General features: G+C 47.6%; 1 protein-coding gene across 1 annotated transcript; it reads right to left on the reverse strand.

Annotated features, from left to right (window-relative positions):
• Window positions 1-10,846: 10,846 nt before the first annotated feature.
• On the reverse strand, window positions 10,847-27,167 carry LOC141161199 (somatostatin receptor type 5-like). Its single transcript, XM_073645973.1, has 2 exons — window positions 27,019-27,167; window positions 10,847-13,569 (listed from the first exon to the last, which is right to left on the reverse strand). The coding sequence occupies exon 2, from the start codon at window positions 13,541-13,543 to the stop codon at window positions 12,539-12,541; it is 1,005 nt and encodes a 334-aa protein (XP_073502074.1). The 5' UTR covers window positions 13,544-13,569; window positions 27,019-27,167; the 3' UTR covers window positions 10,847-12,538.
• Window positions 27,168-72,089: the final 44,922 nt, after the last annotated feature.

Raw genomic sequence — 72,089 nt, forward strand, 5'->3', positions numbered from 1 at the left:
GGACGGTGTGTCAATTAACTATGGACTGGGATCAATAAGTATGGACTGGGGAAATAATTAATTGTGGACTAGGGATTCAATCAATTAATTATGGACAGGGGGTTTAATTAAATAGGATGGGGGGTAAAGCAAAAAAATAGGTATGGACGGTGGGTCAATTAACTAAGGACTGGGGATCAATAAGTATCAATAATATCAATAAATATGGACTGGGGAAATAATTAATTGTGGTCTGGGGAATCAATCAATTAATTATGGACAGGGGTTAATTAAATATGGTGGGGGATAAGGCAAATAGATAGGGACTGGGGATGAGTAAAAGTGGACAAGGGGAATCTATTAAATAGGACAAGGGGGATCAATCAATTATGGGCTGGGGGGGTCAATCATTTAAATGTGGTCAGGGGGATCACTTTAATATGGACGGGGGGTGGTCGGGGATCAATTAAATGAGGACGGGGGGGTCAATTTAATGTGGTCAGAGGGATCAGTTAAATATGGACGGGGGTGTTCAGGGGAATCAATTTAAATATGGACGGGGGGGTAATCAATTAAATATGGACTAGGGAATACAATACAATTACAATACAGATACAAATACAATACAGTACAGTACACACTTGGGTTCAGTAGGGCCGCTTATCGCGGCCTCCTGCCCCTCACTCACCTCCTCCAGGGACGCTGCACGCTATCACAGCGCGCTTGTCCCTCCGGTCGCCTCTTACCGGTCCTCCTGATCACCTCCTGGTAACCACCACCTGGCACCCTCCGCTGGCCGGCACTGCACGCTGCCACAGCGCTCTCTTGCGCTCGTCCCTCCGGTCGCCTCCTACTGGTCCTCCCGGTCCGCTCGGTCACCTCCGCCTGGCTCTCCTCCCTTCCCAGGAGCTCTCTCCACACACAGCACAACTCTTGCAGCACACGGCAGGCTCCGCCTCCACCACTTCCTGTCAGGCCTCCTCCTGTTCTGGTATGTATGCCCTCTCATCCCCAATCCTAGTATGCATTTTACCCTTATCCCCAATCCAGGTATGTATGCCCCCCTTATCCCCAATCCTGGTATGTATGGCCACCTCACCCCCAATTCTGGTATTAATAAGCCCCTCATTCCCAATCCTGGTATGTATGGCCCCTCATCCCCAATCCTGGTATGCATGGCCTCCTTGTCCCCAATCCTGGTATGTATGGCCCCCATGTCCCCAATCCTGGTATGTATGGCCCCCTCACCTTCAATCCTAGTATGCACGGGCCCCTCATCCCCAATCCTGGTATGTATGGCCCCCTCATCCCCAATCCTGGTATACATGACCCCCTCATCTCCAATCCTGGAATGTATGGCCCCCTCATCCTCAATCTTGGTATGTATGGCCCCTTCACCCCGATCCTGGTATTAATGGGCCCCTCATTCCAAATCCTGGTATGTATGGCCCCCTCATCACCAATCCTGGTATACATGACCCCCTCATCTCAAATCCTGGAATGTATGGCCCCCTCATCCTCAATCTTGGTATGTATGGCCCCTTCACCCCCAATCCTGGTATTAATGGGCCCCTCATTCCAAATCCTGGTATGTATGGCCCCCTCATCCCCAATCCTGGTATGCATGGCCTCCTCGTCCCCAATCCTGGTATGTATGGCCCCCATGTCCCCAAGCCTGGTATGTATGCCCCCCTCATCTCCAATACTGGTACGTATGGCCCCCTCATCCCCTGTCCTGGTATGTATGGCCCCTTCATCCCCAATTCTGGTATACATGACCCCCTCATCCCCAATCCTGGTATGCATAGGCCGCTCATCCCCAATCCTGGTATGCATGGGCCCCTCATCCCCAATCCTGGTATGCATGGGCCACTCATCCCCAATCCTGGCATGCATGGCCCCTCATCCCCAATCCTGTTATGCATGCGCCCCTCATCCCCAATCCTGGTATGCATGGCCCACTCATCCCCAATCCTGGTATGTATGGCCCCCTCATCCCTAATCCTGGTATTTATGGAACCCCTCATCCCCAATACTGGTATACCTGGCCCCCTCATCCCCAATCCTAGTATGCATGAGCCCCTAATCCTCAATCCTGGTATGCATGGCCCCCTCATCCCAAATCCTGGTGTGCATGACCCCCTCATCCCCAATCCTGGTATGCATGGCCTCCTCGTCCCCAATCCTGGTATGTATGCCCCCTCATCCCCTATCCTGGTATGCATGGCACCCTTATCCCCAATCCTGGTATGTATGGCCCACTTATCCCCAATCCTGGTAGGTATGGCCCCTCATTCCCAATCCTGGTATGTATAGCCCCTCATCCCCAGTCCTGGTATGCATGGCCTCCTCATCCCCAATCCTGGTATGTATGGCCCCCATATCCCCACTTATGGTATGCATGGCCCCCTCACCCTCAATCCTAGTATGCATGGGCCCCTCATCCCCAATCCTGGTATGTATGGCCCCCTCATCCCCAATCCTGGTATATATGGCCCCCTCATCCCCAATCCTGGTATACAAGACCCCCTCATCTCTAATCCTGGTATGTATGGCCCCCTCATCCCCAATCCTGGTATATATGGCCCCCTCAATATCAATCCTGGTATACATGACCCCCTCATCCCCAACCCTGGTATGCATGGGCCCCTCAACCCCAATCCTGGTATGCATGGGCCCCTCATCCCCAATCCTGGTATGCATGGCCTCCTCGTCCCCAATCCTGGTATGTATGGCCCCCATGTCCCCAATCCTGGTATGCATGGCCCCCTCACCCTCAATCCTAGTATGCATGGCCCCCTCATCCCCAATCCTGGTATATATGGCCCCCACATCCCCAATCCTGGTATACATGACCCCCTCATCTCCAATACTGGTATGTATGGCCCCCTCATCCCCAATCCTGGTATGTATGGCCCCTTCACCCCCAATCCTGGTATTAATGGGCCTCTCATTCCAAATCCTGGTATGTATGGCCCCCTCATCCCCAATCCTGGTATGCATGGCCTCCTCGTCCCCAATCCTGGTATGTATGGCCCCCATGTCCCCAAGCCTGGTATGTATGCCCCCCTCATCTCCAATACTGGTATGTATGGCCCCCTCATCCCCAGTCCTGGTATGTATGGCCCCTTCATCCCCAATTCTGGTATACATGACCCCCTCATCCCCAATCCTGGTATGCATAGGCCGCTCATCCCCAATCCTGGTATGCATGGGCCCCTCATCCCCAATCCTGGTATGCATGGGCCACTCATCCCCAATCCTGGCATGCATGGCCCCTCATCCCCAATCCTGTTATGCATGCGCCCCTCATCCCCAATCCTGGTATGCATGGCCCACTCATCCCCAATCCTGGTATGTATGGCCCCCTCATCCCTAATCCTGGTATTTATGGAACCCCTCATCCCCAATACTGGTATACCTGGCCCCCTCATCCCCAATCCTGGTATGCATGAGCCCCTCATCCTCAATCCTGGTATACATGACCCCCTCATCCCCAACCCTGGTATGCATGGACCCCTCATCCCCAATCCTGGTATGCATGGGCCCTTCATCCCCAATCCTGGTATGCATGGCCCCTCATCCCCAATCCTGGTATGCATGGGCCACTCATCCCCAATCCTGGTATGCATGGCCCCTCATCCCCAATCCTGGTATGTATGGCACCCCCATCCCCAATCCTGGTATGCATGACCCCCTCATCCCCAATCCTGGTATGCATGGGCCCCTCATCCCCAATCCTGGTATGCATGGGCCACTCATCCCCAATCTTGGTATGCTTGGCCCCTCATCCCCAATCCTGGTATGCATGTGCCCCTTATCCCCAATCCTGGTATGCATGCCCCCCATCCCCAATCCTGGTATGCATGACCCCCTCATCCCCAATCCTGGTATGTATGGCTCCCTCATCGCTAATCCTGGTATTTATTGCACCCCTCATCCCCAATCCTGGTATACATGGCCCCCTCATCCCAAATCCTTGTATGCATGGGCCCCTCATCCCCAATCCTGGTATGCATGGCCCCTTCATCCTGAATCCTGGTATGTATGGCCCCCTCAACCTCAATCCTGGTATGCATTGCCCCACTATCCTGGCATGCATGGCCCTCATATACTGTTATACAAGGCTATATCCTTAGAATGGGTGGCAGAAGAATCATCAAAGCTGGACACTTTTGACCAGGTGACAGATCCTCTGTATGATGCGGAGCTGATAGACTTTTGCCCGAGTATTCCTCCAACTGTAACGGAATCTACTGAAAGTTTAACATTTATGGGGCTTAATAAATCTTTGAAAGAAATCATGTTGGAGCAATGGTTATGAAAGGAATTTCACCACTTAATCGTTTTGTTTTGAGTGTACAATATACATATTTGGGGGAAATATCATGAGGGAAGCCTGTATAAAAGCTGAAGCAGGGAAATCAGCAGCCATTGTGTGGTGAATTTGGATAGGGAGAGTATGTTAGAGCTCAGCGATAGAGATAGGGAGAAAAAATTGTAAAATACTGAATAAATAAATAAACAATACAGATAGAGTTTGACAGCATGGGAGTGAAGAATTATGGTTACCGTCCATGTACTCATAGCCATCTATGTTGAGGGCTCTTTGACCTTACTAAGGTTGTGTTTACCCTATGGAGCTTACAAGGGGTTCAATACAGTCATAGGAGATCTCATAGTGTTATATGTTTCTTTTCAGTGCAATTGAATGTGTTGCAGGTCCGGCTGGTGGAACCTCTGTGCATCGGTTCAAGGAGGGACCAGAGGGGCGTGACTAAGTGCCTACTCGGCCTGACCAAGGTCGTACGGCGGCTCAATCGACTCTGTGAACCAGGGGGGGATCGGGCAGGTGGAACAGGGGCCACTCTGGGACCGACCTTGTGTTAGAGCAGGTGACTCCCACAGGTCAGATGGCAGGAACTGACCGGTACAGCGGATGAGCTGACAGGTGGTCTGGGTAGATAAGCAGGCTGGTTCGGCAGATAGCCAGACATGTGCTCCGGGTAGGCAAGCAGGCGGGCATGGCAGGTAACTGGCAGGTGCTCCGGGTAGGCTGGCTGGTGGGCACGACAGGTAACAGGCAGGTGCTCCAGGTAGTCTGGTTCGTGGGCACGACAGGTAACAGGCAGGTGCTCCAGGTAGGCAGGCTGGCGGGCACGGCAGGTTACCGGCAGGTGCTTCAGGTAGGCAAACTGGCGGGCACGGCAGGTTACAGGCAGGTGCTCCAGGTAAGCAGGCTGGCGGGCACAACTGTAGACAGACTTGAGGACAGAACTGTTAGACAGGCTGGCGGGGTGGACTGACAGACAGATTGGCAGGCAGGACTGACAGGCAGTGGGACCTGAGGGCTGGAGCAAGTATTTAGCACACGGAACAACAACCTTGCACAGGCATCTCCATTTTAGAGGAGGTGCCTTATATAGGGGAAGTCCTCCAGCCATTGGCCGGGGACTCTATAGGATGGCGCACGCGGCCCCTTTAAGAGGGGGGCCACGTCCACGCGCATCCTAAGCACAGTGCCCGGGAAGCTGCGCGCGGTGCGCGCCACAGCAGCGGGGACAGGAAGACCCCAGACCTGGGCCGCAGCGGTGAGGGGAACAGTGTCTCTGCCCGGCAGGAGGCAGAGACGCCGATGCTACAGAATGCTTTGCAGCACGTGTGATTTGTGGCGAATTGATTTGCTATATTTTGAAGAATACCGTATTTTTCGGACTATAAGATGCACCCCAAGTTTAGCGCAGAAAATAAGAAAAAAAAATGTCTTAACCTGTCATCAGGATCAGACATGTCAGGGGTCACAGTCCAAATGTAGCTTATCGGGGGGCAGCAACGGCAGAGCGGGATCACAGGAGGCAGGAGCAGGGTCACATTTACATCATTTGACAGCAGGAGTGGGGTGATGCTGCGGGTGGGTGGGCCATGGGCTGGGAGGAGGGAGTGTCCCAGCGGTGCGAGGCAAGAGCAGAGTCCCCGCTGCATACATTGATCTCTTGGCAATCTTCAGTAAAATGGTGTATGGGCAGATTGAGATTTCAGCTCATCATTGAGCCGAGATCTACATCTGCGGATGCTCTGACAACAGGCGCCATTTTCCTGAAGCCCACAGTGAGTTCAATGTGAGCAGCGGAGACTCCGCTCCTGCCTCGCACCGCCATGAAACCCCCTCCTCCCAGCACATGCCCCCCCCCCCGCAGCATCGCCCCTCTCCTGCTGCCAGCGTCCTGCAGCATCGACCCTGCTCCTGCCTCCGGCGACCCCGCTCCACCACCACCGCACCTACCCTAATCTCCCCGGTAAGCTACATCCGGACTATAAGAAGCACCCCCATTTTCCACTCAAATTTGGGAGAAGATACAGTGGGTACGGAAAGTATTCAGACCCCTTTAAATTTCTCACTCTTTGTTTCATTGCAGCCATTTGGAAAATTCTAAAAAGTTCATTGTTTTTTTCTCATTAAAGTACACTCTGCACCCCATCTTCACTGAAAAAAAACAGAAATGTAGAAATTTTTGCACATTTATTTAAAAAGAAAAACTGAAATATTACATGGTCATAAGTATTCAGACCCTTTGCTCAGTATTGAGTAGAAGCCCCCTTTTGAGCTAGTACAGCCATGAGTCTTCTTGGGAATCGTGCAACAAGTTTTTCACATCTCAATTTGGGGATCCTCTGCCATTCTTCCTTGCAGATCCAGTTCCGTTAGGTTGGATGTTGAACATTGGTGGACAGCCATTTTCCGGTCTCTCCAGAGATGCTCAATTGGGTTGAGGTCAGGGCTCTGGCTGGGCCAGTCAAGAATGGTCACAGAGTTGTTCTGAAGCCACTCCTATGTTATTTTAGCTGTGTGCTTAGGGTCATTGTCTTGTTGGAAGGTGAACCTTCGGCCAAGTCTGAGGTCCAGAGCACTCTGGAAGAGGTTTTCATCCAGGATATCTCTATACTTGGCCACATTCATGTTTCCTTCAATTGCAACCAGTCTTCCTGTCCCTGCAGCTGAAAAACACCTCCATAGCATGATGCTACCACCATCATGTTTCACTGTTGGGATTGTATTGAACAGGTGATGAGCAGTGTCTGGTTTTCTCCACACATACCACTTAGAATCATCACCAAAAAGTTCTATCTTTTACTCATCAGACCAGAGAATCTTATTTCTCATAGTCTGGGAGCCCTTTGTGTGTTTTTGAGCAAACTCTATGCGGGCTTTCATATGTCTTGCACTGAGGAGAGGCTTCCGTCGGGCCACTGTGCCATAAAGGCCCGACTGTTGGAGGGCTGCAGTGATCGTTGACTTTGTGGAACTTTCTCCTATCTCCCTACTGCATCTCTGGAGCTTAGTCACAGTGATCTTGGGGTTCTTCTTTACCTCTCTCACCAAGGCTCTTCTCCCACGATTGCTCAGTTTGGCTGGACGGCCAGGTCTAGGAAGACTTCTGGTGGTCCCAAACTTCTTCCATTTAAGGATTATGGAGGACACTGTGCTCTTAGGAACCTTGAGTAATGCAGAAAATATTTTGTAACCTTGGCCAGATCTGTGCCTTGCCACAATTCTGTCTCTGAGCTCCTTGGGCAGTTCCTTTGAGCTCATGATTCTCATTTGGTCTGACATGCACTGTGAGCTGTGAGGTCTTATATAGACAGGTGTGTGCCTTTCCAAATCAAGTCCTATCAGTTTAATTAAACACAGCTGGACTCCAATGAAGGAGTAGAACCATCTCAAGGAGGATCACAAGGAAATGGACAGCATGTGACTTAAATATGAGTGTCTGAGCAAAGGGTCTGAATACTTATGACCATGTGATATTTCAGTTTTTCTATTTTAATAAATTTGCAAAAATTTCTACATTTCTGTTTTTTTCAGTCAAGATGGGGTGCAGAGTGTACTTTAATGAGAAAAAAAAAGATTTTTTAGAATTTACCAAATGACTGCAATGAAACAAAGAGTGAAACATTTAAAGGAGTCTGAATACTTTCCGTACCCACAGTAAGTGCGTCTTATAGTCCGAAAGATACAGTAATTAGGTGAAACTGCCTAAATCGAATTTCAAAAGTTTCGCTCATCTGTAGTTCATCTCATCCCATCTTTAATTCTAGGGATTCTTTTCGTCATCAGGTCAGAATCATCTTCTTAGTCCATAAGGAAAAGTAAGTAAAGAACTAAGTGAAGAATTCCACATTAATGTCATTAATAATGAGACACAATTTCTTTGCTTCGTCAGAGCGAGAGAATCTTTCAATCTCCGCGGTAAATGTCACGTTGCTCTCATTAAATTATATCACCAGTCAGTGCTAATCAGGAGCAAAAGTAAATGCTGACACAATGGGGAGGCTGGAGGTGGACTGATAAATGCCTCTTAAGACCCACAATAATGACAGTCATCTGTTCATGGGGGTCAATGATGTACTTGCACCATAAATGATTGCCAGAGCTTATTAAGCCCTACATCCAAGAAGAAGTTGGAGGCGGTGTGGTAGATGGACAGTTCTTAAAGCTGTAGATAATTTTCAAAGTGTCTTCAATTCCATACTGTTCTAGGTACAATGAAGGACAATCAGAGTAAGAGCATATGAAAAATCATAATGGGGCCTTCTTATCTAGTGCTGGTTCCAAGCTTCATGTTACTGGTCTTGGTACGGAAAACCAAATAAACTGTATATATGCAAGCAAGGCCCTATAAATGTACAATTAACTCAAAAAACCCTAAAAATTCATTTTATTATTAGCATACTTTGCCCTAAATAACTCCCTGTCTAACCGTGGAGGTTGGCACCCTAAAACATTTGAAGAAACCCCCGCTCAACGAAGACTGTACCTCTATGACCCTATTAGAGCTACACTGGCCAACTGGCCTGCCATCCAATCCAACGTGTCTAACAAATTCACCCAGAAGATGAATAGTAGTGGACAGACAAAATGCCACCAAGGAAATATGTGGACTATAACCCAACCAAATTACAGTAGATGGCACTAGAATCTAAGCTATCCAGGTAAACTGATAACCCTGATGAACAACTGGATGACCAGATGTATATTTGTGGTATCTTCTATTTAAGTTGGGTCAGAGTCCACATATCTCCTTGGTGGCATTTTGTCAGTCCGCTACTATTCATCTTCTGGGTGAATTTGTTAGACATGTTGGATTACATAGCAGACCAGTTGGTCTTGGTATGGGAAGGTGAAGCACTTACTTGTTCTTCTTTTCATCCTTTGTAGAAAAGGACAGGCAATTTGACCCTTGGGATTTTTTACTATCTTCTTGTGTTTAGGTAGAGGTAATTCTTGGTTCGATTATAGAAACAGGTCAAGGGCCAATTTGAGGTTAGGGCTCCTTCTTTCTTCCCGGATCCATACCAGCCATAGGAAATTGATTTTTGTGTTCTACACTTGTATTTTCTACTTCTATTCGGTTAAGCAACCTCTTCAACCTCACCACCAGTCCTGTCCATGAACTGTGTCCACTTCAGGTGGGATTTAGAAAACACACTCCTTTTGGCCAAAGAGATACCAAAAGTTGTTGGGATTTCTTCAAAAAATTTAGGATAGTTCTGGCAAACTTGGGACTGTTGGAAACTATGTGTTTGCTGTGGTTACTTTGTCAAAGGAGAAAGTAAGTCCAGGTTCATCCACGTGAAAGGAGCAAAGGCCCATCCAGGGCTTGGGCTTTCTTCAAAAGCCAAAAACTGTCGAAGAGGTTCAAATCTTTGATTTGTACAATTAGATTTTTTCCCATCATAACCAGAAGAAGAAGAAGCTACAGAGACCATAATATTTTGAATTTAGATGTTGTTCACTATCCAATGGATTTTCGTGGGTTGTGGCAGCTACTAATGACTTCATTGAAGGCATCATTTCCATGGAGGTTGCCTAATTCTATATATACAGTACAGACCAAAAGTTTGGACACACCTTCTCATTTAAAGATATTTCTGTATTTTCATGACTATGAAAATTGTACATTCACACTGAAGGCATCAAAACTATGAATTAACACATGTGGAATTATATACTTAACAAAAAAGTGTGAGAAAGCTGAAAATATGTCTTATATTATAGGTTCTTCAAAGTAGCCACCTTTTGCTTTGATGACTGCTTTGCACACTCTTGGCATTCTCTTGATGTTTGTTCTTGTGTTTAGGTAGAGGTAATTCTTGGTTCGATTATAGAAACAGGTCAAGGGCCAATTTAAGGTTAGGGCTCCTTCTTTCTTCCCGGATCCATACCAGCCATAGGAAATTGATTTTTGTGTTCTACACTTGTATTTTCTACTTCTATTCGGTTAAGCAACCTCTTCAACCTCACCACCAGTCCTGTCCATGAACTGTGTCCACTTCAGGTGGGATTTAGAAAACACACTCCTTTTGGCCAAAGAGTCATGAAAATAAAGAAAAATCTTTAAATGAGAAGGTGTGTCCAAACTTTTGCTCTGTACTGTACATACCCCATCCCTTATTTGATGTGGTTGCTCAGTTTAAGAAGAGGAATCGACGTTCACCAATGGAAAAGGGACAAATGTCCAACCTAAGATCAAGGCCTTCTTCTCCACAGGCCCATAATTGTCGAAGAGCATGACTATGTGTTTCATCCACCCTACATGTCTTGTGGCATGTAATCGTTACAACCAGTTATGGAACCCACAGAACCTATAATTTTTGGGCTAAGTCCAAATCTATTCTGTACCTAGTTGGTTGCTCGACACCATTCATAAACAGTGTAATACCCCTTTAAGGTAAAACATAATTTCAGAACAATCAAAGACCAGACAAATGTTTGGAGATTTATAAAGTGGTTTTGTAAGGTTACAGAAACTGAAGGTTAATTTCCAAAAAATAATACCATAAAAACACCTTTATTAAGATTCCAGATGTAGGAGTCAGATTTGCATACGTGACCCCACAAGCTTGTATGTGACGAGTATAATTGCATGTACCATGTTAATATATTCCCATCATGTCAGTAAATGATAATATTATTTACAGTAAGCATTGTGCTTTCTAAACATAGACTAAAGAAATCTCCTGTAAGCATTTGGAAACCATCACCAAGCAGGCGAGCTGCCACATCTGGTGTCTTCTTAATGTCCTTCTAATCATGGCTTATTTTAATAGTTAAGATGGTTCAGCTCAATAACACAGAACCAGTAAGGAGCACATTTTGGCATATGGAAGTAGTGGTAAGGTTGTACTGGCGCTAGTCCCCCCACCAAATTAAAAAATTATCCCTTTGTTTTAGACCTCCTATGTGCCAATCAGAAGAAAGGTATTGCAGAAGCCATGTGAAAATTAGACTGTAGCATGTCAATCCACCTATAAGAAGTGTTCCCATTACATTGACACACCCCTGAGGAACTTCTAGCATGATTTGCATAAGGTTTCCGCTCTGGATCCATCTATAAGAAGTGTTCCCAGTGCATTGACACACCACCAAGGAACTTCCAGTCTGATTTGCATAACGCTTCTACTCTACATCCACCTATAAGAAGTTTTCCCAGTGCATTGACACGCCCCTGAAGAACTTCCAGCCTGATTTGCATAAGTCTTCTACTCTAGATCCACCTATAAGACATTTTCCCAGTGCATTGACATGCCCCCAAAGAACTTCCAGCCTGATTCTATAAGTCTTCTACTCTAAATCCACCTATAAGAAGTTTTCCCAGTGCATTGACACGCCCCCGAAGAACTTCCAGCCTGATTTGCATAAGTCTTCTACTCTAGATCCGCCTATAAGAAGTGTTCCCAGTGCATTGACACGCCCCCGAAGAACATCCAGCCTGATTTGCATAAGTCTTCTACTCTAGATCCACCTATCAGAAGTTTTCCCAGTGCATTGACATGCCCCCGAAGAACTTCCAGCCTGATTTGCATAAGGCTTCTACTCTAGATTTCTCATTACTGGCACATCAGATCTCTACAAAAAAAGGCATCGTTATATTGGGAGACGAGCACCTGTAAAATTGTGCTGACTGGTTCCCTTACGCTCATTTACATATTTGCCATTTATATATAGTTTATGTGTCAGTGTTTGCAGTTGTAGGAATATTAGGCTGTCAACCCATCCTTTCATAGTCATGAGGCATGTAAAAACATTAGCAGACCAGTCAACAACAGCTTGCTGATGGTTTCCCGTTGTTTCTAAACTGCTTAGTAATGTGAAATCAAGCTGAAAAGTGATAACGGCTTAAAAGGTAGCAAAAATATAATAAAAAATGTGTTAGATTTACTTTGGCTTCATAGGTAAATATAACTGTTTTTTTTTTTAAAAAAAAAACAATTTAAAAAAAAGGAAACTGTCAGTATGTATTCTACAATATTTCACCTGGGTGGTTCTCTACATGCATTCAACTTTTGCAATGGTTTCGATGCCAAGATCCTGTAATTGGGAGCCCCATTGGGGCGTGGTAAAACCCCTAAACCAAGTCAGATGGCTGTCTTTCGAAAAGATGAGCGAAGCAAAAAAGTGATTTATTCCATTTTCCTGATTGTTTTGTCTTAAAATTCCCCTTTGGATTCAAAAGAAATGGAGTTCTGTGGCCTAATAGTCAGGTCTAGGTGAAGAAGGCTAACACGCAGTAGACTTATCATCAGATCCATCATTGGAAGTTTTTGGAGGTTTGTCGCCTTCCGGATTTTTTTTGCAGCAAAATATTCTGTTATAGGAGTCCTTAAAGCTTCTAGATAGAAATCCATAGATGAAAGGATAGACACAACTTTTCAAATAAGGTATGATGCTGATGATGTAGTAGGTGCCTTCACTAAAATACAAATTGGAGGTGAATCCTAAGACAATTTCGAGAAGATGAGTTGGAAGCCAGAAGACTATAAATACAAGAGACAGGACCATGATCATCACCACGTCTTCCTTGACTTCGGTCACCATGGGATCACTGGACTGATCGAGTCTTCTGATCCGACATTGGGTAAGAATGAGACAAACACCGGTCAATATCAATGGAGCCAAAAATGCAATGGCGAACCGGTATGATACGAAGATGATGTTCCAGAAGGGTGCTGGCCAAGAAATAAGACAATTGGAGAAGTCGTCCACCTTGGCATAAAGAAAGAACGGAATCCCAAGCAGAAGACTTAGTATCCATATGCCAAGACTAGTCAGTGCAGCTCCCGTAAAGTTGAGCTTTTTGGAGAAAGCAGGGTAATACACCTGCAAGAAGACAGTGATGGACATGATGGCCAAAAAGTAGGAACTGGAAAAAGTCGCTAAAGATGCCAGAGTCCAGTAGAGTTTGCACATGAAGATTCCCAAGGAATGCATTATTTCAACAGCAAAAAACAGCAAGCATAACATGTGAAACAGGTCTCCAAGAGCCAAGTTGAAGACAAAGACGTTCATGGTCCTCCACATCTTCCTAGACGACAGAATAATAATGATCACCAAAACATTGCCGACAAGGCCCACCAAACACACCAGCAGAAAAGGGATGAAGGCGACAAGCCTGGCGATAGGAAAATACACGTCAAATGTTGAATTAAAGTCTTCAAATAAGAAGAAACTGAAGTTGTCAGAGCCGAAGCTTGCATTGAGGTAAGCCTCCATCTCTTCCTCCATTCTCTTTCGTAGATTTGGTTGATTTTCTAAAAACAAACAAACAAACTATCATTAATACTTCAAAGAGATCTCTCACAAGTATGTACTCTGTAGGGGAAATCAGAGACAAAATATCTTGAAACAAAATATTAATGACCACAGAAAGGGTTGTCAGAACTAAAAATTAACTTTTACTACAAACTCAAATAAGATCCTATACCAACTTCAGAAACAAAGACCATAAATTCACTCCCACTGGACACTACCAGTTATACCAAAGCTCCAGGGCAAAATTGTACCTATATCTCAGATTGTTGAAGGGAGCAAAAGAAAAGTTCTCACCACTACCCATGGTAATAATCAGTGTACGAGGGGTTAAAACCCACCCTGAGGAGTTGTAGGTAGGTATTGTACCTCTCCGTGATTCACTCTACGAAAAAGCCTGACCTTACTCATAGGTGGTATATTATAGTCCTACTGATGGGGGAGTGAGGCAGGGAGGTTGTCAACTAAGGCTGCAAATAGCATACAGAGACATTTCCGGTGCATATGACAATGTACCCATGGGCTCGTATTCTACTGATGATCTTTTGGCCTCTGTTTAGTTGGCCCCTATTCTAAAAAAAATAGCTTTTTGACCTGTGTCCCTTAGGCTCTTACTCTACCACTGAATTTTCGGCCTCCGCTCCAGAGGCTCTTATTCTACAGATGGTCTTTTGGCCTCTCTCCCATTGGCTCTTATTCTACCAATCATTTTTTGGCTTATGTCCCATAAACTCTTTTCTACCACTAGTTATTCAGCCTCAGTTACGTAGCCTCCTATTTTACTAATAGTTTTTTGGCCTACGTCTTATGGGCTCTTTTCTGCCACTGTTTTTTGGCCTCCATTGCAGAGGCTCCTCTTCTACAAATGGTCTTTTGGCCTAAGTCTCATTGGCTCTTATTCTACTGATGATCTATAGGTCTCTGTCTTATAGACTCCTATTCTACCGAACGTTTTTTGGCCTCCGTTCTATATGTTCGTTTTCTACCAATGGTCTTTTGGGCTTCGTCCCATAGGCTCTTACTCTACCAATGGTCTTTTGGGCTTTCCCTCCTTAAGTTCCTATTCTACCTATATTCCATAGGCTTCTATTCTACTGTTGATTTTTTTGGATTCTGTCCTAGCATCTTCTATGCTACTGATGTTTTTTTCGACCTCTGTTCTATCGGCTTCTTTTCTACTGATGGTCTTTTGGCCTCTCTTCCATTTGCTCCTTTCTACAAAAGGTCTTTTGGCCTCTGTCCCATAGACACTTAGACTACCGATGTTCTTTTGGGCCTTTGTTCCTTAAGTTCCTAGTCTACCTACATTTCATAGGCTTCTATTTTACAGATGATCTTCTGGCTTCTGTCCTCTCATCTCCTATTCTACTGATTTTTTCGACCTCTGTTCCATAGGCTCCTTTTCTACTGATGGTCTTTTGACCTTACTTAAATTTTCTTAAAAGGGGTTGTTTCATTGCGCCAACCACTGTCCCCATGGGCTGTTAGACTATAGGGTCTTCGTAGAGACAGAACGGAGACAGCCATTCAGTATATGTGCCTCAAATGTTCTACCAGATTTTCCCTGCAGAGGACACTTCAGTGGAAATATCTAATTGGATGTGGCTTCCCACAGAAAAAAAAAGTCCATGAAGTAGGTTTTGTGTCATAGAATAGGTTGCTCAATGAGACTACTAATTATGCCAGTGTCTTTTGATCAGAGCTGTTGCCTGAAGGCTCTTGGAAATAGGGAAGTGTGACACCCCAGGGGTCTGGTTGCCACAGTGATAGAGATGTTATGTCTGAGAGCAGGTGGGAGGTCCTTTGGTCAGGGATCCTGTGCATGCCACACCTCCTGCCCAGTCTTGGGAGGGGAAGAACTTCCCCTATATAAACCCGGGGCTGAAGCAGGGTTAGGAGTCAAGGAGAGTAGAGACAGAGAAGCAGCATAAGAAGAAACAGCAGAAGCTCAGTGGGAGCAATACTACTACAAGTCAGGGGCTGGCAGCTGCAGAGCTCGCCCTGACTGAGAAGATTTCTTACCGGACCCGGCGTCCGAGGCTGTGGGGACTAACTCTTACCCAGCAGCAGAAGCCGACCGGCAGGGGATTTTAGGTCCTCAGGCCCAGAAACCCGAAGGCACGGTCACACGCGTGGGACCAGCACCGCCATCGTGGAGCGGAAGCCATTAGAAGGCCCCGAGTCACCGGCCATACAGGTGAGCACCACACGGTACACTCAGGGACGTGGGCTACTTATATCCGCTTCTAGCAAGGTAGCCAGAAGAGTACAGTCAGTTTGGGAGGCCTACAACTCCGCCTGGCCAGGGGAGATCCCATCTGCTCAAGGACTGACCAGGCCCCGTTCACTAGCAAGTACTCCGGGAGGGTCTATCGTTGTTACCAGTAAAGACCCTGAATTACACCGCACCGTCTCTGAGTGGTTCCTGCTACCCCCATCATCCACATCTGCTGCCCTGAGGCCATACCCCTCCCGTTGGGGGTTATACCATCTACGCTGCACCATCCATCCACCGGCCTCAGCGGACTGTCCTGCAGCGGAAGCTCCATAGCTGCATTCAACGGGTGGCGTAGTCGTCCTGCATCTACCGCTGTTACATCGCCGCTCAGTTTGACTCCCTGGGCACGGACCGGGTCACCGCCACGAGACTACAACCCTCAAGAGATCCGGCTCCGGGTAAGCTCCCGCGTGCGCAACGCAGCGCGACACAGGCCCAGGGGCGCGTCAACTTTGGCGTAGTCGGCAGGATTTCGTGCCCGCAACCACCGGGTACTGCGTGCCTGAAAAAGAGACTTTTCAAACTTACCTGTGGTGAAGATTCCCGCCATCCGGCGCCATCTTCAGCCTTCTTCCCGCCATCGGTGAAGTTTCCCGCCATCCGGCGCCATCTTCTGCCTTCTTCCCGCCATCCGTGGAGTTTTCCTGCCATTGGACGCCATCTTGAGGACGCCGCGCGGGAAGAAGAGGGGCGTGGACTCCGAAAGCGCGCAAGAACTGAAGCCCCGCCTCACGTCCGGACGTTGCGTAAGGTCCTGGAAGGAGCCCAGCAGACGCCGACGTCACAGGAGCGCGACGGAAGGTCCTCAACCCTGACGATCCACTGCGGAGCCGCGGCCTACGGAAGAGGATCATCGCAAGGTAGGCCACGGTCCACTAGGGGGGAGGAAGATGTCGGATACGGAGGAGAGCTTCACTGCCTCAACCCCCGCCAGCGCTACCGCTGCTGCAGTTATGCCCTTCACCATGCCCTATATCCCGGGAGCAGCTTGGCTACCCCAGTACTCAGGGGAGTCACATACCCTGCATGACTTTAGAGAAAAGCTGGATAGCCTCTTCCAGGTGTACCCCCTCACAGAAGAGCAAAAAGTGAGCATCCTGGTGGCCCAACTAACCGGGGCAGCCAAAAGGGAAGTAAAATCCTGGCCACCTGGGAGGAAGACTGTCGCAGGGATACTAACCCGGCTGAAGGACACCTTTGATACCCGCACCTCAGCCGAGATTAAGCTTAGATTCTACGGGTGCAAGCAGCGAGCGCATGAGAGTATAAGGGACTATGCACTAAACCTACAAGAGGCCCTGAGGGCCATTAAGCAGACCGACCCTGATGGAGTGGGAAACGAGGACAGGCTGTTGACCGAACAGTTTATAGAGGGACTGTATTGTAATACCCACCGAACCCAGTTGCGGGCAATGGCCTTACAGGATCCCCATCTGGGCTTTGCACAGTTCAAGGACAGAGCCATCCGGGTGCTCCGAGAACCGGCACCGGGTGGCGTTGTGACCCACAGGCGCCCTGCTATCACTTACCACCAGGAGGCGGCGCCCTTGTCGGCAGGGCCTGTGGGAGCTGATGCGCAGGCTTTGGACAATGACCCGGCTCCAGACCTACACCATCAGGTCCAAGAGCTAGCTAAGAGCGTTGCTGCGCTAACCCGAACTGTGCAGTCTTTACAGGCTTCCACCCCAGGGAAGATCCAGCTGGCATCCGGACCGGAGGACATCCCGTGGCGTCGACCAAGGAGGACCCCACCGGCCAGAGGAAGACCCAGTGACCGATACAGCGAGGACGGACGACCCATCTGCCGCCGCTGCAATCAACCCGGACATATGGCAAGGTACTGTTCTTTAAACGGGCACAACCTGGGGTAGAGGGCCAACCCCCAGGAAAAAGATCACCAGGCCCATCGAACTGGCGCGACAGATATGTGGGAGGACGTCCAGTCTTGCCTGTGGTACTGGATGGCATTCCCATGAGTGCCCTACTGGACACCGGGTCACAGGTCACCACCATCCCGTACGTGCTCTTTAAGCAGTACTGGAATGACTCGGATATTACCCGCTACCCTGACGACGACTTGAGTATCATCGCCAGCAATGGCCAGCCCGTGCCACAGATCAGATTTAAAGAGGTGACCATCAAAATCGGTAGAGTCGAACTGGCAGCACAGGGACTGATCATTGTAGATATTGACAAACATGAGAGTCACCCAAAAATAACTCTAGGAACTAATGTAATTGAAAATTGTCTTGCAGAGGTGATTTTCCTTTTACAGCAGGTTGCCAAGAACGCCAGCTCCGGCGAGCAGCGGGTGCTCCAGAAAGAGATCCGGGCACTGATGCGACGGCAACAGGTGGAACTCTCCGGCGGTGAGATTGGTAGCGTAAGAATGTGTGACCCTTTTCCTATTGCCATGCCCCCAAAAAGTGAAATGATGATTTGGTGCCGGGCAGCTATTGGTCTGAGAGGTAGGGATTACCAGGCAATGGTAGAACCAGTTTACTCGGACAGTAGGCCCACCATTTTGACAGCACGGGGGGTGGTTGATGTACGCCATGGGAGGGTGCCCGTTCGCATAATAAATATCGGGGAGAGGGAAGTGTACCTGCCCCGGTATGCCACGCTAGCTAAATTATATACCATTAACCAAAATTCTATACAATCTGTGGAACCCTTGCCTCCATCTCACCCGGAGGAAGGTAACGGCTCTAAGAAAAACATGGAGGACTGGTGTCAGCAACTACATCTGGGTACCTACTCCACTCCCGCACACCAGAAACAAGGAGTCTATCGGGTGGTTCAGGAGTACGAGAGAGTGTTCAGTAAACACCCGTTAGACTTCGGGCGAGTCAAGGGGGTAGAACACCACATCCCCACGGGAGACCATCCTCCTATAAAAGAGAGGTATCGACCCGTACCCCCTGCCCACTACCAACACGCCAAGGGGATGCTTAGAGACATGAAGGAGGCTGGGGTGATCAGGGATAGCTGTAGCCCCTGGGCAGCTCCACTAGTCTTAGTCAGAAAAAAAGACAACACCATGAGGATGTGTGTAGATTACCGGAAAATCAACCGTATCACACACAAGGATGCGTACCCCTTGCCAAGGATAGAGGAGTCATTGGCTGCTTTAAGATCTGCTAACTTCTTCTCTACCTTGGATCTCACTAGCGGGTACTGGCAGGTTCCTGTAGCAGAGGCGGACCGGGAGAAGACTGCATTCACCACCCCGATGGGACTTAGCGAGTTCACCTGCATGCCGTTCGGACTCTGCAACGCACCAGGAACCTTCCAACGACTAATGGAGTGTTGTCTGGGCCACAGAAACTTCGAGACGGTCCTGTTGTACCTGGACGATGTCATCGTATATTCCAAGACGTATGAGGACCACCTGAAACACCTGGCGGAAGTGTTCGAGGCTCTGGCGAGTTACGGCCTAAAGGTGAAACCCTCCAAGTGTCACCTCCTGAAACCAAAGGTGCAGTACCTGGGACACGTGGTGAGCGCTGACGGAGTGGCTCCCGACCCTGATAAGATCACCGCAATTAAGGAATGGCCAAGCCCCTCCAGCGTAAAAGAAGTGCGGCAGTTCCTCGGGTTGGTAGGCTACTACCGAAGGTTTATTCCCGGTTTCACCAAAAAGGCAGCACCTATGCAGGACCTCCTGATAGGCCAGTCCCGGAAGGCCAAGAACCAGAAGCCGCCCTTCAAATGGGAGGAGCTGGAAGAAGAGTCCTTCCGCCAGCTGAAGATGGCCCTCACGGGGGACGAAATCCTGGCGTACCTGGATTATAGCCAGCCCTTTATCCTCTACACCGACGCCAGTAACATCGGGCTAGGAGCCGTACTGTCCCAGATCCAGCAGGGGAAGGAACGAGTAATTGCCTACGCCAGCCGAAAACTGCGACCCACCGAAAGGAACCCCGAGAATTACAGCTCATTTAAGCTAGAGTTCCTGTCCGTAGTATGGGCAGTCACCGAGCGCTTTAAGCATTACCTCACATCTTCCCGGTTCACCGTGTACACGGATAACAACCCGTTGACACACCTGGACACGGCAAGACTCGGTGCCCTGGAGCAAAGGTGGATGGCCCGTCTGTCCAACTACGAGTTCACAATCAAATACCGGGCCGGACGCTCCAATACCAACGCGGATGCCCTGTCCAGGATGCCCAACCTGCCGGACGAAGGAGAAGATCCGGAGGGACTGGAAGAAGTTGAACTCCCTGCGTTCCACCGTCATGGGACTATCCAGTATTCCCACCGGGTAAGGAGTAAGCAGGCTGTTACGTTGAACCCCTTACCTCACTACAACTGGGCGGAAACGCAAGACATCGACCCTGCCGTCCGACTGGTGAAGGAGATGCTGACTCGCCCGGAGGCTTGCCTTGAACCAGACGCTCCGGAGGAAGCCAAACAACTATGGGCAGAGAAGAGTCGACTGTTCCTTTACAAGGGGAAGTTGTGCCGTAGAATGGTTAACTCCCGGACGCATGAACTACTCTGGCAAGTAGTGGTGCCACGGAGGGACGCAGCCATGGTGATGGAGGCATACCACGACGGAGCTGGACACTTCGGGTGGAAGAAGCTGGAGTTCCTGCTGCGCGAGCGATTCCACTGGGTAGGCATGAGGGGAACCATTGAGAAGTGGTGCAGAGACTGTGGCCCGTGCAACCTGAGAAGGAAGGACCGCGCCAGCCAGAAGACTCCCCTGCAGTCCATCGTCACCCGGCAACCGTTGGAACTGGTAGCCTTGGATCATGTAAAACTGACCCCAAGCAGAAGTGGCTACGTCTACGCGTTAACCATCGTGGATCATTACTCCCGGTTTCTGGTTGTCGTCCCCGTCAAGGACTTAACGGCTCAAACAGCAGCTAGAGCCTTCCAGCAGCACTTTTGCCGTCCACACGGGTACCCGGACCAAGTGCTGACGGACCAGGGACCTGCCTTTGAAGCGGAGGTCTTCCAGGAATTCTGCAATCTGTATGGCTGCCGGAAGATAAGGACGACACCCTACCATCCGCAAACTAATGGACTTTGTGAGAAAATGGACCAGGTGGTAATGGATCTTCTAAAAACGTTGCCCCTGGAAGAACGCAATCTGTGGCCTGAGAAGTTGCCCGATCTGGTGGACCTATACAACCACATCCCGGTAGGTTCCACCAACTGTACCCCGGCTTACCTAATGAGGGCAAGACCTGGTAAGTTACCTGTTGACCTGGAAATGGGAGTCCTGACACCCGAGGACACTTCACCAGAAACAGACTGAGACACAGAGAGGCAGCAGCAGTACCGGAGAGTACAGGAGAGCGTGGAGCGAAGTCTCTGTCAGGCTAGGGAAAGACAAGAGAAAACTTACAACCAGTATGCTCCCGCTGTTCCCCTGGTACCCGGAGAGCAGGTCTTGAAGAGGAAGAGACGGCTCCACAAGTTGGACGACCAGTGGGAGAAGGACCCGTACACCGTACTGCCCTCAAGCCACGAGAACCCGAAGGTTTGTACCATCAGTAAAGACGGAGGGGAAACCACAGCCATTGTATCCCGGGACCACCTGAAGAAGTGTCCCGAACAACTGAGGAACCCTGAAGAGGAACAAGAAGACCATCGACCCGTAGAGGAAAGGGAAGATATGGTTAGTACTGTGCTCGGGGACTTCCCTCGGTCTTGGACTCAAGTCAATGGTGCAGTTGTGGTACCCGTACTCACCTTCCTCCAACCAGCATCCCAAGCACCTACGGAGCAACAGGTAGAGCTGGAAGAACAGCCGGTCCAGGAGGCAGAAGACTCCACACAAGCAGAACAGGAGGATCAACCCTCTGCTTATAGTGAGCCTGCCGTACCCCTAGTGAGACAAAGAGCCGGTAGACAGCTGCCCAGTTTACCCTTGACAGCTCCTACACCCTGTAGTTCAGGGCCAGACAGTCAGCTCCGTATTTCCACTAGGGCCACTAGAGGCCAGTTACCCGCACGCTGGAGGATTTGAAGTGTATAAATTGTTTTATTTATGTTTACCTGTGTATTGTTGCTTGTGTATAATTTTGTGTTTCCAGTTACTTTTAGGAATCCTTGGTGGATTACCGGGAATCCTTGTACATAGTTGGAGCGTAACCCAGGATGGACTAGAGACTGTTAAGGACTCGGGGTAGGACAGACCCCTACCTGGTTACTTCTCCCTGTTTTGGTGAAATGGACACCTTGCTTTTCTTCAAAGACTGCACCCGGTTACGGACATGCCGTAACCATCTTTAGATGTTTTTCTTATTGTATTATTATTGTTTTTATCTTGTTATGTTTTTCTAAAATATGTTTAGTCCCGGAGTACTAAATTTCACTAGGGGGGAATGTGACACCCCAGGGGTCTGGTTGCCACAGTGATAGAGATGTTATGTCTGAGAGCAGGTGGGAGGTCCTTTGGTCAGGGATCCTGTGCATGCCACACCTCCTGCCCAGTCTTGGGAGGGGAAGAACTTCCCCTATATAAACCCGGGGCTGAAGCACGGTTAGGAGTCAAGGAGAGTAGAGACAGAGAAGCAGCATAGGAAGAAACAGCAGAAGCTCAGTGGGAGCAATACTACTACAAGTCAGGGGCTGGCAGCTGCAGAGCTCGCCCTGACTGAGAAGATTTCTTACCGGACCCGGCGTCCGAGGCTGTGGGGACTAACTCTTACCCAGCAGCAGAAGCCGACCGGCAGGGGATTTCAGGTCCTCAGGCCCAGAAACCCGAAGGCACGGTCACACGCGTGGGACCAGCACCGCCATCGTGGAGCGGAAGCCATTAGAAGGCCCCGAGTCACCGGCCATACGGGTGAGCACCACACGGTACACTCAGGGACGTGGGCTACTTATATCCGCTTCTAGCAAGGTAGCCAGAAGAGTACAGTCAGTTTGGGAGGCCTACAACTCCGCCTGGCCAGGGGAGATCCCATCTGCTCAAGGACTGACCAGGCCCCGTTCACTAGCAAGTACTCCGGGAGGGTCTATCGTTGTTACCAGTAAAGACCCTGAATTACACCGCACCGTCTCTGAGTGGTTCCTGCTACCCCCATCATCCACATCTGCTGCCCTGAGGCCATACCCCTCCCGTTGGGGGTTATACCATCTACGCTGCACCATCCATCCACCGGCCTCAGCGGACTGTCCTGCAGCGGCAGCTCCATAGCTGCATTCAACGGGTGGCGTAGTCGTCCTGCATCTACCGCTGTTACATCGCCGCTCAGTTTGACTCCCTGGGCACGGACCGGGTCACCGCCACGAGACTGCAACCCTCAAGAGATCCGGCTCCGGGTAAGCTCCCGCGTGCGCAACGCAGCGCGACACAGGCCCAGGGGCGCGTCAGAAGTCCTCATGCACTCCCGAGAAGGTTGGCAAGTCTCCCGAGCACTGTAAGAACTTCCCGCAAGGTGGGATGAAGTTGAAAATTCCCACTCTCCTGGAAAATAATTTATAAAAGTTGGCTAACCCCTTAGAATAATCCCATAAAAATTGTAGGAGACTAATATTTAAGGTCTATGGTCTATTTAGGATGACCTCTTTGAAGGTCCTATATATGTCCTAAGGGTCTATCTTAGTTAGGCAAAGCATTGTGGTAGTAATAGCCATGGAGGTCAGACTCCAGGATGTGAAGTAAAGGTACAGATTGAGATAACCTTTTACCTTTTAGGTCTGACACACAAGGCACACAGGACCGAGGTGAAGCAACAGATCAGAACAATGGCATTCCTGATAACATCCCGGTACTATTGAGCGGTTTATGTTTCAGCTTGTTCTCCACTGTTTGATCAATAATAATGGAAAGAATACTACACACATCCATGAGGAACAGGTGACGAGGAAGGAACATTTAGAACCATCGGTACAAGTCAAGAAAACTAGGCGCATTCCGAGCTCCTCCGTCCATTGTTGAGGATTAGTAGGATTAAGGATTTTGCAGTAGAGAAGTAGAAAAAAAATACACAAAAAACTATTCTTTTTAATACAAATTTGGCAAAAAAATAAAATACCCCTATTCATTAAAATGAATGAAAAGTTACAAAGAGTCACAAAATTTTTTTAAAAACTTTTTAGTCTTCTTCGTATATCCCCCTCCTTCCCAGACAAAATATCTGCAGGCTACCAGACAATGCCAGAGGGATCCTACGAGCCGCGGCTTATACTGTTAGGGCCCCGTCACACTAAGCGATGCAGCAGCGATCCCGACAACGATACGACCTGTCAGGGATCGTTGCTGCATCGCTAATACATCGCTGGTGAGCTGTCAAACAGGCAGGCTCACCAGCGATCAGGGGAGCAGCGATATCGTGGAAAGAATCGTTCCACGATGTCCTGCTCCCGTTACCAGCCTGCTGCAAGCAGGAGCAGGCTGGTAACTATGGTAAACATCGGGTTACTAAGTGCGCGTGTGCCCCTAGTAACCCGCTGTTTACCATGGATACCACTCTGCTACGGTGCGCGGGAGCCTCCGCGCACCGTAGCAGAGTGGTATCCATGGTAAACAGCGGGTTACTAAGTGCGCGCGTGCCCCTAGTAACCCGATGTTTACCATAGTTACCAGCCAGATCGTTGGTCCCGCTGGTCACACACAGCGATGTGTGCTGGCCAGCGGGAGGCCAACGACCAAAAAATGGTCCAGGACACTTTGCAACGATCAGCGACCTCACAGCAGGGGCCTGATCGTTGCAAAGTGTCACACACAGCGACATCGCTGGTGAGGTCGCTGGTGAGTCACCAAAACCGTGACACAGCAGCGATATCGCTATGTGAGACGGGGGCTTTACTCTGAGCTCACATTTCATTATCTGAACTTAACTTTTTGCTGAGCGAGAGGAAAAAAATATCAAAAGAAGTCAAGATTGTTTTTTTTTTACACAAATATGTATCATGGAGCAGGACTCGACCGTTAGATCCAACGGCCCTGCCGGGAAGTACTAGTATAAAAATACTGGTAAGAGTTAAAGCTGATTTTAATATTTTTGAAATAATTATTTTTTAAGATTTTTTTTGGGGGAAAAATGCCATCACTTTCACTTAATCATAATTTTCAAACAGAAAAATGTTGCTGGGGTGAGAAGATATAGATGGAAAAATTGTGGATAAGATGTAACAGGGTCATCAGTGGGTGCAGGGGATACACCCGGAAACTGGAGCGGACGGGGGTCCAAAAGGTGCCGTTGGCCCATACAAGAGAAGATAAACACTATTAATGGTCCTGTTGGAGACTTACTTTGTATTGGGGACCACAAGCTTCACATTACTCCACTGGGGCCATAAAAAGTTTTATAAACTTTGACTCCAATTTTGAGATTCAAGTCTGAAAAGTTGATCCCTCAACTCCCAAGGGAGTAAGCTATGTTTACTTGTATGTGTATATATAGTATTTATGGAAGACCCCTATGTGGATGGGACAACCCCCTTTAATTATCATCATCCCCCTTGCTCCTGTGCACCTAGTCAATACATCATGTATTGGTATGGTCACCATGTAATACTGTATTCTTCCTCTAGAGAGCATCCTCCATTACTCTGATCACTGGATTTGCCAAAGCTGGATCATCAGATGTAAAGCGGTTGTCCACCTTTGGGGATATATATATATTTTTTTTTTACATAAATGCATGTATTTGGGGCTAAAAAATAATTTTGCAATTGGGTTTCAATATTAATTTAGCACCATTTTAAGTCTATAGCCTCCGCGCTGCACTGTTTATTGTTGGTTGCAGAATGAGTGAACTGAGAATCTGTCAGTGAGCTCGTTATGGCAAGAAAGTTTTAACTCTTTTATCTGTTTTTTTTTTTTTTCTGGGCTCATCTTATGACCACAGACCACGTCAAAGTTGAATATGAAAGGAAATAAAGAACCCATAAAAGTCAAAGGGTGCACAACCCAATTTCAAAAATGATTTTAGCCCCAAAATACAAGCATTTAAGAAAAAAAAAATTCCCCAAAGGTGGGCAACCCCAAACCCTGCCCAAGAACGGTAAATTTGTGGTAATATTATGGTCCCGGTTCAACTTTCAGGGACAACGTCACAAAATATGATTTGGCAAAATATAACATGGTTCTTGTGTCACTTTAAGATGCAACGTGCCCTATGTTCCCCAACTCCTTCACCACTAATGATAACTCTCTTCCAGCACTTTATATGGCAGTCGGAGGCACCCATTGTCTCAGACGCACGTACATCGGTAAAAGGTGCCACCTACATCTCAGCCTGAGACATTTGTAAAGACGAGAGACGAAACCTCCAAAAGAAATGTATGAAAGAAAAGTATCAGTAAATCAGATATCACTTATCAGGTGTCTTAATATGTGCAAGAAACTTCTCATACATCTTGAGACATTTGTAGCAATATATCACACCCCTGAGACATTTTCTCGCATGACTCCCATAACATCTCGGGAGAAACTTCTGCTTGTTCTTAAGTGTCTACCTGTATAGTCCTGCTACATCTTGAGACATTTGAAACAATATGTCGCACCGCTGAGACATTTCATTAAACACTTCTCAATAAGACCGAGAAGAACCTTATAAGGTGTCTCCATTGCCAAGTATTCCTCATACGTCTTCTTAGACATCCTTAGCAATGTGTCACACCGCTGAGACATTTTCGAAGACATTTTTTTAGAAATATTTCGCTCCAGTCCATGTTCTCTAGACACCCCCCTCATGAGCTGCCATACGTCTTGAGACATTTTTAGCAAATATGTCGCCCCATTGAGACATTTTCTTGGACGCCTCTCTAAATAATTTTTAGAGGAATCTTATTCCTGCTGTAAAATGTCTCTGTTTGCCATATACCCTTCAAACACCTTAAGACATTTTTTTGCATTATGAGACATTTTCTAAGACATTTTGGGAAATATTTCACTCCGCTGAGACGTTTTCTTGGACACCTTGGAAACCTATACCTGTCAGAAAGTGTCTCGCTTGCCATATATGCCTTCGTCCATCATGAGACATTTTTTTTTAGACATTTTATCACGTAGTCAAGAAATGGTATAAAGACATTGATTTACGACACACAAGATATTATAAAAATTCTCAAAAAAATTAAGAAGTGTGTCTTGAGACTTTTTTTTTTTGCCAAAAAAAATATTTGCAAAAAATCCATAAAATCCAGAAATGGAAGCTTATATGGATGGGCAGAGGTGGCCGGTGAGGACGGGGCGACTTACGTGACTCAGAGGGCGAGTGTCCAGGTATTGGGGGTCTGTAGTCCGGACTGGACGGCTTCTCGCTGTGGACTCTGCTGCTTATGTGCTCAGGGAATTTCTATGTCTCCATTCATATTTTGGAATGACTCCTTGTAACACACATCCCATCCCATAATGTGCGTGCCCCTCCTTAGCTAAAAGTGCTCAGGGGGCTGGGAGGGGTAGTCGGCCCCCCTTTCCCTCTACTAGCTTTTAACCCTCACAGTGCTACACACAGTTTGGCTGAACTATACCTTGAGATGTTGGGATCTTATCTTACATTCTTTTGCAAACATCATCTTTATTTTTTACACTTTATATGCCCCTCTAAAAAAAAAATATAGATTCAAAAAAGTTTTTTTAAAAAAAAAATTAGCGCATTTTTGTCTGAAAATCAAATGTATTTTCTAAAGCTAAACTTTTAAGGGCACCACGTTGGGAACCAGGTTTGCCCATCATCACCTTTACATCTTTTACTAAATTTGGCTTCATTTTTAATTTATTTAATGAAAAAAAGTCAATATTTAAAATATATATTTTTATAATTTGGTGTAAATGCCGCTGTTCTCCTGAATCCGGCGATGTTTTTCTTTTTTCCCTGCGCCTCTCCGTTCCTGAGATATGGCCTCCTTTCCCTGTATATAAATCTAGTCTTTATTTTTGGCAAGTGGGTGTGGCACTCAAGAGCCCACCCACAGAGAATAGCTGATAACCACTCCCACTTGGAAACAAAATTAGGTTTAGGAGACCATATCTTAGGAATGGAGAGGCGCAGGAACATAAGAAAAACATCGCCGGATTCAGGAGAACAGTGGGAAAACAAATCACATATTTTGGCAAGTGATAGGCTCTATTTAAATTTTGACAAATGGCGAGAAAAAGTTGCAATTTTGATGGAAATTTGGCACAAGTTTGGATTTTGGACTTTTTTTGGCTAAAGTTTTTTTGTCAAAAATGCCTAATAAATGTGACTATTGTAGGATATTTACTAAGACTGACGATACTCATTTGCGCCGCAGTATGATGCCCTAACATAATTTTGACGCACCTTTAGACGTCAGTGCATCAGGAATTGAAATTGAAGAACATTTACGCAACAATTTGGGCTAATTTCTAGAGCAAAATGTTATTGCAAATATGCCAATATATACACTAGTGCAAAGGCAATAATAAATCTCCCCCTTGGGTTATCAAAGAAGTCTTTTTTTTTTTTTTACTGAAAACTGACCACTAGGGGGAGCTCTCCCATATTGATCATTATACTGTATGAGATTAAATAAAAGTATTTTTTGTTTTATAAAAACACTAATAAAGAAATTCTTTTGGGGTGTATGGCTTATATATGGATATTATAGAAGAGGAAACACCAGTTTTGTTCTCTTCTGGTTCCTCCTAGGGAGACACCAGTATTATAATGCCACATGTTATGTAGGGGCCTGTTACAGATTTTGGATTAGGGTCCAGGAGGTTCAAAGTAGATCTCTCCCCCCCCATTAGAATGAAAAAAGGCAGCTCTTACTCTGCCATGTATGACGTGTTGGCACATTCATGGAAATGGACGCCATGTAATTCTGCACTTGGCCTCTAGAGGCCACTGCTGGAGAAATGAGCAGCTTTGAGCTGCTGGACCCTTGGCGATCAATGATCGATCGTGATTTTTCATTATTTAACTGTAAAGACAACCCCTTTAAATGCTTTAACCGTTTCTGGGAAAGTTGAATGACAACCATTACAGCTCTATAAAAAATGGGCAGAGTCCCAAAACCGAGTTGTGCCCTACTTTTCCAGATGTTGACCCCGTGACCAGTCACCTAGTGGCTAGGTAAAGAGATGCCATAACCATATGGTGCCTTCACGTTTTATGGCCATCCTTTATGTCCCTAAGACATCTAATGCTTTTTAGTATCTCCTGCTGATGTTTTTCCAACATGTCCCCTTTAAGAAATTCATGTATAAGATTTGTACACATTTCCAATTTGCTTTGTATAATTTCGGATTTGGCGGGTGAGGATTTACACCTGGCCCTCAGGAATGTTGCGTGCTTCACTAAAATAACAAATCTGAGGGAGGTAGACGTGAAAAGTCGCGGTCATTAAGGCTAAATCAGAGCTTTTATTAGGACAGAGCTGAACAGCGCCACCTGCAGGTCCCCATGTGATAATGCAGCCATTATGTTTCACTATTCAGAGTAATATATCAATACGCTTCATGCAGTAAAACTGTCTGAATTGCCCATAGCAACCAATCACAGCACAGCTTTCATTTTTTTAAAGCAGTTTATGATATGAAAGCTGAGCTCTGATTGGTTGCTATGGGCAACAATGAATGCAAGGCCTGGGAGGATGAGTTGTATAAAAAGGACTTAAAGGATTATTCCCATCTCCAAGATCCTATCCCAATATATAGGAGGTGTAATAATAATAATAATAATAAAAGTAATAATAATATTAGCAAATACCTCAAATTAGAAATTTAGTATAGTTCTCCTGATTCACTATGCCACTTACCCCATGTGCAGGGCATTGCAGTAGCTTAGGTATCCATGGTTTTGATCACTCATATAGTGACAGTTAATAATTGGTTGTTAGTGGTCGTAACCATGGATACCTAAGCTACTGCAATGCCCTGCACATGGGGTAAGTGGCATAGTGAATCAGGAGAACTATCCTACATTTCTAATTGCATCTTTTGGTCAAAGCTAATTGAAATATAAAATTTCTGAAGTTATAATACCACAGTTACAGCCACCATAGTGGGCGCACCTGCTAATATACAGCACAAACGCCAACTGCTCCAAATTTACCCGGACAAGTTGGTATATAAACCTTGTCAAAAAATGTGTATTCCGTGGCGTCATGGCTGGGGCAGGAATTAAACAGCCCTATAAATGTTGATAACTATGGCCGGACAAAAAAATGCCCAAAATTACCTGTGAGCTGCCCTTTACCCCCGACATCTGCTACCTTCCAATCATTGCAAACAGAATTGCCCTAAATACAAATTTTGCTAGAACAACCACCCTGGCAGTTTCGGGGTTGTTCCTATGTAATTTTTAGGGGGTGGTGCTTAAATATTCCAATTTAGGGCATTAAAATGTTAGTAAGTATGTACATAGGAGTGATTAAAATGTGTATTTTATGGGAAGTGATGGGCAAACCAGGTTCCCAATATGGTGCCTTAAATTGTTCACCAAATGTACACAATGGCATACCATACCTCCTATGGTTTACTACCCCACTCGTGGGGACTAGGGTTGGGCAGATCGATTAGCGGGATCCAGTCCATTGGACAGATCAGTAGTCTCTGGCCGCCGGATGGGGAGCTCGTGAATCTCTTAATTCCAGGATTCCCGGAGCCGGGTTAGCCGGGTTGGCGTGGTTCAGCATTGTGGCGTTGTGCCAGCTCAGCTAATCAAAAGATGCCCCGGAGATCCCGGAAGGAAAGATTTTCAGAGTTCCCGTCCACCTGGTCAATGGACTGGATCCACCCAACTCTAGTGCGGAGTCATTTACTCTCGGATTCTGGGTCTGAATTTAAGTAGCGCCTACTTTAAAGAGCGCCAGTCACCAGGTAAAAAGTGGGCAGTTTTTGCTCTTATTTTATTCCTGCTTCTCCCCTGACTATTCCATTTTTTTTTTTATTTAAATTCACCATACGGATCCACAGCTATGGGCCTTTTTATCTAGTGCCAATCTTTACCAAGGGGGCATTGATCAAAGCCTAAAGACACCCCCCCAGAGAATCCTGCTAGCACCACCCACTTGGTAAAGACCATAAAAGTTAGCACTAAATAAAAAGGCCCATATCTCTGGAACAGTAAGGAGGATTTAAAAAAAAAAGAAAGAAAAAAAAAGCAGAAAAGATAAAGGGTCATGTACTCCTGAAGAAAAAGGAACGAGAGGAAAACTACAGCTGCATAAGGGATTTGGCACATTGGCTGCATTATCTGTCTCCCACATTCTTCTACAAGGATGAGTTCCTGTTTGAGAAAAGTTCCCAGGATATTCATACTCCTCCGCTGGTCTCCTGAGCTCCATCTTCTCACCCACATTCAGCCTGTGCCAGGAATCATGGCTCTGAGGGCAAAGGGCCGGACCTTACATACACGATTCCCAGTATGGGATCCTCAAGACTTGTGCAAGCACCTTAAAGCAAGTGTGGGAATGTTGGAGGAGTCTGTGGTGGGACGGAGAGACTGTCGTGAAGAATTGGCTTGTTTCCCAGGCCTTGTGTTAAGTCATGTGTGATCACGTGCAGACATATGCCTTCTATCCTCCGCTCCTTCCATGTAAACTGGTGCAGTAGGGTCCGATGACTTTATAAACATAGGGATTTGTGGACGTAGAGAAGGAAAATTGAGTCTTGACATAGGCATGTGATTGGACGTGAAGGAAGAAGTCTGTTCTCAAAATAGAAGTCTTTTAGGCTATGTAAATGTATAGTGCACTGCTGTGACTAATAGGACACAGTATAACCAGTCTAGAGACTCGCCCACTGCCCTTGTGCTAGCTTAAACCTCCATATTCTATGTTTAGGACAAAAGGACTACTGTAGATTCCTATTATGTTAACCCCAGAAGTGTTGGAGATTAGGCTTATTAATTTTTCTCTTTGTTCTCTATCTGGTCCAGACCACTATAACAACTTCCTCCATCCATGACTCTTCTCTGCACACCAACCTTCTATCCTGTTGCTATACGCGATCTCCCTCTCAGTGCCCTCACACAGTGATAAGGTCCCCCTTTATGCCTCACACAGTAACATATACCCCTCCATAATAATAAATATTCATTTGTGCCCCACAAAATAATAGTGCCCTCTCCAAGCCCTCACTAAGTAATTGTGCCCCGTTTATGCCCTTTTGGGGTGTTTAGAAGACATAATGTAGATAGAGTTATCGGTGGCAGTAGACCTTTAAATTTCCATCTCTTGGAGAGAAAAAAGAACATTACCTTTATCCATAGTTGTTAATGGACTGTTGTGTGGTGGTGTGAGTGAGGGTAACCAGTATGAAAAGCCCCTTAAGCCCACCAAGTTTCATTAAGTAGAGCCCTCAGTAACTAACTAGCCATGCAACCAGAATCTAGGGGTGCAGCTGCTAGCAGTCAGCTGGTGGCGGTGACCCATAAGCACTTTCCATGTGTCGTTACTGGAAGGAGAATGAAAAATGTAATCAATTTAATAGAAGTCTTTTAGGCTATGTAAAAGTATGGTGCACTTCTGTGACCAATAGGACATCAGTATACTCTTCCACTATCCTTGTACAAGCTTATACCACCATACTGTACATTCCGAGACAAGAGGACTAGATTCCTGTTATGTTAACCCCAGAGATGTTAGAGATTAGGATGGCTCACTTTCCTTTTTGTTCTCTATCTAGTCCAGACCACCAAAACGACTTCCTCCATCCATGACTCTTCTCTGCACACCAATACCCAATGTCCCTCTCAGTGCCCCTACACAGTGTTAAGATCCCCCTTTGTGCCTCACATAGTAATAATACCCCTCATATGCCCCTCCATAATAATAAATATTCATTTGATTCATTTGTCCCTCCAACATAATAGTGCCCCCTGTAGGCTTCACTAAGTACTAACTCCACCTTTGTGCCATCACACAATGTAGTTTCCCCTTTGAACCCCATTTTGTGTCTACCACACAATAATAGCACCCCCATTTTGTATATATATATATATATATATATATATATATATATATATATATATATATGACGCGCCCCCTGGGCCTAGTGTGGACGTGTGTGGGTTACCCGGAGCCGGGTCTCTGGGGGTTGTAGTCTCCGTGGCGGCGACCCGGTCCCATGGCTCAGGGTGGTCAGGACGATGGCAGTCTTTTAGGGGTTTTTGGTTAATTGTCCGACTACGCCACCCGTGGATTGCGGTCAGGGTGTACCGCCGCTGCGAGGCAGTCCGCTGAGGCTGGTGTGGTGTGCACAGCAAAAGATGGGATAGCTCCCCACGGGAGGAGTATAGCCTCAGGGCAGGGAATGTGGATGATGGGAGTGATGGTGCGCGGGCATCCCAGCACTAGTAGTGCTGGTGCGGCGATGAAGCAGGAACGACTCAGAGTCTTTGCAGTGCAGTTCAGGGTCTTTACTGGTGATATTAAGGCAGACCCTCCCCGGAGTACTGGCTAGCATAAGGGGCCTGGTCAGTCTGCGAGCAAGCAGGAGTTCCCCTGGCCAGGTGGAGTTGTAGGCCTCCCCGTCTATCTGCACTCTTTCTGGCTACCTTGCTGTAAGTGGGTAGAAGTAGCCCACGTCCCTGAGTATACCGTGTGGTGCTCACCCGTATGGCTAGTGACTTGGGGCCTTCTGTTAGCCTCCGCTCCTGGATGGCGGTGCTGGTCCCTTCCTTGTGACTGAGCCTCCGGGCTTCTATGGCCAGAGGACCAGGAATCCCCTGCCGGTTGGTTTCTGCTGCTGGGTGGATATCAGTCCCCACAGCCTCGGACTCCGGTGTCCGGTTATCAGATTCTTCTGCCAGGGCGAGCTATATCTCTGCTTAGCTCCAGCCCCTGGTGTTCAGCTACTGCTCCTACAGAGCTCCTGCTGTAACTCTCCCTGTGTCTGGAACTGTCTCCAGGCCCTGACTCAACTCACTAATCCCGCCCCAGACCCAGTTTATAAGGGCAGATTCCTCCCCTCCCAGATCTGGGCAGGAAGTGTTGCCTGCTTAAGGGCTCCTGACCAGAGAAACCTCCCACTTGCTCTCAGACGTAATATTTCTATTACTGTGGCAACCAGACCCCTGGGGTGCCACATTCCCCCCTTGTGAATTTTAGTACTCCGGGACTAAACACATTTTTAAGAAAACACAAATACAGGGTATAAACAATAATACAACAACATATATACAAGAAGCTTTAGTCTTTAGAGGTCACGGCGTCTCCGTAACCGGGTGTCCATATCACCCAACAAGGTGAAGTCTTGGCACAGAGTAGGGGACCTGTCCAAAGCAAACCCCAAGCGTTGGCCCTGGGCGTGGCTGCAAGGCTGAGGCTAGCTACTTTGGGCCACAAGGAGGCCACGCCAGACAGGTTTTCTCTTCCGCGGCCAACTTTGCAAGAGGCACCAAGGTGCAACTATCTACATGTAGTTCCGGTTATTCAGCGTCCATAACCTGTCAGTCCAAATAAACCTGAAGGGTAACTAGAGAAACATAATTAGTAACCAGGCAACAAACATAAACCATTTTCAACATTTACAAGTTACAGATGACATTTTAGATTCTCCAGCGAGCGGGCATCTGTCCTCTAGTGCTCCTGGTGGACCTATGTAACCCACTATCTGGTTCTGCACTACAGGGTGTAGGAGGTGTTACGGGTAGGTCTGGCAGCTTTCTGTGTACTCTTTGGCTTACTAGGGGCACGGCAGGCTCACTACTAGCAGAGGGTTGATTCTCCTGGGCTGCTGGTATGGATTCTTCTGCCTCCTGGGCCGGCTGCTCTTCTGACACTACCTGTCCTTCTGTAGGCCCTTGAGGGGCTGGCTGGAGAAAGGTGAGGACGGGTATCACGACTGCGTTGTTGATCTGAGTCCAGGACCGGGGAAAATCTCCGAGTACGGTACTGATCATTTCTTCCCTTTCCTCTGCGGGTTGAGGGTTTTCTTGATCTTCTTCAGGGCTTCGCAGCTGCTTGGGACACTTCTTCAGGTGGTCTCTGGAGACAATGGCCGTGGTCTCTCCTCCATCCTTACTGATGACACATACTTTTGGGTTCTCATGACTTGAGGGCAGTATGGTGTACGGGTCCTTCTCCCACTGGTCATCCAACTTGTGGAGTCGCCTCTTTCTCTTCAAGACCTGCTCTCCAGGTACCAGGGGAACAGCGGGAGCATACTGGTTATAAGCCTTCTCTTGCCTTTCTCTTGCTTGAGACAGACTCCGCTCGACGCTCTCCTGTACTTTCCGATACTGCTGCTGCCGTTCTGTATCCCAGTCTGCCTCTGGCGAGGTGTCCTCAGGTGTCAGGACTCCCATATCCAGGTCAATAGGCAGCTTACCAGGTCTTGCTCTCATTAGGTAAGCCGGGGTACAGTTGGTGGAGCCTACGGGGATGTGATTGTACAAGTCCACCAAATCAGGCAGTTTTTCAGGCCACAGACTGCGTTACTCCAGGGGCAACGTTTTCAGCAAGTCCATCACCACCTGGTTCATTTTCTCACATAGTCCGTTGGTCTGAGGGTGATAGGGCGTTGTTCTTATCTTCCTGCAGCCATACAGATTGCAGAACTCCTGGAAGACCTCCGCTTCGAAGGCTGGTCCTTGGTCCGTCAGCACTTGCTCCGGATACCCGTGTGGACGGCAGAAGTGCAGCTGGAAGGCCCTGGCTGCTGTTTGGGCCGTTAAGTACTTGACAGGGACCACCACTAGGAACCGGGAGTAGTGATCTACGATGGTGAGGGCGTAGACGTACCCAGATTTGCTTGGAGCCAGTTTCACATGGTCCAGGGCTACCAGTTCCAGTGGCTGCCTGGTGATGATGGGCTGCAGGGGACTCTTCTGGCTGGCACGCTCTTTTCTTCTTAGGTTGCACGGGCCACAGTCTCTGCACCACCTCTCGATGGCTCCTCTCATGCCTACCCAGTAGAACCGTTCACGCAACAAGAACTCCAGCTTTTTCCATCCGAAGTGTCCTGCTCCGTCGTGGTACGCCTCCAGAACCATAGCCGCGTCTCGTCTTGGGACCACTACCTGCCAGGTCAGCTCATGTGTTCTAGAGTTGACCATTCTCCGGCACAGCTTCTCCTTGTAAAGAAACAGCCTGCTTTTCTCCTTCCACAGTTGCTTGGTCTCCTCCGGAGCATCTGGGTCAAGACGGGCATCAGCCTGTGTCAGCATTTCCTTCACCAGACGGACTGCGGGATCACTGTCTTGTGTCTCCGCCCAGCTGTAGTGGGGTAAGGGATTGAACGTGGCAGAGCGCCTGTCCCTTACACGGTGGGAATACAGGGTAATCCCATGACGGTGGAACGCAGGGAGTTCGACTTCTTCCAGTTCTTCTGGATCTTCCCCTACGTCCGGTAAGTTTGGCATTCTGGACAGGGCATCCGCGTTGGCATTTGAGCGTCCCGCCCGGTATTTGATGGTGAATTCGTAGTTGGACAGACGGGCCATCTATCTCTGCTCCAGGGCACCAAGTCTTGCAGTGTCCAGGTGTGTCAATGGGTTGTTATCCGTGTACGGTGAACTTGGAAGAGGCAAGGTAATGCTTGAAACGTTCGGTCACTGCCCACACCACTGCCAGGAACTCTAGCTTGAATGAGCTATAATTCTCAGGGTTTCTTTCTGTGGGCCGTAGTTTTCGGCTGGCGTAAGCAATTACCCGTTCTTTCCCCTGCTGGATCTGGGACAGTGCGGCTCCTAGCCCGATGTTGCTCGCGTCCGTGTGGAGGATAAAGGGCTGGCTGTAGTCAGGGTACGCCAGGATTTCATCCCCCGTGAGGGCCATCTTCAGCTGGCAGAAGGACTCCTCTTCCAGCTTTTCCCATCTGAAGGGCGGCTTCTGGTTTTTGGCCTTCCTGGATTGGCCTATCAGGAGGTCCTGCATAGGGGCTGCCATTTTGGTGAAACCGGGAATGAATCTTCGGTAGTAGCCTACCAACCCGAGGAACTGCCGCACTTCCTTTATGCTGGAGAGTCTTGACCAGTCCTTAATCACGGTGATCTTATCGGGGTCGGGAGCCTCTCCGTCAGCACTCACCACGTGTCCCAGGTACTGCACCTTTGGTTTCAGGAGGTGACACTTGGAGGGTTTCACCTTTAGGCCGTAGCTTGCCAGGGCGTCAAACACTTCTGCCAGGTGTTTCAGATGGTCCTCGTAGGTTTTCGAATAAACGATAACATCGTCCAGGTATAACAGGACCGTCTTGAAATTCCGGTGTCCAAGACAGCATTCCATCAACCGCTGGAAGGTTCCTGGTGCTTTGCAGAGCCCGAACGGCATACAGTTGAATTCGCTGAGACCCATCAGGGTGGTGAATGCAGTCTTCTCCTTTTCCGCCTCTGCTACAGGAACCTGCCAGTACCCGCTAGTAAGATCCAAAGTGGAGAAGAAGTTAGCAGATTTTAATGCAGCTAAAGATTCTTCTATTCTAGGTAACGGGTACGCATCTTTGTGTGTGATACGGTTGACCTTTCTGTAGTCCACACACATTCTCATTGTGTTGTCCTTCTTTTTCACTAGAACTAGTGGAGCTGCCCAGGGGCTACAGCTGTCCCTGATTACCCCAGCCTCCTTCATGTCCTGCAACATCCCCTTTGCATGCTGATAGTGTGCAGGGGGTACAGGTCGGTATCTTTCCTTTATGGGTGGATGGTGTCTTGTTGGTATGTGATGTTCTACCCCCTTTACTCGCCCAAAGTCTAGCGGGTGGTTACTAAAGACTCTTTCGTACTCCTGAACCATCCGGTAGACTCCCTGTCTTTGGTGTGAGGGAGTGGAGTCAGTACCCAAATGCAGTTGCTGACACCAGGCCTCCATTTGTTTCTTAGAGCCGTTACCTTCCTCTGGTTGAGATGGAGGCAAGGGTTCCACAGCCCTTACAGAATTTTGGTTTATGGTGAACAATTTGGCTAGCGTGGCATACCGGGGCAGGTATACTTCTCTCTCCCCGATATTTATGATGCGGACGGGCACCCTCCCCCCTCCCATGGCGTACATCGACCACCCCCCGTGCTGTCAAAATGGTGGGCCTACTGTCTGAGTAGACGGGTTCTACCATTGCTTGGTAGTCTCTATCTCTTAGACCAATAGCTGCCCGGCACCAGATCATCATCTCACTTTTCGGGGCATGGCAATAGGGAACGGGTCACACATTCTCACGCTACCTATCTCACCACCAGATAGTTCCACTTGTTGCCGCTTCATCAGTGCCCGGATCTCTTTTTGGAGCACACGCTGCTGGCTGGAACTGGCGTTCTTGGCAACCTGCTGTAAAATGAGAATCACCTCTGCAAGACAATTTTCAATCACGTTAGTTCCCAAGGTTATTCTAGGGTGGCTCTCATGACGGTCAATGTCCACAATAATCAGTCCTTGTGCCGCCAGTTCGACTTTACTGACTTTAATGGTCACCTCCTTGAATCCCACCTGCGACACGGGCTGACCATTGCTGGCGATGATACTCAGGTCGTCATCTGGGTAGCGGGTTATGTCCGAGTCATTCCAGTACCGCTTAAAGAGCACGTACGGGATGGTAGTCACTTGCGACCCAGTGTCCAGTAGGGCACTCATAGGAATGCCATCCAGTACCACAGGCAAGACTGGACGTCCCCCTACGTATTTATCACGCCAGTTCGATGGGCCTGATGATCTTATGCCTGGGGGTTGGCCCTCTACCCCAGGTTGTGCCCGTTTAAATGACAGCACCTTGCCATGTGTCCGGCAGCAGCGGCAGATGGGTTGTCCGTCCTCGTTGTATCTGTCGCTGGGTCTTCCTCGGGACGTTGGGATCCTCCTCTGTCGGCGCCACGGGACGTCCTCCGGTCCGGATGCCAGCTGGATCTTCCCTGGAGGGGGAACCTGTAAAGACTGCACAGTTCTGGTTAGCGCGGCTACGCTTTTAGTTAGCTCTTGGACCTGATGGTGCAGGTCTGTAGCCGGGTTGTTGTCCAAAGCCTGCGCACCAGCCCCTACAGACTCTGTAGACAAGGAGCGCCGCCTCTTGATGATAGGTAATAGCAGGGCGCCGGTGGGTTACAGCGCTACCCGGTGCCGGTTCTCGGAGCACCCGGATGGCCCTGTGTTTGAACTTTGCAAAGTCCAAACCAGGGTTCTGCAAGGCCATTGCACGTAACTGGGTTCGGTGGGCATTGGACAGCAGACCCTCAATGAATTGCTCAGTTAACAGTTCATCTGCATTCCGTACACTGTCAGGGTCTGCCTGTTTAATGGCTCCCAGGGCCTCTTGCAAGTTCAAAGCATAGTCTCTTATACTGTCTTGGGCCCGCTGCTTGCACCCATAAAATTTCATTTTGATCTCTGCTGAGGTGCGGGTATCAAAAGTGTCCCTCAGACGGGTTAAGATTTCTTTTACAGTCTCCTTGTCCCGGACTGACCAGGACTTTACTTCACGTTGGGCTGCCCCGGTTAGCTGGCCTACCAATATGCTCACTTTTTGTCCGTCTGTCAGGGGGTATACCTTAAACAGGCTGTACAGTCTCTCTTTAAAGTCGCTTAGGGTATGCGACTCCCCTGAGTACTGGGGCAGCCAGGCCGCTCCGGGGATAAAGGGCATTGTAAATGGCATTACTGCGGCAGCGGCCGCGCTGGTGGTAGAGGGTCCCTCCGTATCCGTCATCTTCCTCCCCCCTAGTTAAGTGTGGCCTACCTTCTGTTTCTTCTTCTCCGTAGGCCGCGGCTCCGCAGACGATCGTCAGGGTGGAGGACCTTGCGTCGCGCTCTGGTGACGTCAGCGTCGCTCTCTCTCCCTTCCAGGACCTTGCGCAGCGTCGATGCGTGGGGCGGAGCTTCGGGTCTCGCGCGCTTTCGGCATCCACGCCCCTCTTCTTCCCGCGCGGCGTCCCGAAGATGGCGTCCGATGGCGGGAAAACGACTGCGGATGGCGGGAAACTTTTGAAGATGGCGGGAAACTTTTGAAGATGGCGGGAAACGGCTCCGGATGGTGGGGACCTTCACCACGGCAGGTATAACAGTCTTTTGAAGGCGCACAGTACCTGGTGGTTGCGGGCACGAAATCCTGCCGACTACACCAAAGCTGACCCGCCCCCTGGGCCTAGTGTGGACGTGTGTGGGTTACCCGGAGCCGGGTCTCTGGGGGTTGTAGTCTCCGTGGCGGCGACCCGGTCCCGTAGCTCTGGGTGGTCAGGACGATGGCAGTCTTTTAGGGGTTTTTGGTTAATTGTCCGACTACGCCACCCGTGGATTGCGGTCAGGGTGTACCGCCGCTGCGAGGCAGTCCGCTGAGGCTGGTGTGGTGTGCGCAGCAAAAGATGGGATAACTCCCCACGGGAGGAGTATAGCCTCAGGGCAGGGAATGTGGATGATGGGAGTGATGGTGCGCGGGCGTCCCAGCACTAGTAGTGCTGGTGCGGCGATGAAGCAGGAACGACTCAGAGTCTTTGCAGTGCAGTTCAGGGTCATTACTGGTGATATTAAGGCAGACCCTCCCGGGAGTACTGGCTAGCATAAGGGGCCTGGTCAGTCTGCGAGCAAGCAGGAGTTCCCCTGGCCAGGTGGAGTTGTAGGCCTCCCCGTCTATCTGCACTCTTTCTGGCTACCTTGCTGTAAGCGGGTAGAAGTAGCCCACGTCCCTGAGTATACCGTGTGGTGCTCACCCGTATGGCTGGTGACTTGGGGCCTTCTGTTAGCCTCCGCTCCTGGATGGCGGTGCTGGTCCCTTCCTTGTGACTGAGCCTCCGGGTTTCTATGGCCAGAGGACCTGGAATCCCCTGCCGGCTGGTTTCTGCTGCTGAGTGGATATCAATCCCCACAGCCTCGGACTCCGGTGTCCGGTTATCAGATTCTTCTGCCAGGGCGAGCTATATCTCTGCTTAGCTCCAGCCCCTGATCTTCAGCTACTGCTCCTACAGAGCTCCTGCTGTAACTCTCCCTGTGTCTGGAACTGTCTCCAGGCCCTGACTCAACTCACTAATCCCGCCCCAGACCCAGTTTATAAGGGCAGATTCCTCCCCTCCCAGGTCTGGGCAGGAAGTGTTGCATGCTTAAGGGCTCCTGACCAGAGAAACCTCCCACTTGCTCTCAGACGTAATATTTCTATTACTGTGGCAACCAGACCCCTGGGGTGCCACATATATATATATAAAAATACCTAAACCTGCAGACATGTTATGTAGAGCGGCTCTAAGTTTTGAGCAGTCGGCTCCATGCGGGTGGTGCATCACTGCACTGTACCTCCAATGGGGAATTACTCTGCCTTGTCTTCTTTTTTTGGTTGCAGGTCTAAAGCACCTGTAGCGCCCCGAGGGCTCGGTCGCTACAGAGGTATTGCACCTCTGCCAGAGGTGTGATATTCCTCTCCCGGGTAAGGATGGAGTATGGACCAGGGCTCAGGTAGCTGCATGCAGCACACACACCCCATTTCCGAGGGACAGCTCAACGGTGCTCCCATCAGACAGTAATGCAGGCACGACAGAACCTGTCCCTGGCTGGAGTGGGGAGTGGGGAGGAAAACCCGGTGATGTAGGTGCAGGAGGGGACGGTTCCTGAGCGTAGGTAGGAGCCCATTGGTTGCTGGTCACCTGGGCTCATGTTCTAGAGGGAGGTATATAAGGTGGGCACCATCTTAGATCAGGGTGAAGTTCAGTCAGAGAAGAAGACAGGGAGCAGAGGCTCTGTAGGAGCTCTGCTCAGAGGCAGGCCTAGAGAAAAGGCCGGGGCCTGAGAGGAGAAGGAACAGAGGAGAAGGAACAGGAAAGGGAAAGAAGTGGCCAAGAAACAGAAGGGCTCAGGAACAAGAAGGAACAGGAAAGGGAAAGAAGTGGCCAAGAAACAGAAGGGCTCAGGAACAAGAAGGTGGAAGGGACCCTAAGGACCAACGTGAATCGGGTGACGGGTCAGGCAAGAAGAGGGTACCGGATCCCAATTTGGTGGAAGCTAATAATCTTCAACCAAGAACCAGAGGTCATGACCATCACTTGGTGCGACCCCTTGCTAAACCTTGCTAGGAAGGCATACCATATAGGGTAGCGGGAAACGGGGCCCACGTTTGCCCGCATAGACCCGCGGGAGCTGGACAAAAGCTTGGTCACTGGCAGGGCATGAGCCGAAGGAAGGATAGGAAGGAGCTCTGAACCATACTCCTGAAGTGCCTGGGGGTTGACTGAGTCCCTCACCTGGTGGACACTGCACGGCTTGGGTGGTCACTGCTGGCGCTGAAGTGACCCGGAGCATATGAACTGTGAGTAAAAGCCATTGGACTGCAGTACGTTGTCTGTGTACTCCTTGCTCCTCCAGCACTAACGGCACTGGGACTCTCTACACCATCACCCCCACCATCTTCTACACTGCCCTGAGGCTACACTCCTCCCGTGTGGAGTTGTACCATTCCCTGCTGCATCCCCAACACCAGCCTCAGCGGTCTGCCTTGCAGCGGCGGTCCTCCCTGACCGCAATCCACGGGTGGCGTAGTCGGACATCACTTAAACACATCATTGACTACTACTGGTCTGACCACCCTGAGCCACGGGACCGGGTCGCCACTACTACTCCCAGCATTGCCCTGAAGTCCAGTCTCGAGTGCCCCACGGTCCAGGGGGGGGCGAGTCACACCCTACAGGCCAGTAGAGAGAATGTGAGATAGGGAAAGGGGAAAGTTGGAAAAGTACGTGTATTTAGGCTGCTATTAATGAGCCGACACTGTTCAAAATCATTAGACCCTTAGGAAAAAGCCGGTATACCGGCGAAACGCGCGTCAGGGAATTTATCTGAGCTGCATGATAGTGTAGGGGGGAATGAGAATCTACCCTAGGAATATGCATAATATGGCAGCATTATAATAAGGGAGAACTGTGTCAGCACCCTTAGCTGTAGCGGATCATATAGAGTATAGCCGCAGTGTTCGGCTGTTTGAGTCGGACACATCAAACACGTGTGCAGCTACGAGACAGCGGACTGCTCAACACTGCAGCGATCAGCTGTTTGTGCTGGGCATGCCGGCACGTGCGTGCAGGGAATGAGACAGGGGACAATATATTATTCCTCACTTGGGCGATCAATTGTACAGCTGGACAGGCTGAATCACAGTGTGATCGTTAACCTCTGACATGTGAGGAGCCGCTCGGTGCAGCGGACGGCCCCTCAGTGTAACAGAGGAGACAATCGCTTGACAGTGTGATCTCCTCCTGCTAATGATTTTGAACAGTGCCGGCTCATTAATAGCAGCCTAAATACACGTACTGTGCAATTGTGTGATTGAACAGAAGGCGAGTGCTGATTTCTGACATCTCCCACTGTTAATATTTAAAACAATTGGATTTAAGCGAGCCTATACATATATACATATATATGTCTGTCAGGTGGTGAATAGTAATGCCCTATGGCAGATTGATACATGTACATTTTGCTATCATAGCAACTATATGTGTCTTTAGTTGTTCCACCTGACATTCATATTCAGGCTATTCCAATATATGGGGTTAACATATATATATAACCTCGGTCCTACATTAGAGGGACTTGACTGAGGTGTCCCATAATTTGCCCTACACTACATCCAGCCAGATCTATTAGTGGGTACCACTTTTTCAACTAGTAAGTGGTTACCTTATATGCATCTATAGATGCATGAGTAATTTCACATTTATAGGATTTTAACTAATCAATAAAGTTTATGTATTTTAATTTTCTTATATCCACACTTTTCCAACTTTCCCCTTTCCCTATCTCATATGACTACTTTGGTGGTGTACACCTGTGGATATAGATCTGATGAGAATAGACTTTTCTTTTCAGTAGAGAGAATGACAGGGCAGTGGTTGGGGTGTTTAGAAAATATAATGTAGATAGAGTTATCGATGGCAGTAGTCACCCAGGGATCCAGTGTATCGGCCAAATCTGGGACAAGCAGCCCTTACAATTCCATTCCTTGTAGAGGGGCAAGAACATGTGATTCCCAATGGTTATTTGTTAATGAACTGTTGTGTTGTGGTGTTGCTGGGGGTAATCAATATAGATAGCACCTCAGATGCCAACCAATTTTCATTGAGTAGACCCCTCTGCACCTAACTAGTCCTGCAACCAGAATCTAGAGGAGCAGCTGCTAGCAGTCAGCTGGTGACCCCTGACCACTTTCCATGTGTGGTTACTGGAAGGAGAATGAAAAATGTATTGAATTTCATAGGAATCCATGGAATGGAGAGGATCGTGACGGTGGCTTTCTGGTCTGCCTGATATACGAAGGGGGCGCAGTTGGGGTACACTGGGCATCAGGAAAAGTCAATGTGACTCGCCCCCTGGGCTGTGGGGCACTCGGATCCGGGCAATAGGGAATGATGGGAGTAGTAGTGGCAACCCGGCTCCGTGGCTCAGGGTGGTCAGGCCAGTGGTAGTCCGTTATATTGATTATGTCCGACTACGCCACCCGTGGATTGCGGTTATTAGGAACCGCCGCTGCATGCAGACCGCTGGGGCTGATGAGGTGTGCAGCTATGGTAGTGTGACTCCCCACGGGAAGAGTGCGGCCCCAGGGCAGTATAGTGGATGGTGGGAGTGATGGTAGTGCTGGAGGAGCAAGGAGCACACAGACAACAGGTTGCAGTCCAGGGTCTTTACTTGAACAGGTAAACTGACCCACAAACAGTCCCAGCTAGGAGGGGACCTGGATGTCTGAGAGCAACGGGGAAATTGGCCCTGGTCAGGGTGAGGGTGTAGGCCTACCGTGCTTTCTGCGCTCCTTCTGGCTATCTCCTCGTTATAGGGTAACAGCCCACGTTTCCGAGCTTTCCGTGTATTCTCGCCTGTATGGCCTGCGACGTGGGTTCCTTTCTGCTCCCAGCCTTGTACGGCTTTACTGGTCCCTTCGGTTGTGGCAGGGCCTCCAGGCTTCTTAGGCCAAGGAAAGTACAGTCCCTTGCGAACTGGTTCTCTGCTGGGGGATGTGGAATCCTTCCAGCCTCAGACACCAAAGTCTGGTAAAATTAAGTCTTTTCTCTGCCAAGACAGGCTCTCTTCGCCTCTTGTCTCTGGCTTGTGGCTCTCCTCCTGCCACACTTCCTCTTAGGTTACAATGCAACTTTCTGTCCCTGCTCCACTCTGGGACACGTCTCAAAGCTGAGACAGGCAATCCAGTTCTCCCTAACCCTGTCCCCAGTACCAGCTTTTATAGGGGCAGCCTGCTCCCCCTACTGGCCTGAGACAGGAGGCATTGCATGCTAATGTTCCCCTGACCAGAGAACCTCCCCCTTGCTCTCAGACACGGCTTTATTACACTTGTGGCATCCAGGTAGGGTGACACATTCCCCCCTAGTGAAATTTAGTACTCCGGGACTAAACAGTAAACAAAGACAATATGCATAACAATAAAACATTAATAGACAAACGACGCACAGATTGAGTTCTTAGGGTCACAGTGTGGCCTGTGACCGGGTGTCCATATCACCAGCACAACGGAGAGCCTTAACCAGGTGGGGGTCTCTCCTACCCCAAGTCCTTCACAGTCTTAGTTCATTCCTGGGTTAGGCTCAGAATGCAGTCCATACAAGGTCCCGGTTATAAAAGTCCATAACCTGTGAGTCCTTACGGTAGTTGCAAGAAACTGAAACACAAAATTACCAAACAAGCAAGTAACTTGGCAAACAATTCAACATTTGGCAACAGGGTCATTTACAATCTTAGTACACTCTATATTCTCCAGCGAGCGGGTATCTGTCCCTTTGTGCTCCTGGTTGACCTCCTTAACCCACTGTCTGGTGGTGGACAAACCTGGCTTTTCCCACTAGCGTTAGGGGTGCAGCTACCAGCTGGGTGTACAGGTAGGGCAGGCAGCTGTCTGCGGGTCCTTTGGCTTACCGCAGGCATGGCAGGCTCACTGTCAGCAGAGGGTTGACTCTCCTGGGCTGCTGGTACAGGCTCTTCTGCCTCTGGAACCGCTTGCTCCTCTTCACCTTCCGGCTCTGGTGTTGGTTGTTGCTGGGCCGGTTGCAGGAAATGCAGGACGGGTACCACTATGGCATCATTTATGCGAGTCCAGGACTGAGGGAACTATCCGAGAACGGTGCTGATCATTTCTTCCTTGTCCTCTGCGGGTTCAAGGTCACTCTGATCCTCTTCTGCACTACGGAGTTGCTCGGGGCATCTTTTGAGGTGGTCTCTGGAGACGGTGCTAGTGGTTTCTCCTCCGTCCTTGGTGATTACGCACACCTTTGGGTTGTCGTGGTCAGACTGCAGTACGGTGTAGGGTTCCCTTTCCCACTGGTCGTCCAACTTATGTAGCCTTCTCTTCCGCTTTAGGACTTGCTCACCAGGTTCTAGGGAACCAGCAGGGGCGTGTTGGTTGAAGAGTTTTTCTTGCCTCTCTCTCACCTGGGCCAGGCTCTTCTCCACACTCTCCTGTACCTTCTTGTACTGCAGTTGCCTTTCCGTATCCCAGTCCGCATCCGGGGAGGTGTCCTCAGGTATTAGGACTCCCATCTCCAGGTCTACGGGCAGCTTACCTGGTCTAGCTCGCATCAGGTAAGCCGGGGTGCAGTTTGTAGCATTCACCGGGATATTGTTGTACATGTCTACCAGGTCCGGCAATTTTTCTGGCCACAGGCTGCGTTCCTCCAGGGGCAACGTCTTCAGGAGATCAATGACTATATTGTTCATCTTCTCACACATCCCGTTGGTTTGGGGGTGGTAAGGCGTTGTCCGAATCTTCTTACAGCCATAGAGGTTGCAGAACTCCTGGAAGATTTCAGCCTCGAACGCTGGACCCTGGTCTGTCAGGACCTGTTCCGGATACCCGTGTGGACGGCAGAAATATTGCTGGAAGGCTCTGGCGGCTGTTTGGGCTGTCAAGTCCTTTACCGGGACCACCACTAGAAAACAGGAATAGTGGTCCACGATTGTCAGGGCATAGATGTATCCAGACCGGCTTGGAGCCAATTTGACGTGGTCCAGAGCTACCAGCTCAAGAGGCTGCGTGGTGACGATGGGCCTCAAGGGTGTCTTCTGGCTGGTGCGGTCCTTCCTCCTCAGGTGACAAGGGCCACAGTCTCTGCACCATTTTTCTACAGCTCCTCTCATGCCGACCCAAAAGAATCTTCCTCTTAGCAGGAACTCCAGTTTCTTCCAACCGAAGTGTCCCGCTCGGTCATGGTAAGCCCCCAGGACCATAGCTGCATCTCGCCTTGGGACCACGACTTGCCAGGTCAGCTCGTGCGTCCGGTGGTTGACAATCCTTCTGCACAACTTGCCTTCGTAGAGGAACAGCTTGCTCTTCTCCTTCCGTAGCTGCTTGGCTTCCTCTGGGGCATCTGGATCTAGGCGGGCATCTTCCCGGGTCAGCAGGTCTTTCACCAGGCGGACTGCAGGGTCACTATCTTGGGTCTCGGCCCAGCTGTGGTGAGGTAGGGGATTCATCATCACAATTGTTAGATCCTCCTCCTTCACGCGGTGAGAGTGTTGAGCGGCTCCATACCGGTGAAACGCGGGGAGTTCTACCTCCTCCAGCTCTTCTGGGTCTTCGTCACCTTCAGTTAAGTGAGGCATCCTTGATAGGGCATCCGCGTTGGCATTGGTTTTGCCTGCCCGGTACTTGATCACGAAGTCATAGTTGGAGAGACGGGCCATCCACCGCTGTTCCAGGGCACCCAGTCTTGCATTGTCCAGGTGTGTCAACTGGTTGTTGTCCGTGTACACGGTGAACTTTGCGGAGGCCAGGTAATGCTTGAAGCGTTCTGTCACGGCCCACACCACCGCCAAGAATTCTAGCTTGAAGGAGCTGTAATTCTCCGGGTTCCTCTCGGTGGGCCTCAGCTTCCGGCTGGCGTATGCGATCACCCGTTCTCTGCCCTGTTGGTTTTGGGACAGTACGGCTCCCAGTCCCACATTACTGGCATCTGTGTGGAGAATGAAAGGCTGGCCGTAATCAGGGTAGGCCAGGATCTCATCCCCCGTGAGGGCCAACTTTAGCTGGCGGAAGGACTCCTCTTCCGGTTTATCCCACTTGAAGGGTGGCTTTTGACTTCTGGACTTAGACTGTCTGATCAGGAGGTCCTGCATAGGAGCTGCCATCTTGGTGAACCCGGGGATGAACCTTCGGTAGTAGCCTACCAACCCGAGAAACTGTCTCACCTCTTTGATGTTCGAGGGGCTTGGCCAGCTCTTGATTGCCGTGACCTTGTCAGGGTCGGGGGCCACTCCTTCCGCGCTTACCACGTGCCCTAGGTACTGGACCTTCGGTTTCAGCAGGTGACACTTCGATGGCTTCACCTTCAGGCCGTAGCCTGCCAGGGCTTCGAACACCTCGGCCAGGTGCTTCAGATGATCCTCGTAGGTCTTCGAATAGACGATCACGTCGTCCAGGTAAAGGAGGACCGTCTCAAAGTTTCGGTGCCCTAGACAGCATTCCATCAGCCGTTGGAAGGTCCCTGGTGCGTTGCAGAGCCCGAAAGGCATGCAGTTGAATTCGCTCAGTCCCATCGGGGTGGTGAAGGCGGTCTTCTCCTTGTCAGTCTCTGCCACAGGAACCTGCCAGTACCCGCTAGTAAGGTCCAAAGTAGAAAAGAAGTTAGCAGATTTTAGTGCGGCTAAAGACTCTTCTATTCTAGGCAGCGGATATGCGTCTTTGTGGGTGATACGGTTGATTTGTCTATAGTCCACGCACATTCTCATGGTGCCGTCTTTCTTTTTCACCAGAACCAAGGGGGCTGCCCAGGGGCTACAGCTATCTCTAATGACCCCAGCTTCTTTCATTTCCCGCAGCATACCCTTGGCGTTCTGATAATGTGCAGGGGGTACAGGTCTGTGCCTCTCTTTTATTGGTGGGTGGCTCCCTGTGGGGATGTGGTGTTCTATCCCTTTTACTCTGCCGAAGTCTAGCGGGTGCTTACTAAAGACTCTCTCGTACTCCTGTACCACCCGGTAGACTCCTTGTTTTTGGTGCAGGGGAGTGGAGTCAGCACCCACATGGAGTTTCTGGCACCAGTCCTCCTTTTGTTTCTGGGAGCCATTACCCTCCGCCTGAGGAGATGGAGGCAAGGGTTCCACGGCCCTGATAGCTTGGTGTTCGACAACAAACAGTTTGGCGAGTGTAGCGTACCTGGGTAAGTGTACTTCCCTCTCCCCAATGTTGAGGATGCGGACGGGCACCCTCCCATGACGGACATCAACCACCCCCCGGGCTGTCAAAATGGTGGGCCTGCTGTCTGAGTACACGGGTTCTACCATGGCTTGGTAGTCTCTACCTCTCAACCCGATTGCAGTCCGACACCAGATCATCATTTCACTTTTGGGAGGCATGGAAATGGGGAATGGATCACTGAGTCTTACGCTACCGATCTCACCACCAGACAGTTCTACCTGCTGCCGTCTCATCAGGGCTTTTATCTCCTTGTTGAGGACTCTCTTTTGGCTGGAACTAGCATTCACCGCCACCTGTTGTAGAATTACAATTACCTCTGAAAGACAATTTTCAATTATGTTAGTACCCACAGTTATTTTAGGGTGACTTTCATGACGGTCAATGTCCACAATAATCACTCCCTGTGCCGGCAGTTCAACTTTACCAATTTTAATGGTCATCTCCTTGAACCCCATCTGCGGCACGGGTAAGCCATTACTGGCGATGATGCTCAAGTTACTGTCTGGATACCGTGTGATATCAGCATCAGTCCAATACTGCTTAAAAAGTACATAAGGGATAGTGGTTACTTGCGACCCAATATCCAGCAAGGCGCTCATGGGGATACCGTCCAGCACCACGGGTAAAACCGGGCGCCCCCCAACGTACTTATCACGCCAATTATAAGGACCTGGTGATCTTATGCCTGGGGGTCGGCCCTCTGCCCCAGGTTGGACCCATTTAAATTACAGTACCTGGAAATGTGTCCGGGCTGGTTGCATCGACGGCAAATGGGCTGTCCATCCTCTGCGTATCGGTCTGTGGGCCTCCCTCGGAACGACGGGATCCTCCGCTGTAGACGCCACGGGACATCCTCTGGACTTGAAGCCAGCTCGATGGGTCTTGACGGGTCCACTTGCAACGCCTGGACGGTCATGGTCAACGCCGCGATGCTCCTGGTCAGCTCCTGGACTTGGTGGTGCAGGCCTTTCGACGGGGCTTGGTTCAGGGCCTGTGCATCAGCCTCCACGGAGTCCATAGAGGAGGGCGCCGCCTCCTGGTGGTAGGTGATAGCAGGGCGCTGGGGGTTTATAGCGCCACTGGTTGCAGATTCACGGAGCACCCTTATGGCCCTGTCCTTAAATTGGGCAAAGGTCAGGTCGGGGTTCTGAAAGAACATGAGGCACAGTTGGGCCCTGTGGGCGCTAGACAGCAGACCTTCTATGAATTGTTCTGTTAGCAGCTTATCCGTTTCCTGCACACTGCCAGGGTCAGTTTGTTGAATAGCCCTCAAGGCTTCCTGCAGATTTAGGGCATAGTCTCTGATGCTGTCCTGTGCCCGCTGCTTACATCCATAGAACCTCATTTTAATCTCAGCGGAGGTACGTGTGTCAAAGGTACCCCGCAGCCGGGCCAGAATACCCTTCACAGTCCTTTTCTCCTCAGTGGGCCATGATTTTACCTCCCGCTGGGCTGCGCCAGTTAACTGCCCTGTTAATATGCTGACCTTCTGTTCCTCTGTCAGGGTGTAAATGTGGAACAAACTGTATAGCCTTTCCTTGAAGTCAGTTAGGGCATGGGGCTCCCCTGAGTATTTGGGCAGCCAGGCCGCTCCAGAGATGTAGGGCAGGGAAAAGGGCATCACCGCTGCTGCAGCTGCGTTGGTGGTAGTGGGGGCCTCTGTGTCCGACATCTTCCTCCACCCTAGTTAAGCGTGGCCTACCTTCCGACGATCCTCTTCTGTAGGCCGCGGCTCCGCTGCTGCTGCTATGGACGAGGACCTGGCGTCGCGTCCTGATGACGTCAGCGTCGCTCTCTCTCCCTTCCAGGACCTTGCGCAGCGTCGGTGCGTGGGGCGGAGCTTCGGATCTCGCGCGGTTTTGATGTCCACGCCCCTCTTCTTCCCGCGCGGCGTCCTGGAGATGGCGTCCGATGGCGGGAAACAGCTGCAGATGGCGGGAAGACGGCAGAAGACGGCGGGAAACGGTCCAAGATGGCGTCTGATGGCGGGAATCGGCTCCGGACGGCGGGAAACTTCGCCACAGGTAAGTTACAAAAGTCTTTTTCAGGCACGCAGTACCCGGTGGTTGCGGGCACGAAATCCTGCCGACTACGCCAAATCTGACTCGCCCCCTGGGCTGTGGGGCACTCGGATCCGGGCAATAGGGAACGATGGGAGTAGTAGTGGCAACCCGGCTCCGTGGCTCAGGGTGGTCAGGCCAGTGGTAGTCCGTTATATTGATTATGTCCGACTACGCCACCCGTGGATTGCGGTTATTAGGAACCGCCGCTGCATGCAGACCGCTGGGGCTGATGAGGTGTGCAGCTATGGTAGTGTGACTCCCCACGGGAAGAGTGCGGCCCCAGGGCAGTATAGTGGATGGTGGGAGTGATGGTAGTGCTGGAGGAGCAAGGAGCACACAGACAACAGGTTGCAGTCCAGGGTCTTTACTAAACAGGTAAACTGACCCACAAACAGTCCCAGCTAGGAGGGGACCTGGATGTCTGAGAGCAACGGGGAAATTGGCCCTGGTCAGGGTGAGGGTGTAGGCCTACCGTGCTTTCTGCGCTCCTTCTGACTATCTCCTCCTGATAGGATAACAGCCCACGTTTCCGAGCTTTCCGTGCTTTCTCGTCTGTATGGCCTGCGACGTGGGTTCCTTTCTGCTCCCAGCCTTGTACGGCTTTACTGGTCCCTTCGGTTGTGGCAGGGCCTCCAGGCTTCTTAGGCCAAGGAAAGTACAGTCCCTTGCGAACTGGTTCTCTGCTGGGGGATGTGGAATCCTTCCAGCCTCAGACACCAAAGTCTGGTAAAATTAAGTCTTTTCTCTGCCAAGACAGGCTCTCTTCGCCTCTTGTCTCTGGCTTGTGGCTCTCCTCCTGCCACACTTCCTCTTAGGTGCAATACAACTTTCTGTCCCTGCTCCACTCTGGGACACGTCTCAGAGCTGAGACAGGCAATCCAGTTCTCTCTAACCCTGTCCCCAGTACCAGCTTTTATAGGGGCAGCCTGCTCCCCCTACTGGCCTGAGACAGGAGGCATTGCATGCTAATGTTCCCCTAACCAGAGAACCTCCCCCTTGCTCGCAGACACAGCTTTATTACACTTGTGGCATCCAGGTAGGGTGACACAAATGCACTATTATACCTGTTGCATAAAACATTTTCCTTCCTTGAGGCACATAGCACATGCCTTCTTAATTATCCGTCTTTCCTTTTTCTTCCTTCTTTTGCAGGATTTTCGCAATTGTTCTCTTTCTAAATGAGAGAATGAACCCTAACAAGTCTGTACAGCAGGGAGAGGCAGTCTCTTCTATAAGAGATAGAACTAAACGGGATTTTCCAGGGTTACAATATCTGATCAGTTGGGGTCTAATGCTAGCCATCTCGGCCGCCACTCCCATACACAGGAGTGTTGTTGAGTTCTGTATGAGAAAGCCGCCATCAACAGACTTCAGACAGAGCAAAGCGATTGTCAGTCCAATCATTGACACTTACCCCTACGATCAGTTGGCCGGTGCCCCCATACACATCGTCACGTCAGTGTTGGTAGGTTCGGCCGACATTAGTCTAATGTGTATGGGAGCCTTAAAGAGAATCTATCAGCAGGTTTTTGATATTTAATCTGAGAACAGCATGATTTAGGGGCAGAAACACTGATTCCGGCGATGTTTCACTTCCTGGGCTGTTTGCTTTAGTTTCAATAAAATCAGTATTTTATCAGCAGGAGATTATCACTAGAGGACTAGTTGTCTCATGCCATGTAGTCCTCCTTCTCTGTGTAATCCCACCCACACCACTGATTGGCAGTTTTCTGCCTATGCACAGTGTACACAAAAAGCTGCCAATCAGTGGTGTGGGCGGGGTTACACAGAGCTCAGCATTCAGAGAACTGCCTGATCTGCAGCAGAGAAAACACTGATTTTATCAACGACACCAAGCAGCCCAGTAAGTGATATATTGCTGGAATCAGGGTCTCTGGCCCTACATCCTTTCTGGTGGTACCTTGGAAGGAGGAGGTGACTATCTGGAAAATCTCAAGCTGTCAAGGACATGCTGAGAGTTGTAGCTTTGCAACAGATGAAGAACCACAGCTCTCATGCAAGAGACTTTACAAGTTATAAATCTTCTCATAAGGTTGACCAGATGCTTACTAATCCATGAAGTTTACGTTTGTGAACGGCCCTGGATTAGAAAAACCATTAAGGAAACCAAGGTTAGGATCCCAGCTGTAAACCACATTGTCTCATTATCACTGGGAGCAGGGATGGGTCCAAAAACCAGAACAAACAGACGTCAACCAACCCGAAATATCTTATCCGGGCAAAATTCCGGTGAGAACTGGGGGGTGGAGACCTCATGACGGTAGAGGCCACTTGTCCCCACCTGGTCTGCTCTATATGTTCATTGGGACCTTTAAATTATGTGGAAACTGATAGTCCCATGTGGCGAGTGATGACTGATCAAAGTCAAACAGTTCACACAGAACTGATGAAAAACACATTTATGTTCACAATAATTTGCAAAACCGCTATTCAGATGGGTCATGGCCACAAGCCAGATCCCTCACGCATGACACTGGTGGATTGGGAACTCAGTTGTGTCGCAATTCTTTATAGCACGATAACCAGAGAACTAGTCAACAAATTAACGTCAATGAGATGGAGAATGCTCTGAGGCCTTGGGTCGGGTCGATGAGGGTCTGATGACATCTCTTAATGATTGATTCTTAGTATGGTCTGTGGTTCCACCCTATGGCCCTCTGGTCTTCCAAGGGATGAAAGGAGCCAGTGGCATAACTAGAGTCTGATGGACCCCGGTGCAAAAGTTGGACCTGCCCCCCCCGAATGTTGGACAGATGTATGGGCCCTCGTAGCATTCTAGATCCTATAAAGACATGCTTGTTCATCCCTCCATCTAATAAAGTCCCCATCCTGACTGTTTCCAGTAATAATCTCCTCCTATTATGGCTTGCATACTATATTAATGTCTCTCATCCTAGAACCTTTCCTGGTATAATGTCCTCAATCCTGTGCCTCTCTCTATTAAGATATCTCCTGTGCTTGTCCCTTTCCTGGTATAATATCCCCTCATCATGGGCCCCTTCCTGGTATAATGTCCCCCTTCATGGTATAATGTCTTCTCATCATGAACACCTCCTTGGTATAATGTCCCCCATCCTGGGCACTTCCAGGTGTAATGTCCCCTCATCATCGGCCCCTTCCTCGTATAATGTCCCCCATCATGAGCCCCTTCCAGTAATAATGTCCCCTATACTGAGCCCTTTACTGGTATAATGTCCCCCATTATGGGCCCCTTCCTTGTATAATGTTCCCCATCCTATAACAATGTCACCTATTCTGGGCCCTTTACTGATATAATGTCCCCTCTCTTGGGCTCCTTACTGTAATAATATCCCCCATCCTGGCCCCTTCCTGTTACAGTGTCTCCCATCCTGGTATAATGTCCCCCATTATGGGCCCATTCCTTGTATAATGTCCCCCATCCTATAGCAATGTCCCCCATTATGGAGCCCTTCCTGGTATAATGTCCCCCATCCTATAACAATGTCCCCCATCCTGGGCCCCTTCTTGGTATAATGACCCCCTATCCTGGACCTCTTTCTGGTGTAATTTTCGCCATCCTGGGCCTCTTCCTGGTATAATGCCCCCCATCCTGGTACAATGACCCCCATCATGGGCCCCTTCCTGGTACAATGTCATGGTATAATTTTCTGCCGCTCTTTTCCAACACATTAAAAAAAACTGAAAAAAAGATTTTTCATATCTTCCTCGGCTCCCATGACGTGTGGCGTGAATGACATCACTGCCATATGCCGCTTGTGACTGGCTTGCCAATGTCAGCTGCGGGCCTTTGATTGCACGAGCCTGGTCGCAGTTGTACCCTCTGTGACCATGATCGTTACTCCCTTGGAAGGAGCCTTCTCAGCTCTTTGGGTGCTGCCCAATTACCTAACTTTTCAGTCTGCAGACACTTCAAATAATTAAATATTACAATTTCAGCAAACCTCCCCGAAAAGTCCAAGAGGCTCCAGGAAAAAGTCAACAGTACCCTGGATGTCTGCACCTTATGTTATCTTCTGCCCCTCAAGCATTAGGCTTTTTTTTTTACATATATGTCCATTGGCTAACGTGGTAGGATGTGGGTCCTAATGATCTTGTACCACCCTTCTGAATTGAAGGGTTTTTCCCATCTCCAGAGTTGGATATTATTGGAAAGAGCTTGTAAAACCAAGCATTTTTGCAATTTACTGCTTATTAAAATCTTCAGCCGTTTTTTGAGATATTAACATTTTCTTTTGTTTACAGCTCGTTGCCTAGGAGACCGACTGCCGCTGCTGTCTACCTTGTAAGAACTTTGCTGAAGCAGGCTGGGATTAGGAGGTAAAAAGTGGGCTCCTGCGATCCTGGCTTCAAAATCAAGCTTACAAGCTCAATAAAAAAAGAACTTATAAGTGCTGCGCATGTTCTGTTGTCTAGCAAAAGTGGTCGGTCTCCAAGGCAACGGGATGTAAACAAAAAAAGTGTTAATATCTCAAGAACGGATGAAAATTTCAATAAGCAGTAAATTGCAAAAATTGCTTATATTTATAAGGACTATCCGACAATATCCATTTTTGAAGATGGAAAAAAATCTCTTTAAGAGGCTATTATTTGAATCTGTATAAATCCTTATGAAGGGTACTTTATAATTTAAAGTGATATACATGACCTCTCCTTAGGGTAGGTCATCAATGAATGATTAGTAAGGTTTTACTTTAGGATATGCTCCTATCAGCAGATCGAAGGAGCAGTGTTGATCACTGGGGTCCCGTCTGGTGGGTGTTCTAACGCCCCCTTGTGTTTGGCTCTGGTGTCCCTCTAAATGCTGAAAGTTATGGACTGTCTACTGTTGGGGGGTCTTCTGAACATTGATGTTGACCTCTGTTCTAGATCACTGAAAGTCATCCTTCCATAAAGACAAGACAAAACCCTTGGAGACCTCCATGGAGGAGAAGACTTTCTGAGGTTTGTGGGACAGTTCACTGCACATGAGACCTCAGAGCACCACCATAGTGTGAAGGTCACTGTGGACTTATTATTGCTCCTCAGCGGAGGGTGACAGGAAACAGAGTTGTGGATTATTACATGGTTAGTGCCGAGTATAGAAGAAACAAACAAGACTGAAGCTCCAGTAGATCTCCTTTGATGGCACCTGACATAACGAAGAGTTAATTTCTATAGGAGAACACCCAGACTATGAATGACTTATCTGTAGATCCCTAATCAGCCAATGTGTATCCAGATGTTACTTACCGTCCACTCTTTTTCAGTGGGAAGTTCCTCTTTCTCAGCATTCTACCAGCACTATGGGTTCTGGAACTCCTTTTCATTCATTTCCCAGCATGCAAAAGACTTAACTAGCTACAGGGAATAATAAAATTCATTCAACTGTGCTGGTCATAGACATTAGATTGGAAGCAGAATCCACCCCCCAAAAAATCCTCAAATAGGGGGTCTACTTACTGAAATTCCTGTGTATAGTTTCACTGCAAATTAATGACTGTCTATGTAATTTATTGACCTCATGAGTGAAAGGGACACTGATTTTAGAGTCCCTGTCCACTTTAATAAATGGGGATTTCAAGACCCCTTTTATAATATAATAATATACCTTAAAGGGGTTGTCCATGAACATCATTTAACACCTATTCATAGGATAGATAAATATATAATCACTGTGGGTGATGAGACCCCCACAAACCCTACAAAAGAGGTCCCAAAGTCCACTTAGTGATTGGAATGGTAGTGAGCATGTGCGACCACTGCTCCCATAGACAATGAATGGAGCAGTAGCTGCACATGCTCACTACAGATCTGTTCATATTTTCTCGGGATCGGTTATTGGGGGTCTCAGCAAGTTGTCACACATTTATCATTTATCCTATGGATAGGGGATAGATATTGCTTATGGGACAACTTTTTCAATGGCTTAAAGGGAATGTGTCAACAGAAAATGACCTCTTGTTTAAATCACATTTTTTTCTTAGATGTATTTTTTTTAATGTTTTAACCCCGCGCCCTTCACAATAAACTCTGCACACGCTCATTTGATGCTTTAACACAAAACATAGAGTCTGCATTTGCTCATTGCTGCTAATGCACGTGTGTATTTCCTGGAAGAACAGGAAGTACGAGTTTAAAACACCCCTGGTGGCCAGTGTGAAAATTACAAGATTTAAATTTTTTTTTTTATTAATATTGTGATAGGAAAAATGCAAAAAATATTGCCAGAATGAATTAAAAAATACAATCGACACAATGACCTGATTTAAACAAAAGATCATTTTCTGGAGACACAATCCCTTTAAGTACCCCTTTAAGAATTTTTTCTTTTTTCTACCTGTACATTGGTTGCTTTCACTTCATGTAGCTGACGACAGGTCCATGGATAATATATGACTAATGTTTTTTCTGGGAACTTTCCATTAAACAATGTATTTACAGCACGAGGCGGTAATATAACATGTCATCCTTTATTACCGCTGATATCTGCAATTAAAGGGAAAGTGTCTGACGACAGCTTTACCTGCCAGTGTGAAACAGGATTAAAATGTTAATAAAGTGATAATTATAACTGTGTCTATTCCAGGAAAACATCAGTAATTACATAGGGGAACATTTAAAGTGACAGTGCGCTTACATATCATCACGCCGTAAATTGCATTATATGTGATTGCTATTATTAACAGAATATATACCGTTATTATTACAATATGACACCCCATAGTATAGGATAGTTTAAGCCCATCTTCTATCACACCCTCAAAATGGGTCAGAAACGCCCCTTATAATACTAATTATTATAAACCACACCCATTAAACAGGCTCACTTAAAGGGGTTGTCCAGAATAATAATAAAAAAAAAAAATATATATATATATACAGTACAGACCAAAAGTTTGGACACACCTTCTCATTTAAAGATTTTTCTGTCTATGAAAATTGTACATTCACACTGAAGGCATCAAAACTATGAATTAACACATGTGGAATTATATACTTAACAAAAAAGTGTGAAACAACTGAAAATATGTCTTATATTCTAGGTTCTTCAAAGTAGCCACCTTTTGCTTTGATGACTGCTTTGCACACTCTTGGCATTCTCTTGATGAGCTTCAAGAGGTAGTCACCGGAAATGGTCTTCCAACAATCTTGAAGGAGTTCCCAGAGATGCTTAGCACTTGTTGGCCCTTTTGCCTTCACTCTGCGGTCCAGCTCACCCCAAACCATCTCGATTGGGTTCAGGTCTGGTGACTGTGGAGGCCAGGTCATCTGGCGTAGCACCCCATCACTCTCCTTCTTGGTCAAATAGCCCTTACACAGCCTGGAGGTGTGTTTGGGGTCATTGTCCTGTTGAAAAATAAATGATGGCCCAACTAAACGCAAACCGGATGGAATAGCATGCCGCTGCCAGATGCTGTGGTAGCCATGCTGGTTCAGTATGCCTTCAATTTTGAATAAATCCCCAACAGTGTCACCAGCAAAGCACCCCTACACCATCACACCTCCTCCTCCATGCTTCACGGTGGGAACCAGGCATGTAGGGTCCATCCGTTCACCTTTTCTGCGTCGCACAAAGACACGGTGGTTGGAACCAAAGATCTCAAATTTGGACTCATCAGACCAAAGCTCAGATTTCCACTGGTCTAATGTCCATTCCTTGTTTTCTTTAGCCCAAACAAGTCTCTTCTGCTTGTTGCCTGTCCTTAGCAGTGGATTCCTAGCAGCTATCTTACCATGAAGGCCTGCTGCACAAAGTCTCCTCTTAACAGTTGTTGTAGAGATGTGTCTGCTGCTAGAACTCTGTGTGGCATTGACCTGGTCTCTAATCTGAGCTGCTGTTAACCTGCGATTTCTGAGGCTGGTGACTCGGATAAACTTATCCTCAGAAGCAGAGGTGACTCTTGGTCTTCCTTTCCTGGGGCGGTCCTCATGTGAGCCAGTTTCTTTGTAGCGTTTGATGGTTTTTGCAACTGCACTTGGGGACACTTTCAAGGTTTTCCCAATTTTTCGGACTGACTGACCTTCATTTCTTAAAGTAATGATGGCCACTCATTTTTTTTTACTTAGCTGCTTTTTTCTTGCCATAATACAAATTCTAACAGTCTATTCAGTAGGACTATCAGCTGTGTATCCACCAGACTTCTGCACAACACAACTGATGGTCCCAACCCCATTTATAAGGCAAGAAATCCCACTTATTAAACCTGACAGGGCACACCTGTGAAGTGAAAACCATTTCCGGTGACTACCTCTTGAAGCTCATCAAGAGAATGCCAAGAGTGTGCAAAGCAGTCATCAAAGCAAAAGGTGGCTACTTTGAAGAACCTAGAATATAAGACATATTTTCAGTTGTTTCACACTTTTTTGGTAAGTATATAATTCCACATGTGTTAATTCATAGTTTTGATGTCTTCAGTGTGAATGTACAATTTTCATAGTCATGAAAATACAGAAAAATCTTTAAATGAGAAGGTGTGTCCAAACTTTTGGTCTGTACTGTATATGGCTGCTTTATTTAAGAAATAGCGCCACCTCTGACCAATGGTTGCGTCTGGTATTGCAGCTCAGGAGAAAAAAGGAGAAAATGATAAATATATAAGGATAAAGATAAAATAAAAAGGTGGAAAAATAATAAATATATAAGGATAAATAAAAAAAAGGGGGAAAATAATAAATATATAAGGATAAAGATAAAATAAAAAGGTGGAAAAATAATAAATATATAAGGATAAAGATAAAAAAATAAATAAGTAAAAAAAAAGATAAAAATGGGGCAAATAGAATAAATAATATTTTCTTATAAAACCTTTTTTTTTTTCTTACAAATATTTAAAATTAAATAAAATAAATTAGAAATGATTCAATAATATAAAACATGCACATATTAGGCATCGGCAAACTGGTAAGGCCTCGTATGATAAAGATATTTTATAAGTGCAAAAGCCGAAAATAAAATGATGACAAGCAAAAAGGTAAAAAGTTAAATTTAGTGCCTCCCCCCATAAAAAAAATGAAAAAAACCTGCAAATCAGTTTGCAAAAAAAAAAGCTATTATTGAACAAAAATTAAAAATTCTGTGGTCTTTTAAGGGTTAAAATCATAGTACAGAATTCAATGACAATAAAAGGACAAGCGTTTAAGTGAAATAAGACTATCACAGGGGGATTATTATCCTAATTTGTCATTTTTCCACTTATTTAAATGTCAAGTAAATCAAATAAAAAGCAACGGGAGGAATACATCACAGCCAATATTAGTCCGGGCCGAATTACAGAAGATATTAAAAAATAATTTAAACGAAAAAAATGAAAATAAAAATTCAAATTAAAAATTAAAATTAACTTCTAGGGGAGTAAATGAAGCTTTATAATCTCCAGAGCTTTCAAAACTACAATTCCCAGCAAGTCCTTACAGCCTTTCATTGTCAGGGCCTGCTGAAGAGAGAATTCCCTTAAAGTACGCCCCATAATATATGTCCCAGCTGCTGCAGGACCTCTTTTTAGTAATAGCCAGAATGTCTTGTCATTCTTTCTTATTTTTCTGCTGAAAGAGGTGCTGCAGCAGCTAGGGGATGTATTATAGGCTTCATCAGGGGCTTGATGAATATATTTTATCATAATCACGTCATCCCCTGCAGAACTTATTTTTTTTAAGCGAAGACTTATCATTATGGCAAATATTAAATAATTAAAATCAAGCTCTCCCATGTCTTCTCAAAGAGGTGCTGCAGCAGCTAGGGGGTGTATTATTATAGGTGTTAAAACCCTCCTGTTTGTTTTTTCCATCTTGTGTTTTGCGGTCACGTGACCATCTGCCTTTATATTCCAGCTCCGCCCTTTTGACTGTGCTGGACTTCAGTGTTGTTTGACTGTTTCTCTTGCCAGGTGCTTCTGTGCCTTTCTCTGTCAGTTCGCTTGGTCCTTCTGGGACCTCTAGTACCTTTTTGTCAGTTTGTCTTTTTGTGTTCTGCAACTACTTTTCTGTTTAGGAGGTGTCACATTTTTGTCCCAGTCCTTAGTTCTTTTAGGGACCCCTACCTTTATGCTATAGGTCTTCGTTCAGACTAGCCGAGGACTAAGGCGGGTCTGTTCGCTAGGAACAGTCAGTCCGCTACATTAAGCTTAGTCTTACTGTAGGGAAAGCTTTCCCCTATCTTTCCTTAGTACTTGTTGCAGATCATAACAATAGGCTTCCTCAGGGGCTCGGTGAATATATTTTATCATAATCACTTCAGCCCCTGTAGAACTTATTTTTTTTAAGAGAAGACATATCATTATACCAAATATTAAATAATTAAAATGGAAGCTCTCCTTTGTCTTTTCAAAGAGGTGCTGCAGCAGCTGAGGTGGGTATATTATAGGCTTCCTCAGGGGCTCAATCAGTGTATTTTATCATAGACAATTCAGCGACACCTCGGAACATTAAATGATTAAAACAAAGCTCTCCTTTGTCTTCTTAAAGAGGTTCTGCAGTAGCTAAGGGGGAAGAAGAGTCAGGTTCTGCAGGAGCGGGATCAGTATGAATCATGATTCACTACCCAGCTGCTGCAGAAGATCTTTGGACTGGTGTCAAGAAAGGCAATAACACCCCCTCCCACCACCATCTTATCAAAGAGATTCTGCAGCAGCTGGGGTATGTGTATAAGGTTCTGCAGGGGCGGGATCACATGTACCATTGTGGCAATCTGTCGCCCTCTAGTGGCAGGAGGCAGACGATATTTCTAATCATGTGTAATACTGAAGACCTTTATTACACTTTTCTAAGTGTGAACATGGTGATAAAGTTTGCCGCTCCCCCTATTAGTAGTTTCTGGGAAAGTTTGGTGACAGCCAATATATGACCCGTTATTACCCAGCTTTCATATATCAGCATTAGCGATTTTATTGGTGGTCACCCAGCTTTCCCAAGATCAGATATGATCATCCTCTTATTGTTGGGATGAGACGTCTCGGCTTTGACTTTAGTGAAAGCATTTACGGATTCTCAGGAAGTTGTGACAGATCTCCGGAGCCGGCAGTGGAGGCGCAGTGGGACCCTACAAAGCCTCCTGTCAGGGTTATTAATGAGCCGTGCTGGCTGCTGTGACATGCTGCCTGCCAGGGGTTGTCACCTGTGAAGTCTGACGAACTTTATTTTGTCTGCTACTTGATCCTGAATCCGAAGAATCCGGCGAGTGGTGACAAGTCTCTCCATCACAATGGCAAAGTAAGACACGGCACAAATACTGAGGGGGGGAAGGGGATGGATGGAAATACCAGAGCACCACTAACTCGGTAATTATACAGACGGTCCAGCCAACAGCAAAGTGTTTAGAGGGATTGCATAAGAAACAGCGCCACTCGTGTCTATAGGCCATGTCTGGTACTGCGACTCATATGGATAGGGGAAACTTTGCATTTCTCTAAGATATCAGCTGGCAATGAATGGCGCAGCGCCGAGAGCAGCACATTAATGTAATGGAGGCACCAGACGATGAATGTTCTCAGCAATGTAAAATGTGGTCACTTCATGGCTCAGTTATGTGAGCACTATACAGCAATATTATGCGGACACTATATGGGAGTATTATGTGAGCACTATATGGGAGTATATGAGAACTATATAGTAGTATTATATGAGCAGTGTATGGTAGTATCATGTGAACAGTGTATGATAGTATTATGTGAGCATTGTATGGTAGTATTATGTGAGCACTGTATGGTAGTATTATGTGAGCACTGTATGATAGTATTATGTGAGCATTATATGGTAGTATTATGTGAGCAGTGTATGATAGTATTATGTGAGCACTATATGGGAGTATTATGTGAGCAGTGTATGATAGTATTATGTGAGCATTATATGGTAGTATTATGTGAGCAGTGTATGATAGTATTATATGAGCAGTGTATGGTAGTATTATGTGAGCAGTGTATGATAGTATTATGTGAGCACTATATGGGAGTATTATGTGAGCAGTGTATGATAGTATTATGTGAGCATTATATGGTAGCATTATGTGAGCAGTGTATGATAGTATTATATGAGCAGTGTATGGTAGTATTATGTGAGCAGTGTATGATAGTATTATGTGAGCATTATATGGTAGCATTATGTGAGCAGTGTATGGTAGTATTATGTAAGCACTATATAGGAGTATTATGTGAGCAGTGTATGATAGTATTATGTGAGCACTATATGGGAGTATTATGTGAGCAGTGTATGATAGTATTATGTGAGCAGTGTATGATAGTATTATATGAGCAGTGTATGGTAGTATTATGTAAGCACTATATAGGAGTATTATGTGAGCAGTGTATGATAGTATTATGTGAGCATTATATGGTAGTATTGTGTGAGCAGTGTATGATAGTATTATGTGAGCAGTGTATGATAGTATTATATGAGCAGTGTATGGTAGTATTATGTGAGCAGTGTATGATAGTATTATGTGAGCATTATATGGTAGCATTATGTGAGCAGTGTATGGTAGTATTATGTAAGCACTATATAGGAGTATTATGTGAGCAGTGTATGATAGTATTATGTGAGCACTATATGGGAGTATTATGTGAGCAGTGTATGATAGTATTATGTGAGCATTATATGGTAGTATTGTGTGAGCAGTGTATGATAGTATTATGTGAGCACTATATAGTAGTATTATATGAGCACTATATGGGAGTATTATGTGAGCACTTATTGGTAGTATTATGTGAGCACTATATGTTAGTATTGTGTGAGCACTATATGGTAGTATTATGTGAGCACTATATGGGAGTTTTATGTGAGCAGTGTATGATAGTATTCTGTGAGCATTATATGGTTGTATTATATTATGAGCAGTGTATTGTAGTATTATGTGAGCACTATATGGTAGTATTATATGAGACTATATGGGAGTATTATATGAGCACTGCATGGTAGTTTAAGAGCACTATATGGTAGTACCATGTGTGCACTATGTGGGAGTATTATATGAGCACTATATGGCAGTATTATGTGAGCACTATATGGTAGTATTATGTGAGCACTATATGGTAGTATGTGAGCGCTGTATAGTATAGTATACTGTGTAGAACTGTACAGTAGTATTATAAGAGCACTATATAGTAGTATTATGTGAGCACCTGATGATATACAGGGTGGTCCAAAAGTAGGTGGCCAGAAAATAATAACATTTATTTTGATTTATATATAAAATTATATTCACTAACACAAGCATAACATTGACAATTACATTTTATTCTGAACAATAATACAAAAGCCCTTCAATTTTACCAACGCAGGCGCTCACACTGTTTTCCATTACAATTTGCACAGCTTTGAAGTCGCCTCTTACGCTTTGACAAACTTTTCTGCACAAGTCTCTTTGGGTGTTAATTTCTTGAAATGCATCTCTTATGTAATTTTTCAAATCACTGACACTTTTTGGTTTTCGACTATAAACTTTGTCCTTGAGTACTCCCCAAAAGAAAAAATCCATTGGGGTCAAGTCTGGTGAACGTGCCGGCCAATCAAGTGGGCCTCTATGGCCAATCCATTTATTAGGAAATGTTTCATCAAGATACTCGCGGACCACTCTTGAATAATGTGGAGGGGCCCCATCTTGTTGGAAATAAAGGTCATTTGAATTAGGCTGTTGCTGTAACTGGGGAACAACTTGATTCATCAGAATTTCAAGATACTTATCTCCTGTGACTGTTCCATCAAAAAATATTGGTCCTAAAACACCAAAACTTGAAATACCACCCCAAACATTGACACCAGGCTCATTTAGTTGTGGCTCTAATGTTAAATGCATGTTCTCATTATACCAGTAAATACAATTATGTCTGTTAATATGGCCGGAGAATGGGAAAGAAGCTTCATCACTTCACATCATGTTATCTAAAATTACTGGATTTTCTTCAATTTCGTTAAGCATAATCTCACTAAATTGCAGCCGCCTGTCTGGATCATCCTCCAATAAACCATGAATTAGATGTGGACGATCAGCTTCCACCCAATAGATTTCAGGATTCGCATGATAGAAGCTCGTGAAATTCCCAATTCCAGAGTTTCTTCTGGTGACTTTTTTGGACTGTGAACAAATGTTTCAGCAACAAGTTGTTTATTATCTTCTGTACAGACGGTTTTGGGTCGAGCAGTTTTTGGAGCATTAAGGATTGAGCCAGTGGCAGTGAATTTGTCACGAATGCGGTAAATGGTTTGTCTCTTTGGGGCTTGAGTATCAAATGTTTCAACCCAATTTGCTCTAACGGTTTCAGCATTTTGAGATTTCCAATACTCTGTTAAAATCCATTTTCTTTCATCTGTATTTAAATTATTTGCCATTATGTGTTATCTGAATTATCTGAAAAGAAAACAGATTTGGGGGAGATCTATCTGTGAAAACTAGATCTGTGAAACTGGCTCAGTTGCCCTTAGCAACCAATCAGATTCCACCTTTCATTTTCCAAAGAGTCTGTGAGGAATGAAAAGTGGAATCTGATTGGTTGCTAAGGGCAACTGAGCCAGTTTCACTTTACACCATGTTTGATAAATCTCCCCCTTCATAACCTTATTACACTTTCTGTCCACCTACTTTTGGACAACCCTGTATTTATATAAGCACTGAGTATTAGTATTATGTGAGCACTGTATGGTAGTATTAGCTAAGTACTGCATGGTAGTATTATGTGAGCACCTGAGAGTATTTTGTAAGCATTGTATGTTAGTATTATGTGATCACTATATGGTATTATGTGAGCACTGTATACTAGTATTATAAGAACACTATAAGGTAGTATGTGAATACTATTTGGTAGTATGATGTGAACACTATATAGTAGTATTATCTATTTACTGCATGGTAGTATTATGTGAGCACTGTATAATAGTATTAGGTGAGCACTGTATAATAGTATTATGTTAGCACTATATGGTAGTATTATGTGAGCACTGTATAATAGTATTATGTTAGCACTATATGGTAGTATTATGTGAGCACTGTATAATAGTATTATGTGATCACTATATGGTATTATGTGAGCACTGTATACTAGTATTATAAGAGCACTATAAGGTAGTATGTGAATACTATTTGGTAGTATGATGTGAACACTATATAGTAGTATTATCTATTTACTGCATGGTAGTATAACGTGAGCACTGTATAATAGTATTATGTGAGCACTGTATAATAGTATTATGTGAGCACTATATGGTATTATTATGTTAGCACTTTATAATAGTATTATATGAGCACTGCATGGTAGTATTATGTTAGCAGTGTATGGTAGTATTATGTGAGCAGTATATAATAGTATTATGTGAGCAGTGTATGACAGTAACAGGGCGCGTTCACACAGTCATTAGTGGAGTAATGTTTAGTTTCTCCTGTGGTGGTGCTGCTGGAAAATGGTCAGGTTTCCCCAAAAATCACAGATGATCGCTGGGAGTTGAAGCTGGGCGACATTTGCGATATACTCACGTGACCATTCTAAGGGAAGATTCAGACGGCCGTATAAGTCAGACGAGGATCTCAGCGTAATGCTCGGACTGGCCGTCAGATCTCCTGACCAAGCATAATAGTATGTATATCTATGGAGCGGTCACGCTCAGGTCGGGAGAGCAGCAGGCCAGTCCAATCATTGCGTTGCGATCCTCGTCCAAGTTATATGGCCGTCTGACTCTTCCCTTACAATCAGGGACTGTTTGAGGTGGAGATCCCCTTTAATCCCGGGGCTTATACTGATGTTCTATGCGAAGCCAGAAGAATTGGCTTTCCTTTTTCTTCGGTGTGGTCTCTTCTCGTGGGTCGTGCATCATCCAGTAATTGACTCTGTTATCAGATCATACTTTTGTTTCATTGAATCTTGTTTTCAGCTCCGACCTCCGGCCGTGAATGTCACCATATGAGATTACGGTATGTATAACATGACCGCAGAGTCATACGAGAATCCGCCGGCTGCGGACAGTCCGCTCCTCGCTCCTCCATTACTTGCATTAGGAGATATCCCTACATTTCCAGCACCGTCCTGACTCCACTGTTTAATATTCTGTACGCGGTACAACCTCCGGCATCAGATGTACATGAAAAATCAGCCTGGAGAAGTCACCGGTCTGCAATGTAAGAAATTGCATTGGTATGATCACATTTTTATTGCTTCAGTGTATCTAAAAAAAATAAAAAAATAAGCATCGTTGCATATAATCTTGGTTAAAAAGAAACTCCCATTTTGAGTATGCAGCTCCACTGCAGATCTATGCATGCCCCCACAGAGAGTTTGCAGTGGTAGGAATGGCAATAGGGAGTTCCTCGTGGTCTATTGGCTGTGCTCTTTATTGGAACTGTGGTGCCCCTGAGGGTTCGACCGCCACAGGGATGCTGCACCTCTTCAATGGGGTGTGGTATCCCTCCTTCGAGGTAAGATCGGCGCAATGGTCAGGACCTCACCTCTACATCCAACACCACATTTCTCCCACCATTAGGGGGGGGGCTAATAGGCACCAGTGTGCTGCCCTCCCGGGATAATGGGAGACTGGGGAACCAAAAGATAGGGGGAACCATGTAGAGGGTGAGGGTGGAGGACGCACATTTAGGTTGCACTTAATAATTCATATTTAATAAACAGCCATCTTGGGCTCAAGGTTCTTTGGTTGTGATCTTCATCACTGAACGTGGCTTCTGTGTGAACCTGCAGTTGATGGGGACATGGTCCTCGTGCTCTGGCCTTGAGTCGAGGAGCGGGTTTGAGTTAACGGCTGTCTCATCCCGGTCAAGGTCCCTGCCCAGGAAGGCCTGGAGCTTAGGAGTGTAGCTCCATCGCAAAAGAATCCCAGGGGGATGCAGACGGAGCGGTATACGCCACTTGTCCTCGCTATTCTGGCCTTGTCAGAGGGATTCCGGCTGCAAGAGGGGTACCGGCCCCCGAAACCTGACTTTGCTACTCTACGTCCTAGTCAGGGAAGCCCGGCAGGCACAGAGGATCCCACCGGGTAACGGAAGGAGCGGAGTCGCCACCCGTACCCTTTTTCTGAGCGTAGTCCAGAGGGAGACCCGGCCTATCTACACACGCAGACAGGAGAGGATTCAGTCTGAAGTCTAGGAACACTCTGGTGCGGGGTCCTGATTAAGCACTTGAATTACTTGGAGGTTGTCGGACCCCCGTTTCTGGTGACCGCAGAACTCCGCGAGGAGCAGGGAGAAGCCTTGCAGCTGCACGCTCTACTGTGAGTAAAAACTCTGGAAGTCAACCCCTATGGCCTCTGGACTCTTTATTTCTGCACCGCACCGCACAGCACCAGACCCCTTTCACTACGGCTCCCTCCATCCTCGTCTCTGCCCTGAGGCCCTGCTCCGCCTGTGGGGAGTAGTATCAATGTCGGCTGCCACAACATCCCGCCTCAGAGGACTGCAGCAGCGCCTTCACCAGGTACCACAGGTGGCATAGTCGATGAGAACCACTCAACCCTGTAAGCCCATTACTTTTATGTGACGGCCCTGGGCACGGAACGGGTCCAGGCCACAACTGCTCCCCCCAACATCTGACCCGGGTCCAAGTTCCCCATCTCCCAGGGAGGGCTGTGAGCGTCACAGAACCACACCCTTCCATTATATAAACCTGTGTCTGGCCTACCTCCATGCGAGCAATAGAATATTTATTCTGTTCCTGGCTTCATTGGAGAAGGTGTTCTGGAGAGTTGCTCTTGTTGTCTTGAGATTGTTGCATGCGGTTTGTTGTGAATACATCTACCTTCTCCTTTTGGCCTTCTTTCATGCTGCTTCTCTACCTCTTTACTGTGCACCAATTTTCCCTTTGTATTTTATCCTGTGTGTCTGTCGTTTGATTGTGACTTGGTTTCCCCCTTTCTGTCCAGCCGGTGTTACCTATTTACTCCTTCCCTTTCCTCCCTAGGAGGAGGCTGGGAGCTACATAGGATTTTTTAGGAGCACAGAGAGGTACGAGACCTGGGCATCTCCACCTTCAGGGGTAACCCCAATGTTAGGGATAGACTAGGGCCTCCCTAGATTAAGGGACTGTATAAGGTCCCTCCTCCCCGGCTTTCCTACCGTCACAGTGTGACATTGGGGAAGAGAATTGTTGAATTTTAGCCTTCTACCCAGGAAATAAAGTGCCACCAAAAGAGTCTGCCGTAGCCGAGCCAGGCGTTCCTGTGCATGGCGGAGCTGAGGAGAAAGCTGTTGACTGAGCGATCATTTGGCCGACAGCTATCTAATGTGTATTGGGTCCTGTAGAAGGAGTGGACCAGATGGGACGACATCTTTAATGTAGTCAATTATCCAAAAGATTGAAAAATGAATAGCGATCTACATACAAAATTGGCCAGTATAGGAACCGGCAAGGCCAAAAATGCACTGGGTGCAAGGGGTGCAATTGCAGTCATGTCCTTGAGCCAGTGGTGGCTTAGAAAGGTGACGGGGCCACTGTTGGAGATTTTGCATTGGGTACCACGCTGTTACGTTGGAGGCTAGCACTGATGACATCATCAGAATTTATTTTAAGGGGCAAAAACGCAAAGAATGTTGACTATGCAGAGCGGCTGCTGACACTTGGATGCTCCTTGGCACACGTCCAGCGGACAGATAGTTATTTGGGGGTTCATTTATAACTCGCACACAAACAGCCTTTCAAGATGCAGAAAAACAACATTCCAGCTAATTGGGCATCAGACATTCCCGGTGACTGGCTGACAAAGGCGGCATTCTGTCAAAGCCAAGTCACAGAAGCGGCAGGCATTCAAAGGCAAAGAGATCCAGCAACATGTTCGGTGTAATTAGGAGCCATTAACTCAATTACTAGAAAACACTCCACATACAATTCTAGATGTGTTCTCAGAATATCACAGGACGGTAAATGGATGAGATGAGAAGTCTGAGCAATTCGGGGATTCACTAAGCCGCAGGCATGGGGCGTCATCGGTGGCTCTGATCACAATGGTAATTTAGGCACTTAGTGCACTGCTATGGTCTTTTAGGCACAGCCATGGGGGCGATCATGGTGCAGGCACATGCATCAGATCTAGAACTCCTTCTTTTTCACTTAAATGGGTGCAAAACTACCCCAGATGACCCTCCTCACTGTCAGCACAGACCTGTACATAGGAGAAGGGTTTGTACTTGTGCCAAAAGTAAACACAGTAAAATCAAAAAGGACAAAAAGGTGTAAATACTGATGCAAAATCTGTATGATGCCCCCCTAACTTGCCATGTGACATTGGGGTCCAAAGAGGTAAAATTGCAAAGTTCTTGTAAAGACAAGGAGCTTTGCTGTTTACCTCTTATTAAAAAATCCTCCCCATAGTCAAGAAATTTTAATTTTATTTGAACTTCTCGTTTTCCTAAGTTACCGGCCACCTCTGCAGTTTATCAGAAGTGGCCGGTTTCCTAGGCAAGGAGTGCGTTCTTCTAAGCTATTTGCTCTGAAGCTGCTCTTATGCTGGTGTGGCGCCCCTGAGGGTCCGACCGCCACAGGAATGCTGCACTTCTCTAATGGAGTGTAGTGTTCCTCCTCTGAGGTAAGACCAGTGTGATAGTCGTGACCTAACCTTTTGCATCCAACACCACACTTCTCCACCAGAGGGAGCTAGTATGCACTAGGTGCTGCTCCCCTGGTTACAGGGAGACTGGGGAACACAAAGTGGTAGGAACCAGTTAGTGGGTGAGGGTGGAGGACTTGCAAGTTAGTTACGCTAAAAATCGAATATTTAGTTTAAGGCCCTCTTGGATCTTGGTTCTCAGTTCTCTGACTGTTCTTGACTGATGCCTGACAGTACTCAGCTGTATTATGGCCGTACCATGACTGGTGTCAGAACGTGATCTCCTACCCTGAAAGTGGATCCTGTGTGGGCCTGCAGGGGAGGGAGACACGGCCCTAGTCCCTAGGCCTTGGGATGATGGGCAGGCGGGAGATAAGGACTATCTCAGCCCGGCCGAGGACCATGAGCAAGAAGGCCCGGGAGCTCTAGAGTGTGGCTCCACAGCAAATGGGTCCCGGGGAGGATGCAGACGGAGCGGAGTACGCCACCTGTCCTCGCCTACCTGATCTATTCAGAGGGATTCCGGCTGCAAGAGGGGTACCGGCCCCCGACACCCGACCTTGTACTTCATGTCCTGGATGGGAAAGCACGGTTAGGCCCTGAGGATCCCACCGGTCATCGGATGGAGAGGAATTGCCATCCGTACCCTAGTCCTGAGAGGAGCTCAGAGGGAGACCCGGCCTATCTACACACGCACAGACGGGAAAGGGTGAAGTCTGTAGTGCAGGAACACTCTGGCGTAGGGTCGCTACCGAACACTGGACTTCCTCGGAGGTAGTCTGACCCCCGTCCCTGGTGGCCGCAGGACTCCGCAGGGAGCAGGGAGTCGCCTTCCCGCTGTCATCTCTAAGTGAGTAAAGCCTTGGAAGTTCACCCCTATGGCCTCCGGACTGTTCATTATGCGCCATACCATGCGACGTGGTGCCTGTACTCCCGCACTACTACTTCCCCCCTCCATCCTGTTTGCCTGCCCTGAGGCCTTGCTCCGCCTGTGGGGAACAGTGAGAAATTTGGCCTCCACGACACCAGGCCTCGGTGGACTGTAGCGGCACTGGTGGCCCTTCACCAGGCACCACAGGTGGCGTAGTCGTTAAATAAAGCCACTCAACCCGGACGAGCCCACAACATCTTCCTTTTCATGTGACGGCCCTGAGCACGGGTCGGGCCCGGGCCATGGCTACATCCCATCTCTTCATCACAGGGCCCGACACCGAGTCCCCCAACACCCAGGGTAAACTCAAAACTAAAAGGGCTCTTTCGAGAATTGAGGCGTCACACTGGCCAGATTTCTGGACCGGCCTGCTTCAACGCCCCGTGCTTCTCCAATGCTGCAGAGATAAAGCTGCCTTCGGGCCAACGGTGAAATCATGACTAGGGATGAGCGGACCTGTGCAAGTTCGGGTTCGTCGGATTCAACCGAAATTTAGTCCAAAGTTCGGTTCGGGTACCACAACTGTACCCAAACTTGAACCAGAACCCGAACCACATAGAAATCAATAGGGACCTGAACTTTGGACCTGGAAAATCTCTCTCTCTCCTCCCTGAACTGTAAAACTGACTTCCAGGAAAAGCCTGTCTTCTGAGTTCAGCACTGGACACTAGCTGTCCGGTACGAACCCCGAACTTTATAGTTCGGGTCCGCTCATGTCTACTCATGACGCTGATCCAAACTGTTAATCTTCACGAGTGGAAGCA

The sequence above is a fragment of the Phyllobates terribilis genome, unplaced genomic scaffold (assembly GCF_046119375.1).
Source record: "Phyllobates terribilis strain yellow unplaced genomic scaffold, ASM4611937v1 Scaffold_9__5_contigs__length_417890890, whole genome shotgun sequence".
Taxonomy (NCBI): Eukaryota; Metazoa; Chordata; class Amphibia; order Anura; family Dendrobatidae; genus Phyllobates; species Phyllobates terribilis.

Excerpts from the sequence above, each read along its gene's own strand:
- LOC141161199 (XM_073645973.1), bottom strand. The coding sequence starts at position 13,543 with ATGGAGGAAGAGATGGAGGCTTACCTCAATGCAAGCTTCGGCTCTGAC.